The sequence below is a fragment of the Amborella trichopoda genome, chromosome 9 (genome assembly GCF_054954075.1).
Source record: "Amborella trichopoda isolate Santa Cruz 75 chromosome 9, AtrichopodaSantaCruz75HAP2 v2.0, whole genome shotgun sequence".
NCBI classification, from domain to species: Eukaryota; Viridiplantae; Streptophyta; class Magnoliopsida; order Amborellales; family Amborellaceae; genus Amborella; species Amborella trichopoda.
In genome coordinates, this window is record NC_142344.1 from 9633236 (window position 1) to 9705324 (window position 72089).

At 34.4% G+C, this 72089-nt stretch overlaps 5 protein-coding genes and 1 pseudogene across 7 annotated transcripts; 3 read left to right on the forward strand and 3 right to left on the reverse strand.

Moving 5' to 3' along the window:
- Positions 1–5985: 5985 nt before the first annotated feature.
- Positions 5986–11184, forward strand: LTO1 (NAD(P)H dehydrogenase (quinone)s). The gene is made up of 7 exons (XM_006828815.4): positions 5986–6314; positions 6398–6629; positions 7699–7955; positions 8046–8158; positions 9354–9501; positions 10533–10670; positions 10798–11184. Exons 1-7 carry the CDS (start codon positions 6222–6224, stop codon positions 10873–10875), a joined length of 1059 nt encoding a protein of 352 aa, XP_006828878.3. The 5' UTR covers positions 5986–6221; the 3' UTR covers positions 10876–11184.
- A 1768-nt stretch (positions 11185–12952) lies between these two features.
- On the forward strand, positions 12953–19491 carry LOC105421826 (pentatricopeptide repeat-containing protein At5g40410, mitochondrial-like). 2 transcript variants are annotated; one of them, XM_011630768.3, is made up of 2 exons: positions 12953–16460; positions 18873–19491. In XM_011630768.3, the coding sequence occupies exon 1, from the start codon at positions 14031–14033 to the stop codon at positions 16440–16442; it is 2412 nt and encodes an 803-aa protein (XP_011629070.2). In that variant the 5' UTR covers positions 12953–14030; the 3' UTR covers positions 16443–16460; positions 18873–19491. The 2 variants fall into 2 exon arrangements, with proteins under 2 accessions (XP_011629070.2, XP_020517266.2); XM_020661607.2 differs by having other exon boundaries at positions 18878–19491.
- LOC18424225 (uncharacterized) lies at positions 17045–19278 on the reverse strand. Its single transcript, XM_088845727.1, has 2 exons — positions 18935–19278; positions 17045–18153 (listed from the first exon to the last, which is right to left on the reverse strand). Exons 1-2 carry the CDS (start codon positions 19170–19172, stop codon positions 17441–17443), a joined length of 951 nt encoding a protein of 316 aa, XP_088701853.1. The 5' UTR covers positions 19173–19278; the 3' UTR covers positions 17045–17440.
- A 16753-nt stretch (positions 19492–36244) lies between the features above and the next one.
- Positions 36245–37919, reverse strand: LOC18424226 (SEC14 cytosolic factor family protein / phosphoglyceride transfer family protein). The gene is made up of 3 exons (XM_006828817.4): positions 37169–37919; positions 36784–37048; positions 36245–36700 (listed from the first exon to the last, which is right to left on the reverse strand). Exons 1-3 carry the CDS (start codon positions 37269–37271, stop codon positions 36475–36477), a joined length of 594 nt encoding a protein of 197 aa, XP_006828880.2. The 5' UTR covers positions 37272–37919; the 3' UTR covers positions 36245–36474.
- A 23566-nt stretch (positions 37920–61485) lies between these two features.
- On the forward strand, positions 61486–62928 carry LOC18424227 (pentatricopeptide repeat-containing protein CRR2, chloroplastic). Its single transcript, XM_011630770.2, has one exon. The coding sequence runs from the start codon at positions 61486–61488 to the stop codon at positions 62926–62928; it is 1443 nt and encodes a 480-aa protein (XP_011629072.2).
- Positions 62929–64142: 1214 nt separating this feature from the next.
- Positions 64143–69867, reverse strand: LOC105421827 (syntaxin-52-like; annotated as a pseudogene). The gene is made up of 5 exons (XR_016039949.1): positions 69649–69867; positions 66407–66413; positions 65775–65869; positions 65442–65545; positions 64143–65250 (listed from the first exon to the last, which is right to left on the reverse strand). The product of XR_016039949.1 is annotated as a syntaxin-52-like (transcript).
- Positions 69868–72089: the final 2222 nt, after the last annotated feature.

The following is a 72089-nucleotide window of genomic DNA, read 5'->3' on the forward strand; positions in this document are numbered from 1 at the left end:
CATTTTTTCGATGTGTCCTAATTTAATTGTTGAGGGCCTCACCCTTACATAAACTTTTTACCTCACCTTTTTATAAACTTTTTCCTTAAAAGTAGGGGTGAATTATTTTAGAAGGCACTGTCCACGTGGAAGCAGCATCGTTTGAATACCCAAATCCATGGTGGGATCGTTCAAGAACAAAATCCACATATAACTACATTCATAATCTTGAAAAACGTGGGCGATCAAACTGCTAACTGCCGAGTTAGATTAGAACCAACTAGAGGCCGATTTTGGTTTTGAACGATTTTGGGGATCGATCAATATTTTAAAAAAAATTAAACAAATGTATATAAATTATTAAAAATAAAAAATTTGGTTTGTAATATATTTTTTAATATTCTTTACATTATAGTAAAGATTAAAAATTATTTTGGTAATTAATACTCACTTTAATTCAAAAATCCATTCGTTTAAATCTATTTTTTATATTAATTTTCAATTTCATTTGAATGTGTTTTATTTTAACTAATCTTTATACGTTTTTCGTATTTTAGTAGATTTTTTTTTGTGTATCTTTTTTCAGCACTTTTTTGACCTCCTGGACTTGTACGGTTAGAACGGTTGAATCGGCCGATTTATTGGCTAGGCCAGTTAAACTGTTTTCGAGCCTATGTCCAGTTAATTGTCCCAGTTTGCTTTTGCCAACACTAATCCAGATCATGTTTAGATCAGTTCAAATCATTGGTCCAAAAAAATATTAAAAATAGATAAAATATAAAAAAATAGGATTTTATAAGATGAGGATTTGGAGAAGTTAATAAAATATTAGATAAGCTAAAAAAATAAAAATTCAAATATGAAATATGATTTTAATCGTCAGATCGACCTAGATTCAATTAGGGCCGTTGGCTGACACCGTAGTTGTCAGTCGGTCGGCTAACATAATATCTTATATATATATATATATATATATATATATATATATATTAGGGAACCGTGCTGAGACCCATGCCATCCTGGAAACAATTCGGTCGGAACTAATCCCCATCTAATTCAACGATCCAATAAGATATTGTTGCGTTTTATGTTCCAGTGTTGGAAACCTTATGATGACCTGAAATCTATCTTTATCTGTAGATATGAAATTCAAAATTCAAAAAAATAATACAGCTCGAGAAAATCTATGAATTCTTAGAAATCTTGAATATAGACGGTCTAGATAACTTGTTACGAAATGTACTATTTTAAATACTTGAAATTCTTTTGTCTTCATATCCATGCATCTTGAAGTCAAGATGATCAATTGAAGGGTTCTCCAACATCGCTCTCTTCTATAAGATTTTGAAATGCACCTTAGTTCAAGCTTGTTACAAACTTTATCCCAAAATGAAATGTTAGAAAGCGAAAGGAATAAGGAAATTTAGACGACAATAAATAGCATTATAGATCAGAGGTTTTCCATGACTGAAAATTCATCGGTGATTTAGGGTTTTTTATATCAAAATTATCATTTTGAATTAACTAATTTTCAATTGCAATTTGAGGAAATGACATTTGTTGTATGGGGAGAGGTGATTGGTTGGCCTGAATTACAGTGGGGGAATGTTCAACTTATGTGGGCAGTTTGATTGTCCAAATTTCAATTATGCAACAGTCTCTATCTCAGCCTCTCTTTCAACAACTTTCTTTACACATGCAAACGCATGCAAATGAATCAAAAGCATATATCTTAATGTGTATGAAGACTGCTAAAATATGATCACGTGTTTTTAAACTGGTGGCAAACACTTTCCTCAATATCCAGGGCAACATTGACACTCAAAAATGGATCCAAGTGGCATCTACCCAAGCACACATTCATAAATTTTTATACAGATGAGCGAGAGAGACCCCCAAGCACCTATTCATAAAATTGTATACTAATCAATGGGTTGAGGGGGGCGGGGAGAGAGAGAGAGAGATGTATAGGATAGAGGTCTTAATATTTGGAGGTGGAGAATTATAGATGGCTGCAGCCAAATCCGGAAAGGTCTCAGAAGACAGCCTCTCTGACTTGTGTTTTCAATTTTTTTTTTTTTTTTTGACAAGAATACTGAATATTATTCAATCAACGGAAGTATTATAATGATAGAGTTAAAATAGATGAGAAGAAACAACAGATGGATCTAAAGATGCACCTCTCTTGGCCAAGTCGTTTGCAATGTGATTCGCTTCCCTCTAAACATGATTGAAGCTAAAATTGCAAAACGTAAAAAATACCCATAGCTTTCAGCCACAGTGATCTCAGAAGCCAAGGACGATCTCAGAAGCCAAGGAGGTCTTGACACACAGCTACACCAATTGATAATTTTGCTAGAATCCCCTTCTATGATCAATGCACTACCTAATTCCTTCTCCTTCCAAATCATCACCCCCTACAATAGTGCTGCCATTTCCACATGATTGGTTGTAACATCTCTATAAGGTGTAGCATAGCAAAAGAAAGCATTAGCAGCACTGTCTTTACATACACCACCGCCCCCTGCCCTCTCTGGATTGTCATATGAGGAACCATCAAAATTGAATTGTAAGCTTCTCATAATTGGTGGGATCCAAACATACCTTAGTCTTTACCTTGATAAATTTCAGAGATACCAAATATGCCATATTGTACTCTACATCAATCCGGGATACTCGCCAACCCTCCTTTGTCACACTAAACCAACTCCAAGTACAAAGTAAATTTTTATTTTTCAATTCTCCCAACCCCACATACACTCCATCAAAAGTCCTTCGATTTCTCTCTAACTATATCTCCCATAAAATAGCTCATCTGAAGATATCCCACAACATTCCACCAATCTTCGGAATCCCGCACATTTTCATCGGATAAAACACCGAGGAAGGTAAAGGCAATAACACCCCTACTTTTTGCATCGCCCAATACCATTAACGATAAATATAGGAGCAATGCAAAAATAGGCGATATGCATTTTTCTCACCATTCTTGCAAAATAAACAAACATTTACAATGACCTTTCTTATTTTTCTAAGGTTATCTGCTGTTAGAAATTTGCTTTGAGCCAGAACCCAGATAAAAATCTGACCTTATGAGGAATTCGCCACTTCCAAATCTTTTTAAGTATAAGCTAATTCCATTGTACTAGATCGTGGAACAATAAGTGACATGCAAATTTAACTAAGTATGCACTGTCAATCTCAAGCTCCCATACAACCTCATCTTCTGCATTATTAGAAATATGGATTCCTTCCATAATTTTTAATAAGTTCAGATACTGCTCTCTAGCAATTAGAGGTAAGTGATTGTAAATGCAGTTAATATTCCAACTAAAGGCTGCCCAATTAAACCATTTTTGATAGAGAATAGTAAGGCCCATCGAATAATAGTATATGAGACGGTAGATCTGCATAAACAAATATTCTCCTCATGCACCATCGGTAGAGCCACTTGAAATTGCGCAAACACTAAACTGAAACCAGAAAAACACCAAAAACAAAGAAACAAAAAATAAACCAATCCAAAACTGTTTGGAGATACTTTGATTAATTCATGCTCATCCAAAAGAGTAGACAAGGTCCTGGAAAGCCAACAAAAACCACAACATACAATCTAAAAATCCATCAGAATCAGACTAGACCACAGTTGTTGAACTCAGCTGGAGGTCCAACGCATCCCAACCAGATTTGGGCTAGATTTGATCCAGCAATGCAGTATGCCTCACTAGGCGTGGCGAGAAGCCTTGCTTCACTTATCCTTTTTGAGTCCGATTTTTTTTGGGCGACTCCGCCTAGCCTAGAAAAGTCATTTTCTCTTCAGGAATGACCACCGGTTATGTTGATGGAATACGATTTTCATGTATTTTCTACAAACCTAAACTTTATAGAAGGTTGAATCCTTTGACCCATTCAACCCATCAAACCTTATCAAATCCCAGCATTCTTGGCCGCAAGCTAATTAGAAGCCATAATCCCAATGGAATTGGTGCCTAATTGAAGCCTATGTAAACTCCCCCTTAGTTCATTTTAATTCATGACCTAAAATCCCATAACAAAATCCTTTGGTTAGAGAAAACCGTAGGAGACTCAAGTCTAATCCTTTTCAACCCCAATTCTCTGTGAAACCCTAAATTGAGAAAAGTAACACGCCCTAATCACCAAAACCGTGGGAAGAACATGGCTTAGGTATGATTAGGCTAATTCTTTAAGAAAGTAGAAGGCAAACAAAGTAAATTAAGCCTAGTCTGATATGGGTCCCAACACTGGATTTTGGGTGTCCTGGGCCAACTTGCTCCGTCCAAGCCGGTTTTACCAACAGTGTGTGAGGAGAAGATCCGTTCCTACAGATCTACCTTCTCATATAATATAATTCGACGGACCCCACTATTCTCTATTTGTACTTTTAATTGTTAAGTTGAAAGCCTAATTTACATAAGATTTATTATGAGATCTTTCCAAAATTTGGCTATGAACAATGCTATATGTTCTTTAGGCATGCGGGCTGCAATAATTTGGAACATCAGTTTTGAGGGAGAGAAGCATAAGAGACATCAAAAATATTAGAAGCTCGGGTTTCATATCTATTCAGTGGGTAAAGTGCATGGAAAACCATTTTTCTGTAATATTTTTTTTTGTAAGATCAATATAGATGTTGCGTACCCAAATATATGGTTTTTGGGATCAATGCATTTTTACTTCTTTTTCAGTTGCAAGGGTTCAAGCAGATGGTTCTCCAGGGCACCAGGTTTAGTCTGGCACTATCTGAGGGGTTCCTTTAAACAGAGTCCAGAACACTTTCGGTGGAAATCGATTATAACATTTCTGTGCTCGAAATAAAAGTAACTTTTGGATACGTCGATGTTAGAGACGAATAAAGATTAGGGATTGCATACAATGAGACCATTTAACTTGAATATAAGGTGGTCCCAATTACTTAGAACCATGATGTGAAATTTGATATTTTGAGTGAAAGTTCAAAATTTTTTTTTTTTAAATTTGAGTTTGGTCAATAGAATAATTGCAGCCTCCCAATTTCACATCCAATGATCAAGATTAATTGTGACACCTCGTATCAAAGGTAAATAGTCTCATTCTATACTTTTTCTAAAAGGATTATTTGTCAACAATCGAACTAATGTTTCATGAAGTACTATCCGATGATACTCTCGTACATCTTCTCGATCAGTTCAATGCCAAGGGTCCCACATAATTTTTTTGAAAAAACTCAAAATGAGTATCCCTAAGAGGCAAGAAAAGAAATCTCTTTTCCATAATAATTGTGTAGTTTGATAAAAAAAAAAAATCCTTGCTCGGTTTACCCTTTGAATATTTGATATACTTTCAATAGATTGAGGATAATAGAAACTTTGAGACATAAAATTGCTAATCAAAGGTAGCATTGTAAAGGAAAATGAAGAATAAGTATGTCATCGAGCTCAAGAAACCACACTAAAGAATAGAATGAAAATGGGAAGTTAATTGTTAAAACTTAAATTTAAATGAAGTTACAAATAAAAAAATGGTAATATTGAATTTTTGGGATACGCATCTCTCCATATAAAATGTGGATAGACATCATCAAAGTTTCTTATCGGGTGCTATCCAAATATCACACACTCCTATCTGTAGGAGTCACACAGTAACTCTAGGAGAAGCAAATTCAAGGAGAGTCTATCCCTTGGGCTAGCATCGCGAGGTATCCAAACATATCCTAAGCGATATTTTGGCAATAAAAATTAAAAAAAACCATAATTTTCATTTAAATACTAAATTAGAGAAGTTCATTTCATATCTAGGGGTGGCAATAGGTTGAGTCGGACCTGGTCTCAGACCCGAAAAATGATATGAGATCCAAACCTGGACCTGACCAGACCTGAATTCGCTAGACTCATACCCAAACCCAGACCCGAAAATATAGTATGGGACTTGGATCCGTCCAGACTCAACACAAAAATTAAAATATCTACATATTTCATATATATTTCATATATTGAGATCCAAAAAAAATATTACCAAACCTGAAGCTGAATAGTATTTAGGACCAAGATTTGGGCCTAACCACATCCGCCTGGCCAAATTTTTGCCGTATAACCAGATCCTGGCCCGTGGGTCCCGAGCGCGATCAGGTTCCATTGCCTCCTCGTTTCATATCTAGCTCGTCAGATGCATGTCGTGGAGAAGGTCGTGTAGAAAGTAAAAGGCAACAGAAGTATTAAACAAGGAGCGCTCATCGCTTCTAAACAATGCTACGTTGCACCACTTCCACTCCAATGGCTTCTCTCTCTTCATTTCACTCAGTATCCCACTTCAAATTCCCTCTCTCTCCCTTCACTAAGGTACGCCCTTTCTCCCTCTTCTTATCTTTTCTTTCTCTGCAAGTCCCTGCTTTCCAAAACCCTGATTTTTTATTGTGATTTAGAGGGTGGTGGCTTCTGTTAAATGCTCTTCGCTTCCATCTCCAGAGCCTGAACCAGAAAGAACTTCTTCGCTCTCTTTCTCTGCCTACAAATGGTGCACTGGGCTTGGCGTTCTAGGGTTTTTGGAGACTGGGTACTTGACCTATGTGAAGCTCAGCAATGGCGATGCTTTCTGTCCCGTGGGCGGTGGAGGGTGTGGGGATGTTCTCAACAGCGATTATGCTATTGTTTTTGGTAAGTTTATTGTCCACTCTCTCTCTCTCTCTCTCTCCCAGTTTGTTCATTTTTTTTTCTCACTTATGTTTCTCTCTTATAATTCCAATTCAAGAGTGCATTTGTGGCAGAGAGATACTGTAGGGGGCTGCTACTTCGATTTTTAACATAGTTGAAACCTCTTTCAAACTTCGTTTTTGGTTAGTTTGCAAGAATTATCTTTAGATTATAACAGTATAAGTTTTTGGTAATCTTTGCTCCATTTTTGGTGTGGAACCGAATTGTGAGTTGGGAATTTTGTGTACAAAAGTTATGTTTTTTCTCTCCTTAATAACTTCACGTAAATTGGGTTCTCTAATTTCATTCGTTTGTGATTCATAGTAATAAGATGATAAGTTTTTGGTAGAAAGAAATGGGGGTTTTTAATTGGGGATAAGGCCTTCTTAATTTTTATATGATTGCTAGGTTGGATGCTGTAAATTTGAAATGGGTATTTGTTAAATGTCACTATGTTCCTATAGAAAAATTGTAGTATCTTGATTCCTGTTGACCTCGTAAGTTCAAGAATCTGTTTGTACTGAATCTGGTGCCACTTTTAGAAGGCTGATATAGTTGGTTCGCAAACAATTTGGGTGCAAATGCATTGTATAAAGGTTTAATTTCTGAATCTTTTTCCTTATAACCCTTGTGTTTTCTCCATTATTGAAAATCCATTCTGATTATAGGCCCTGGAATGTATGTTCATGAGAACTTTATTATTTCGTCGGTCATGGATAAGAAACCATATAGATTGTGGAGCCAGAAAGCAGCTAAGAATGGCATTTTATTGCATCTGTCAGAAAATTAGAAATCCTCCTTGGAATTTGAGTTCACCAAAAATGATTATTATTTTTTAATCTATCAAAGAAGAGCCGCTTATCTGTGTTTTCATCTCTATATCTGAGGATGGGTCATATTCACAGTTTTAAATCCCTTCCACTATATATCTTTTCCCAGTTTCATCATGTGCGCAATAGATCAATCTAAACAAACAACATTGCTACTGAAAGGTTTGAAAAGGAATAACGGTTCCTTGTTTTGCATTTCTCAGGTGTTCCTCTACCACTAATTGGTATGATTGCATATGGATTGGTGGCCTTACTTGGTTTTCAACTGTCAACAAAGGATGTGCCACTTGGGTCTGCTGTGATCAACAGTCGCCTGGTTCTTCTTGGAGTCATTACCTCGATGGCGGCAGCTAGTTCTTATTTTATGTACCTTTTGGCCACTAAATTGGCAGGGGCTTCATGTTTATATTGTGTGACATCTGTGATTCTGAGTTTCACCTTATTCTTTATCGCTCTAAAGGTATTGTATCAATCTGTTACACAAGAAGAGTGTTGTTTTGTTGTAATCATGGGAGCTTTAAGTCATCTCTTTTGATTCGCCATGTGACAGGACTTTGATCTGCAAGAAATACAAAAGTTTGCTGGTCTTCAACTATTTGTAGTTGTTTTAGTGATTGGCGCATTGAACACTTCATATAGCTCATTGAAACCCGACATGATTGGGTGAGTAGCATGTTGTCATCTAGTTAGGTTGGTCTTGTTTGATAGCTATATGAGGGATTCTAGCCTGCAAGTGTAAGGACAACGAGCTCTGGGCTGATGGGTAGAACCTGAGTAACATGTTTCACTGATTCAATATTGTGAGCTACATCTTACATCCAGTTTTGTCATGAGTTGCATAATGACCACTAACATGGTCAACTGATTCAATTTTGTGAGCTACATCTTACTTCCAATTGTTTCATGAGTTGCATAATGACCACTAACATATAGACAAAAGGCTGCCCTTTAAATCTCACTATTGATGTTTTTCCGGTCATTTTCTTTTCTTCTTAATTTTTTCTGTTATTTATTTTTCTAGTTACTCTCTCAAATAGCATTCAAGGGAATGTCAGAATCTTAAGAGAAAAATATACAGTTATGTAGAAATCTAAATAGCTTGTGAACCAACTTCATGTGAAGCAAATTTTACGGCTATTTTTCTAGGAATTTTTGAAGCTATGGATAAGTACAGACAAAAGATATGTGCAGTGTGTACATTTTTGAAGAATTTGTGCATGAAGGATTCATATGGTATTATAGCCCCAAATGATTATGGGGGACTAGCTATCACCCCAGTTTCTTTTATTCAATATATGCTTCAGTTCTTCTCAGTTCAAGTTGCACCATAACCATTTGCTACTGTTGTTTTTTAATGAAATACCTGAGTACGTGTATTAATATCTGAGATGGCACTTCAGGCAATTGGACAAGGCATTCTTTTTTTAACAATGGTTATGGCTTCCCACTGATATTACTCAGTGTGTTACTTCTCAATGATTATTGAATTGAATGTTTGCTCTTAACTAATAGTTATAATGGTAAGCTCTAGTTGCTGTTGTTTTAGTAATCATCAGTAGTACTTTTATCAGGCTAGCTTCTTGCAACATTGTTTTTAAGGTTTCGGTCATGGCTTTCCATAGATATTACATAATTCCTGAACTTCTCATGACTCCAAACTGGTTCTATAACTTCGAGGAGCCATCGAGATAATCACTTTCCTAAAAGTGTGAAAGGAGCACTATTTAAGAAAACCACCTTGAACAACCTTGAATGCATGTGCAGCATATATAGAACGGACCAGAAAACTTTTTGAACTTTTTCATCTGCTTCATCTCATGTTCATCTAACAATCCTGGTTATTTCCCTAATTGAACAGCTTGCCAGATGTTGAGCTACAACCATTTGAGCCTGAAGTAACAACAGAGTCGAGCTCTTTAGCAATTTCCCTTGCTAATTATCTGCATTCCATTGGGGCTAAGATGTATGGAGCTTTTTGGTGTTCCCACTGCTTTGAGCAGAAAGAGGTACATTCATGCCTATGGATGTCTCTTGAAAGGTCAAATGCGAAAGCTACTTGAACATTTGTTACTCCGATGGATGTTATACATGACAAATCAAATCTAATCGTATGCTTGTTGTACAGTTTGTGCCTATTGTTAATAGGTTATGAGCTATATGACACATAATTGTAAACCAGCTCATATTCTACCTGTTGGTATTGTTTTCTCCATTGCTTTCAGAAGCCATATTTTCTGGTTAAAGTCTAGGTAACAAATTTTAGTTGTCTATTTCAGAGATTGATTCATATCAATCCAAAAGGGAGAAAGTGAAAGTTCATTTGTACTCTGATGTGTCTTTGTATCTGTTGACCCATCATGTGTTGTAAGTTGCTTCTATTTTACAGATGTAACCTTGCTTAATATCTGTTTGTTGTGGAAGTATATTAAAATAATAACAAGGTTAAAATCGTAACAAAAAGTTGGTAAATTTGTGCAAGAAACAATAAAATATATATCTTTCCTGTTGAGTCTCATTTGCTGGTTTGGTGCTTACCACCCTGTGGAGAAGTGTTTAAAGTCCGAACTTGCCCAAAACGAAGGAGATGAAATAGAAGATATTGAATAAATAACATTCGATCAAAATCGTCACTCGAGCTGTTTCATTTATCAGTAAATAACTCATAAGCTTGCACTGCCATATATTTTTTTCAATTTCCTCTGGGGCATATAATGCAATTGGAAAGATCATAAAAGTTATAAGGCAGTCAATTACTTTCGAGTTGAGATCATAACTGGAAAAAGAGAGAATATATACCTCAAATCATGGAATGGACCTTGCTGTTGAAATAATGGGAGTAGAGATGAAGGAACAGATGACCATGGATTGAGATGACTGGTATGCTTTCGTTGTCTTTTGCAGTCCTGTTATCTTTATAGGGCATGATTATAGCAATGGCTGGAAACCTTTTCACCATTCTACGTTTGGAACTTTGGATACTAAATAGCAGTTTTTGCTTATAAATTATGAAGACTCAGACTTTACGGGGTTGGTACAGATGTTTGGTAAAGAAGCATCAAAGATCGTGGACTACGTTGAATGCTTTCCTGAGGGGTACAGGAAAGGAATGCAAGTGGCAAAGGTTTGCAAAGATGCTGGAATTGATGGTTTCCCCACTTGGATTATCAAGGATCAGGTAAGAACAACTTATTTCATAGTACTACACCCACCGTCTCTCTCTCTGTCTCTCTCTATATATATATATATGTGTGTGTGTGTGTACATATGTGTGTGTGTGTCTTATGAAAGGGTGTCATGACCAGGTGTTGAGCGGTGAGCAAGACTTGACAGAGCTTGCACGTGTATCTGGATTTGTATTGGTTGATTCAGTTCCTAAATGAGGTTGTGGACTTAGTATGTCCGTTACTAAGTGGCTTGTACAGTGCTACCTTTTGTATGAACAGAGAGCTCCTATGAAAAAATCAGGTCTACAACTCAGATCCATACATATATTGTTGTAGAGCAAGGAATGATTAGAAGGGGTATCTAATTTTTTGACTCACTCCTGACAAGTACATAGCATATGTATCTTGAATGCTGAATTGTATCAGTGCATATAAAATCCCCGACATTGGCCTGGCCGGTGACGTTTTCTGACCAGCAATGTGGTATTTTGATAGCATAAAGGAAATGCTTTTTTTTTGGGTTAAGTATTTGGTGCTTTTTACCATATTGGACATTTGTATCCTGGGTTTCTTCTCCCCTTTGGGATGAATTTCTTTCAAGATAGAATTGGGTTTGCCCAACAGCGGACTGTGATCGCCTTCTTATAAGACTGCAGTTTTTGTACTTCCCAATAAATAATCTTTCCAAGGAAAAAAAACAAAAAAGAAAAAGGAAAAAATGATTCTTTGTCTACTTCTAAATAACGCCCTTCCTTAATGGAGATGTTCGGTTGTTTAAACGTGGCTCCCATGACCGATGCTGCATGGCATTACCTTGTTGAAACATGAGTTCATGGAAATTTAGGCCTTGTTGGGGCAGCCCAACAGTTCTAGCGAGGAAAGGAGTTAATTGTAAATGGTGGCTGAACATTTTCTTTTTGTAGGGTTCAGATGTTTGGCAGTGCTGCTATGTGCGGTTCCAAAAGTCCTCTTGCGTGAATATAAGAGTAGTGGCTGAAGGAATAAAACGGCCTTATGTATCTCGTGATTACAGTGAATCATGTACCTTACAATTTAAAAATGTGTACATTTGGAAGAATTTAGGTGTGGCACCCATAAGCGATAAGATGAGATAGAGTAGTTTAATATGGTTGAAAGTAGTAAAAAAATGCATGAGGATTTATGGTCTCAATGTGTGTAATAGATTAGAATGGCTGATCATGATTCGTGTAGTCAATTCCAATTAGTTGAAAGTTCAAAAAAAGTTTTATTGATGTTTATGATGTATCTTATAATTGGACACTGATATTTTCTTAATATGCTGCCAATCTCCTTTATAGAACCTCCTTTCTAGGCATATAAGAGCAGCAAATCTTCATATTTTCCTAGTTCTTTTGCAATCTCTGTACCCCGTGTCCATTTTTTTATTTGCTCCTATAAGTGATGTGAGCCTTCCCCTTACTAGTTTGGATACTGGTACAGATGCTACTGAAATTTCCATTAGTGCTGTCACACCCCCTTGCGGCCTGATGTTAACAGCTATTCCACCGCTTGAAGTGTACAAAAGTTTCGAATACTATGCTTTCTTGTTTTCTTGTTCCCTTTCTCTATAATCAGTTTGTTGTCTCAGTAAATATATTCATTATACGCATTTCGAGTTTATTCACTAAGTGGGCAAGAGAGATTCTCTGTTTTTCAAGCAATGTGGGAAAGAGAGACTGTGATTAGCCCAAAAATGTTTTTTGCCATTCATGAATGAGCCAATTTAATAGAAAATGACCACAATCTAGAAACAAACCCAAAATAAAGGATTCTGCACATGAAAGTATGGATTCATTACATATTAACTCATTTTGCCAAATAGAAAGCCAAGTGCTTAGTTTTAAGGGTCCAAGTCCATACCGATCACTTTGTTGGTATAAAATAAGTTCTCTATGGAAAAAAACCCTGATGCATATGGTCAAGGCAACAACATGCAATGTGGATCATCATGGTTCAACTCAATATTGTTCTTTAGAATATCAAGTTTCTACACTTTGTGAACTTTGTGATATGTAATTGAACATCTCCCTTACTTATGCTTTGGAAAAGGTTTTCTAGCATAGAAAAGATAATTAGCTATTGGAGTTTGGAAATATTTTTCGGTATCAAACTTTTTGGGAAATTTATCGAAATACATCTAAAAGATGAACTATTTGATAGTTACACGTATCTTTTTTATTTAATTTTAAAAAATCATTCAAAATTCACGTGATCATAATTTATCAAAATGCATCTAAAAGATGAAGTATTTAATACTTTCCCAAACTTTTTATTTCATTAGTTATGGAGTTGCGACATATGGACAAACATAACGAACACCTACCGTCCGTCTAGATTATGATGCTATCTCGTAAGTGCCAGCATCACCATCCAACTAAAGATCGGAGACCAGCATGTGCCCTGTATTAAATCGATGCATTGCCATTCATCTAATGATTAGACGGTGATAACAGGGAAGTTTTGATTAATGGTTGTGGAGCTTGTTCTTGGTAGGCAGCCCTTCCATGAATTCTCAAAAGCCAGGCCTAAGAGGGGAAGTGGAAATAGTTTTCAACCAGCAATTTGGTTACATCTCACGTTGCCAGAAGTGCATTTACTCTTGTCGACTATTTTCTATGAACAAGAATATTTGTGACCTCTTTATATTAAAAGTAAATGACCCCTTCAAGTACTTTTTTTTTGTTTTGACTGCTCATTTTTGTATTCTCATCTCACCAACCCTATTCCATTGCTTAATTCGAAGTGGGATTAAAATCTAATGCAGTTTCGTCTACTCATTCATTTTCAACAGGTTCCACAAAATCTAACTAAGCACGCTTTCTCTTTTCCTGATTTGTTCCATGAGTATGCTCTCTCTTTTACTGATTTGTTCCATGAGTATGTATACTATGCTTCCTTATTTAGCATATTTTACTTCTACTCCTTATGTCAAAAGATTTATTTGAGAAGATTTTTTCAATTTGAAAATTTGGGAACCCCTTATAAACTACTAGATGATAATTTTCAAAAAAACCCTTAGATATCACCACTTAAAAATTGGATGGTCTCTATTCAATCAATCTCAAGACTTTATTTTTTCATGTACATCAATGGGACAACTAGGAACTTGTTTTTATCGAGGTTAATCTAGAAGAGAATACAATCTCAAATTTTGTGTCCTAAAGTTAATATTAGGTGATGTTTTAACGAAGGGAGTAAGTGGACATTATACTCCCACTGGAGTAGAATATCTTGATTTACAATCCCCCTCTCTCTCTGCTCCCTGCTTTTTCTACTACAGATTTCCTCTCTGTAAAATTGCAGGCTACCTCTTTTAACCTCGACTTCCCCTCATATGTTTCCCACTGTAGATGAGATGGGCCAAGAGAGTTTACCCCAAACTTCCCCCATTCATCCTATCTCTTCCTATCTTTTCCATTCACTCTTGCCCCACCATTGCTGCAAAAGATCCCAAATGGAAACTGCAAAACCTCTCCCAATGCAAGAAACTGCATGCCCAAATGCTTGTCTCTGGTTCTCTATTCTCAGATCAGGAAACCAACCTCATCAAACTCTTTACCATGTATTTGTCAAGGGCCCAATGTCCAAGCGTCCACGAATTGATCGATCAATTTCCTCAAAGAACGACCTCCTTTTACAACCACGTTCTCAGGGAGCTACACAATTTTGGCTTGTTCTTGGATGCTCTCTGGATTTACAAGAAAATGAATTCCTTTGGCATAAAACCGGATTGCGAAAGCTTTCCTTATGTGTTGAAGTCATGTGATTCTAAGGTTTTTGATGTTCGGCAAATCCAAACCGAAGTGATAAAATTTGGGTTTGATTCGAACCCATTTGTGGGTGAATGCTTGGTGTCAGCTTATGCAAAATGCTTTCTAATCAGAGAAGCACAGAGCGTGTTCAATTCAATTCCTCAAAGAGGTGTTACGGCTTGGAATTCATTGGTTGTTGGGTACTTTCAATGTGGTGACTATGAGAAAGGACTGGACCTCTTTAGGTGCTTGAGGCAGCAAGTGAAGGCTGGTAGGGTTACAGTGGCTAAGGCACTTGGTGCCTGTGCTTCTTTGAGAGCTCTAGATGAAGGTAAAGATATCCATGAGTTTATATTGAAAACACAATTTGAAACTGATGCTTTTGTAGAGACTGCCCTGATAGACATGTACGCAAAATGTGGTTGTGTTTCGATGGCAATTGGCTTGTTTGAAACCATGCCGAAAAAGGACTTGGTTACTTGGAATGCACTCATAACTGGTCTTGTAAGGAGTGGCAATGGTGTTGATGGCCTGGTTCTGTTCCATCAGATGAGACTAACCACACATTTGAAACCCAACGAGGCCACGCTAGTGAACTTGACTCCGGTCTGTGCTGAATTAGGGGCTCTTGACGTAGGGAAGAACCTTCATAGTTATGCTTTGAAAGCTGGCTTTTGTTCTCATGTGAATGTGGGCAACTCTTTCATGGCCATGTATGGCAAATGCCATCATGTAGATGATGCATGGCTGTTGTTCCGAACCATGCATGACCGAAGTTTGGTGTCATGGAACACCATCATATCTATCCACACACAAAACAAGCGAGCTTATTGTGCACTCAAACTCTTTGTTATGCTGAGAGAGAGTGAGACACGACCTGATTGCACCACCCTCATGTCGGTTCTCCAAGCTTGCTCTCTTTTTGCAGCCTTAAAGCAATCCCACGCTGTGCATGGTTATGTGATAAGAGGGGGTTTCAGCTCAGATGTTCGTGTGGGTACTGCACTTGTAGACGCATATACAAAATGTGGGTATTTATGCCTATCTCGCCAAGCTTTCGATGAGATTGTCGTTGCCGATGCCGATGCCATAGCTTGGTCTGCGATGCTTGCAGGCTATGCCATGCATGGGCGAGGGCATGAAGCCCTTGAGTTTTTCACCCTTATGGAGAGCATAGGTGTGACCCCTGATCATGTTAGCTTCACCCATGTGCTCAGTGCGTGTAGCCATGCAGGGCTAGTGAGAGAGGGAAAGCAATACTTTGCACGAATGACCAATGATTATGCAATCTCCCCTCAAATGGACCATTATTCATGCATTGTTGACCTTCTGGGGCGCTCAGGGCTCCTCAATGAGGCTTATGAACTGATCGAGGCCATGCCTATTGCCCCAAACGCAGGGGTATGGGGAGCACTACTTGGGGCTTGTAGGATACACCACGATATCAACCTAGCAAAAATAGCGGCCGAGCAGTTGTTTCTTTTGGACCCAATAGACCCTGGACCTTATGTAATCTTGTCAAACATATATTCTGCGGCTGGTAGGTGGAATGAAGTCTCGAGAGTTAGGGCATTGATGAGGGAGAGAGGCCTAAAGAAAGATCCAGGGTGTAGTTTTTTCGAGTTGAATGGTAAGGTCCATTCATTTGTGGTTGGAGATAGGTCACATCCTGAGTCAGAGAAAATATATGCTAGGCTTAAAACTCTTGTCGAGAAGTCACGAGAAGTTGGCTACGTTCCCATGACAGAATTTGTGCTCCATGATGTGGAAGAGGAAATGAAAGAAGAGTTGCTGTGGTGCCATAGTGAGAAGCTTGCCATTGCCTTCGGGCTTCTGACCACAAGCAAAGGAACACCCATTGTGATAACAAAGAACCTGAGGATCTGTGGTGATTGTCACAATGCTGCAAAGGTTATATCTTCTTTGGAGAAACGTGATATTACCATTAGAGATTCTAAACGGTTCCACCATTTTAATCAGGGTTCATGCTCCTGTGGAGATTATTGGTAATCTTTATATAAATTGAAGGTAAAACAAGATTCTTGTTGGTGCTCTTTATGATGTATTCAATCAAACTGCACATGTTTTTCTTTCTTTTTTGCTACATTAGATTATATTGACAATAGCATTTGAGATTCTGGGATTAATCAATGTACAGAGGAAATCATTTGAATAGGTAATAAGACCATCCTAATGACTCAGAATTATGGGTCAGTGTAGGTTCTTTGAGACAGCAAATAGGCCTTGTATTCTAAATATGCTACTTATCTACTGAGATGGAACGACAAGTCCCATAAAGCAACAATCTTTCCATGCAGCTTATCTATGCCTTATACCTAACAGACCCCAACATTTTTGTTTTCCTTTTTCTTGCTTCGTAAGAAATTAGGTTTCAAGGCCATTGATGTCTCTTTCCTTAGTTTCCTTTGATAACTACAAGTCATTGTTTGATTCGTACTGAATTCCTTTTTTCTTTTTATTGTAATTCATACCAATTTCCTATTGTCAGACTTGATCGAGATTTATAAACTGCATCAAGTTTTATGAGCACACTTTTCAATTGTGATAGTGTTCTCTCATTTTTATTCTTATAGTTGTGCCTTGGCAAATGATTATTGGAGAATTTGTTATCATAACTTATTTTCCTGCAGTTTAGGAACACACATGCCATAAACAAGTTCTCCATAGACTTACAAATATTAGTGACACAAAGAAATGCCCTAACAGGGGCGCCATGCGGCCCTCCAATTTTAGGAAATAATCTTATAATCCACTGGACATATACTCATTGCCCATTGGGATCATCATTGTTTGGTGAAATGATGGATAGACATGGAGAGGACGTGGGACCCATCAGAATATCACATGGCCTAATAGCAGTCCCTGTCTCTCTCCATCACCTTCCATCAAATCATTGCCTGATGATGGCCCCAATAGATCATGAGCATAGTCCATTTGATTATAATGCGCTTTCCTTTATTGCTTTGCCTTTGCGTGACCTTCCACTGTTATTCAAGTTTCCACTTTCCCATATCTCCAATTTCTTCCTCAAACTTGGATGCCAAACAGTCTGTAGAGAATATATGTGAAGACTCAAATCTCCGGGCTCCTCCCATTATGGGCATGGCTGCACCCACTAGTACTCTGCTTTGATACCCTGGAGCATAAGTCTGGCCCAAAACTCCATCCACCTTAGTACTCAGATTATAGAACCTGAAATTCACCTCTAAATGGGAGAAACAATCTTCATTTGTAATTTCATACCCATGAGTTCTCGAATCCTCTTGAGTAATTGGCAAGACTCGTGCTTTTATCTTGAACTGGTCCTTTGCATTCACTATGACTGAGTTTGTGTCTTCAAGGCGCCAAATTTTTAGTCCGGCATCTTTGTGAATGTGTGTTGCACCAAAGAGAGTAGGAATTTCAATGTCTTCTCCATTTAGGCTGAGTGATATATGGTCTATGGAATCATCCCATCTAGAAGCCTTTTGCGCTCCGAGATAGAGATGGTGCGAGCCAAAAATTAGGCCTATTGCTTGGACCCAAGTAAAGTCCCTCTTTTGTTTGGGACTGGTTTTTCCGATGAAGTGCCCATTGATATGTATTTTAGAATCTGAGACCAGGCAGAAGTCCTTGTCTTTCTTGCCATGGAAGTAGAATGTGATGCCATCGCCTCCTATGAACCGAGGATCTTGACACACTGCTCCGGGCTTGTCACAGGCTGTTTGTTACATTATTCATGTGAGACCCAAATTACTTGACATTTGCTTAGATTATTTTATTGGGGGCTACATGTGCTTCCTGCTCATTATTCTCATTATGGAAACTACCTTCCAATGCTTCATAGGATGGTGGAGATGGGACAGTTGGACACTTTAAAGTTGCCCATCTCCACCATCCAACAAAGGTTGATACAATAGGGATGACTGACTATGGATCCCATTTAAAGGAGTGCTACAATATACTCCTTAGAGGAAGCCATGTGTTTTGCCCTTGCCTTCATGATTTATGTGTCCTTTTGAGATTGTTACTTTCTGACAAATATGAAACCTTTGAAGGGAAAACCAGAGAGATGTAAGTAATGTCTGATTTTGAACAGGAAGTTAAATAATTTGTATGCTGCTTCAAATGTTAGGGACCAGTAATCTAGGAGTAACTACATCAATTTGTTCAAATACTTTTTGGCACTTCGAATTGAATACCTTGGCACTCGAGCAAGGTGTGTGTGGTTGTGGGTGAGAGAGAGAGAGAGAGAGAGAGAGAGAGAGATTTGTGACCCTAATCTATGTCATATTGATAAATCCTTTCACTGGCATGGTGTGAATTTTAAGTTTCCTTTTCACTGGCACACATGGAATTTTAAGGGTGGAGTCTTTAAGAAGGGCCGTCACCAATGTCGGATATTAATGTAATTTAACTTTTGCATGATATATGGGTAAGAGAAGGAAATGGGGACCAGCAATATGGGCAAGAGAAGGAACTGGAAATGAAGAGAAGGTTACCACAATACGGCTTGCAGAGCTTGCAGTCCACTTCACATAGTCGGGGGCAGCCGACGGGGCAGGCAAGAGGGACCCCATAGCAGCGGCCATAGTAAGGGTCCTTGCAACTCGCCTTCCATGCAATGGCTTGAGAGAGAAGAAAGGCATAGAAGGTGAAGACCACGAGAACCCTTGGAGAACCCATACTTCCTCTTCCTCTTCTTCTACAGAAACAATCAAACAATATTGAAGTTTTCATTTGATGAGGGAAGAAAAAATGAGACAGAAATTCAGATTGCCATTATTACAAGGCAGTTCTTTCTTCTGAGCATGGGTTAGTAGAGGAGATGCACTTCTGATGCAACAATTATCTGCTGGCTGTCACTGATTTTTTTAAGGTGTTTGGTGGGTGAGAATAAGATTCCTTTGCATTAGAGGACAAAGATGTGCTTTGAAGAACCGGTAGTGAACCCATAATGAATTGATCGCACCTTTGTATGAAATTCATACTGGAGAAAACTACTTTAATTACTTATGTTTGAGATGAAGTTATTAAGATTCTTTCTATTTTTCTCTTTTGTTTATGTTTTTAAATTATAGCATTATTTATGAACTCAGCTTAGTACCGAACGGTACCCCCTACTGGTTCTGCGATGGCTCAGCCAACTTAGCAAGATGCCTCAGGGGACTTGGAGGCGAACAAAATTTAAAAAATAGCACAAAAAACACAGAAAAAATGCAAGAAAAAAGTATGATTGAAGCATTAAAACTAGGGTGCAGTTGGCATATGGATGCATCCGTAGCTGTAGAGGTAATGTGCACCTTCGAATTTTATCATAGTATATAATTTTGATGTTAGTAAAAAGAAAAGACAACTTCTATGTGAACTTCTTCTCATAAAATCGTTCCCATAAAATCGTTCCTTAAATTGGTTGAAACAGATTTTTTATTTTCTTTTTCCTGAATGTTGATTTTAGATCTATTGAAAATTTAAACAGACTAAATCTGTTTGAATTAATCCATGCAACTCTATAGAAATGATTAAATATGCAACATAGATTATAATCATCATATAAAATGATTAATCTACAAAAAGAACCGCGAGCAGGCCGGGCTTAGGGCGCGTGACACTTATCACTACTTCGTTGAGACCATGGCATGTTACATGAAAACGCTGCTTTCTCTTTGTCACACAGCTGCTTGCCTAGAAGAGCTGCTCGCCCTGTAGTAGTGCAGCACAAGGTAAGCACGCCGCCTGCCTTCTCTGTCACACAGCTGCTGGCCTAGAAGAGCTGCTCACCCTGTAGTATTGCAACACAAGGTAAGCACGCCGCCTGCCTGCTGGCGGGGCGAATCAAAGTTGTCTATCTGCCCAGCAATCGGACAAAGGATACAGTAGAAAGAGCACGAGAGCCTCCTTCGATGAGAGAGCACGCATGCATGGCTAGCTTCTTCCACTAAAACTTATTAGCATACGCATGCATGGCTAGCTTCTTCCACTAAAACTTATTAGCATTAGCCGTGCTTCGTAGGGTAGTTTGGTGGAATTAGATGAATGAGGAGCTAATGAAAAAAGCTCGGGCAATGCAATGACAAAGCTGGCAAGCTGCTGGGAATGCATGGAAGGGACGGAAAGAACGCAGGATATTTTACCTATATTAATAACTTCTTTCGCTCAGGGCGGCAACAACCAAGGTTTGCCGGGACCGGGTGTCGCTATACCGAGCATATGCTCTAATTTAAACCTCAAATAAAAAAGGGTGTGTTTTCCATAAGGTTGCGACTTTAAACAATCCAATTAAGGCGCGCCTCCAAATTTTATTAAAACATATAATTTTTGTAAAAAAATTCTTAGGATTATCTCAAAATCTATTTTCATATCTAAGTGTAAAATTTTAAAATGGTTAAAATCAAGCAGATCTATAAATATATAAAAATCTTGAAAATAGATGGTCTAAATAATGTATTGCAAGATGCACTATTTTTAAAACTCAAAATCTTTTTTTTCTTACATATTCATACATCTCGATGTTGAGATGATCAATTAGAGGTTTTTTCAACATTAAAACAACCTTTTTCGATAGATTTTTGAGGTGCATATGTAATTATAGATTTTAAGGTTGCAACCTTATATAAAGGTTTTCCAATAAAAAATCCACAAAAAAGATTGAATATGTTTTTATTATATTTTACAGTTTTGAATCAAAATGTAATACAAATTTATTAGAATTTGATTCAAATTTATTTTAAATCTGATTTAGAATCATTTTAAATATGACTTTGAAATCATTTTTAATCCAACTTTCAATTATGTGGAAATGATTTAATTGATAAAATCCATTCATCAAATATATTTTTAACCATTTATCATGTAATCAATAGATTAAATCTGCCATTAAATGATTCTGTTTTAATCAGTTAAATCCTCCATGTCTAGAGATGCACTCGTTTAATCAAAATATGCCCAAAGATGGCAAATTGCATGTACGCGCTTCATAGGTGAGCCGCAAATAGACCTTGCCTGCCCATTCTTTAATGCCATCCATATGTCGTTGTGGTGCCTGAGTAGACGCACACTGTTATTTTTTTATACGATATAAAGAAGGAAAATTTTGGAATTGAGAAGTTTAAATGAGGCTCTATTCAAATGCGGCCCTTAAATCAATGGAATTAGGGTCTAAAACACACATGTTTCTACTGATTTTAATTGAAAGATAGCGCAAATATGATGACCTGCAAGAATTTAAAAGGACCAGCATAAATGGTGCAAAAACAAAATATAAAATAACCTAACTTTGACATTCACAATCCTTGTGTGTTTTTTTAAGAGATTCATTGCTATGGTATTGGAGATTACCAACAAACTAAAATTTTACGTCTAAAATTGGTGAAGATTTTGATGTACTCACTATCCAAGGATCATAACATCTGACTCGTGTGTCCTATGACGGTGTTTCAAGTTGCAAATTTGCAATTTGAAGTTCTCTTTGTTATCTACAAAAGCTATTTCTTAATAATTTTGTTATTTTAGGCCTCAGATCTTAATCCAAAATATGTGCCTGAAAATAGCAACGAATTTTAGGATTAACTATTGTTTTGTTATTTATTAGATATTAGGGGTATTTTAGAGTTTTAAATTGTTTATTTGGATTGTGAAGTTCTGTTTTAGGGGTTGACATGCTTATAAACAAACCAGCCTCAAAAGAAAAGACTATGATGATGATGATATGCTTATAAATAAACTATTATGTGTCAATCGTATAAAATACATAATTTTATTGATGTCAGTAATGAAACTTTTGAGTTCTTGAGCTGTGATTCTCAATTACTCGTTGATGGCTCCTCTTTTGAGATTTCTTGCTGTCTTCGATTATGGTTGCATCAAAGTGGTATGGCAACTAGAGGACATAAAAGAGGAGGAAGGTAGAATCAAGCCCAAATCTACATGATCTAAGAGTTTCAGAGAGGAGTAAGCTACATGGCACAAGAAATTCAAGCCTTGCGTCAAGAACAACGAATCGACGATGTTGTGATGGGAGATGATTCACAAGCTGATGAGGATTTCCCCCGCAATTCAGGTAAGTGGTTTTGAATTCGCCATTGATGATGGCTTTGATCTCATGGGTGATCCAATTTTTTATAAAGAACGAGTTGAAGCTGAAGAATTAGTTGAAGCTGATGAATAAGTTGGATTGGATCTTCGTTTGAAAAAACCATTTCTTGATGTCATAGGCCACACCAACTTTGATGAAGGTCCTATGTTAGATGAAGAACATGATGAAAGGAAAGACACAGTTCTCGAGCAGTGGAGATATTTTATTTCTTCATCCATGGAGAGCAGAAAAATGTAAGAGGTTGACCCAAAGCCTTGAGAGAATTTACAGGAAGAAAGAGAGAAGTTGAGGATGGAGGAGGCACAAAAGGTGGAGGCTGGTAAGGATTATGTGAATATGATTAAGAATTATTAAAAAAGCATGGAGGTTGATGATAAAGACGTCTCTTACTTTATAGATAAAAAGATTGATAATGAACATACATCATATCGAGTAGTTGTCTATCTAGAGATTTGAAAGTTTGAATCATGTATTAAGATCATAACAAGGTCTTCAGGGTTGACGAGACTATGGGTTTAAGGAAGGATTCATCTTAACGCACTTCAAAACTTGATTCTCCAACTAGGGAATTTGATGTAGAAGCATATTGTTTAAATTTTTTATTTTAGAGGTGTTGATGTAATTACATTTATTATAATTCGTTAAATAGGCTCTAATGACTTAGAGGATTAAATTAGTTTTTTAGTTACGGATAGGGGATACAATAGTGAAGTCTTTATTTTAGGGGAAAGCTTTCTATGTTCCCTCTACAACATAGAAGTTCTATGTTCCCCTTACCATCCAGCCATCCATTTTTTATCAAGAGAGCTACACACCGTTTGATCTTAGATCCAACGTCTCAAAGTATTTTATTTTTTAGTTTTTTTTAATACAATTTTTTTGAATATAAAATTTTGTACGTACCATCTTCTCATTGGGGCTCACCTATAAAAAAAATATTAACAATAATTTTTCGATAAAAATAATGACCAAAATACCCCTTGAAACTTCTAGAGGTATTTTGGTCATTTTATTTTATTGAAAATATTTTTTTATATATTTTTTGCTGGTGCGAGTTTAATATAGGAATGGACGTCCAAAATACGGTGTCAAAGAAGTTTATAGAAAAAAAAAATTAAAAAAAAAATAAATTGGGGCAATCTCAACCCTTCATTAAAAACATGAAGGGTTGGATAAAGGGGGAACATAGAACTTAGTTGTAGGGAAACATAAGCTTTCCTTTTTAGACCTTTTGATTGAAAAAGCAAATGACGTGGAGGTCTCAACACTATGACGTGTTTAAGAGCTTCTTAAAGGACGGCTCAAGGTCTCAACACTATTTAGGAATTGGTTGAGAGGTATGAGAAAGAGTTGGGTGTGAGGTGAGCGAAAAAGAGGTCAGATATGGAAAAGGGCAAGCTTTTTAGGCTCCTCCTACACATAAAACTTATATATTTTTCCTTATCCAAACCTCCATTCTGAATGAAGGGTTAAGATTGCCCCAGACGGTTAAGATTGCCCCAATAAAATAAAATGATTAAAATACCTTTAAAAGTTATTATGTTATTTTGATCATTATATTTTATCGAAAAATTATTTTTAATAGTTTTTATAGGTGCGTCCTAATGAGAAGATGACACACTAAATTTCATATTCATACAATTTGTATAAAAAATCCTAAAAATAAAATACTTTGAGACGTCGGATCTAAGATCAAATGGTGAGCGGCTCTCTTGATCAAAATTGGATGGATGGATAGTAGGGGAAATACATATCTCCTATGCGTATATAAACCTTTCCTTATATATAAAAACCTTTTCCTCTTGGGCTTCCGTTGGTTGTTGGAAGTCATCTAGGAATAAAAAAGAGGGGGTGTTGCTTTATCTCTTATTTTATTTTATTTTTATGTATAAAACAATGTAGACAAAATCTAACTGAAACATTTAAACGAACAAGGGCAAGGGCTGAGAAGTTGTTCAACTGGTTTGATAAACCAGCCCGGTTCAACCGTTCTGGTTCTACCAGACCAGTTCAAATGTTCTAACATAGCAAGTCCCGTGCGGTCAAAAAAGTATTAAAAAATACAAAATACCCATGAGCAAAACAACTTTTATTATAATAATCAATAATTAAAAAATACATTACAAATAAGTTCCCATATTTTACAAAATTTTATATAATGTTTTAAAAAATACTCGGCTAGTCACAAAACCACTAAAATCAGTCTAACCGAGTGGTTACCCATTAGACAAATGTCTAACCGAGTGAAATCAGTCTAACCGAGTGGTTACCCATTAGACAAATGTCTAACCGAGCGGTTACCGGTTAGACCGCTTGATTTTTTTTCTAATGAAGGAAAGGGCAAAGTTTTCCCCACAGAGGACTCCTTAAAGGGCAAAGTTTCCAACCGCCACCCCAATTTTTCATCAGGATATGTAGGCATCAACCCCGAATTTTTAAATCATGGAGGCATAGTGTAAAAAATTCACACATGATAGTAAAAAGGAATTTATTTTCTATCTTATATGGAAAAAATTTATATAAAACCGAGGTTTTAAACAATCAAATTAGAGCCCACCTTAAAAATTTCACTATAAGAAGTTGTTTTGATGTGTAATTTTCAAGTTTTTTTGTAAATCTTTTCAATCTACACTATTTTTAAGTTTTAAATTATACAATTAAAAATTAAAAATATATTTTGAGGCTATCACAAAGATTTCCAATATTAAAACGTCATTTCTCAGCAGTAAGACATTATTTGAAGGTGCGCTCTAATTTGAGGCTCGACTCCATACAAACCGCACCTTACCTTTCTTATATTATCTTACAAATCTTAAAATTGAACATATGGTTCACAAAATTTGCTATTATTTTCAAAACTTGAAACTTTTTTTATAGGAAAAAATCCCAGTCCCAATGAGTGGACGTGCATTTGTGTACCAAAAATTGCTATTATTTGAAATTTTTTTTGAAGAAAAAAATCCCACTCCCACCAAGTAGACGAGCATATGTGTACCAAAATTTGCTATTATTTTCAAAACTTGAAATCGTTTTTTAAACGAAAAAAATCTCCGTCCCATCAAGTAGACGAGCTCCGTGTGTCCCGTCATGTGGATGAGAAGGGGGTGATTGGGCAACCTTCCAATGATTGAGATTTTATAAGGCTCCATCTAAAGGCCAAGAATTATATTTATATTTTATTTTATATTCTAAGTTAAAATAGATATTTATCTTTTGATATGTAAGGACATTTTTTCAACGAAAGTAGTTTGATGGGGCTCTTAAAAATAAAATAAATGAAGCCTCACGTCATAACTTATAAAAAAATTGTGATTTGAATTTTTGAAAACCTTTACATCAATCATTTATATTTGAACAGCGTAGTTGTTGTAAAAAAAATTACATATATATTCATTATCGTTTATATTTTTATAAAATTACTCAATAGTTTCCGTTATTACTTATCTGTCAGTTTTTTTTATGTTATAATGAAATTTTTTTAAGAATACAATTTTACCCTTTATAACAACCGAATTCAATGGATTTTTGGTTGTTAACAACCAAAATAAAACCAAATTTAATTTTGAAAAATAGAAAATTTAAAATTTTCTTTCTATTTTTTTTTATCCGGACCTTTTTTAACCGCACTTTACCTATCTTTTCCCTTTTTTTAACCACACTTTACCCATCTTTTCCTTTTTTTTAACCAAACTTTATCCATCTTTTTTCTTTTTTTTTAAGGAGATTTTATCTATCTTTTCCCTTTAAACTCTTTTCTATATTTATCTATGTAGATTAATCCACATAGATTAATTAAAAAATATATAAACATAGAGAATAGATAAACATAAAAAAAATAAAAGATAAACGTATATAAGAGAGAAAATATTTCATTGTAGAAAAAATACATAAACATAAAAAAAAGTTTAAACCCTAAGATATATAAAGAGAATAGATAAACATAAGAGATGGATAAATGTTGAAACTCACGTAAGAGGGAGAATGTTTAAACCCACTCAATGTAAAGTAATGGGAGAGGATGGATAAATATAGGAGAGAGAATGGATAAACATAAAAAGAGAGAATGGATAAACATAAGTCTCCCCTATGTTTATAAGTCTCCCCTACGTTTATTTATTCTCACTAAACTCTTCCTAATAGAGTTTAAAAGAATTATAAGTCATGTAACAATCCTAAACTTATATATATATATATATATATAATATAATATAAATAAATGAATAATTCTTATAGTGTGATGGTCCATATAAGTATTATGGTCCTTAGGGACCATCACCACTTTATTAACTTTTTTCCTTTCGTTACCATGTCTTTTAGTGGACGTGGACTTTAAACGTTTGATGTGTAATATAATTGTTACACTTCATGTATGAGGTATAACTTAATAAAATAATATAATAAAGTATCTTAAGAATTTAAATAGGAGAGGTGATGACTCCCACTCCAGAAAATTTTTGAGATCTTTCTCTCTCTAGTCGAAACGCAGTGAGCTCTTCCTCTCTTTAGTCGAATTTTTATGAGAAGCTCCCTCTCAAATATTTTAGGTAAGTGACTTCATTATCTTGAAAAATAATCCGCTCTTTTTAAAAATGAAATGAAATAATTACTTCTGTTTCTTATTATGAATTCTAAGCACGATAAATTTTATGCGCAAGCGACCTCTTTATTTTGAAAAATAATCTTTTTAATAAAATTGTGATATTTTATCTATGTTAGAAATTTTAAATGCTGTAAATTCTTAAAAATAAATTTATTTATTTATCTTGTCTATTGTTAGAAAATTTTAGATACTCTAAAATTATTAGAAATAAATATGATATTTCGGCTTTTAGTAAAATTGTGAGATTTCTTTCTACTGTTTTTGAAGATTTAGACATTGTAAATTTCATGTGCAAATGACTGCCTTATTATTTGAAAACTGATATTTTTGCAATTGATTATAGCATTGCCTATGAAATGTTTATTTGCGAATTGACATCCCATAAATTGTGATAATTCCGTATTCTCGAATTTTTATAAGAGTTTTTCTATACATATTAGATTGGCAATTATGCTAGAATGTTTTTACGAACTGCTACCTTTCTAAATCTGAGCCCAAAATATTTGACTAGTTATTTTTGAAATGTTATTGAAAGTGACTGTTATTAATGGTTTCAATGAAATTCATATTAATAATTTCAATGATATGTTGAGTACATGATATTGCTGCTTTCGAATGTTTAAAGACATTTAGAAATACTTTTAAGTATGCAAGTGGACTCATCTGGTTCGTCGGTGAGGTATAAGTGGACTTATTCGGTACGCCGGTAGGGATTAAGTGGACTCATCCGGTACGCCGGTGAGGTATAAGTGGATATGCAGGGATTATGTGGACCTATCTGGAACGCCGATAGGGATTAAGTGGACCCATCAGGACGTTGATGGGGTATATACGTGACCTACTTGGTACGTCAGTAGGGTAATTTGTGAAATCCTTTGAATTATGCACTGCCGTTAAAATGTTATATGCATTTCAATTATTCGGATTATACTTAATTATGCATTTTTTAAAGTGAAACTGTTAATGCATTTCTGTTAATCGATCTTATTTTTGAAAGTATTGATATCTTTTAACAATGCTTATTTTTAGGATTATGATGATCACTTACTGAGTAGCCAAACTCATCAAATTATGGTAAACATTTTTTTCAGGATAACTGCGATTTCATTTTGAGTGCTCGTCAGGATCTACTCCGGAAGATATTGTAGTTGTGCTTAAACTTTCTTTTGCTACTTTGTAAGAATTCGCAGCTGTAAATTTGTCCTATCAAGAGATGTATATATGTTTTGACTGTCACATATCAGGAATATCAGTAAGGTAAATTCTTGGGGCGTGACAAATATGGTATCAGAGCAATAGGTTTAAGATTCTTAAGAAATTTAAAAAGAATGTACATAAAATCACATTTATTGTGGGTACAGACCGGGACGAAGTCAAGATCCAGAATAGCTAAAGCTATTATGGAAGGAATTCACAAAGCCTTGAAAAATATGGTTGCTTTAATGCAACATTAGATGGAAAACCACAATTCACCCAGGCAGTCAGTTACGGGAAATGATGGGAGTAATATCGAACAATTTAAGAAATTGAACCCACATTTTTTTAAGGGTGTTGTAAACCCACTGGAAGCCGAGGGATGGATTATGCAATTAGATAAAATATTATAGGTAATGGAATGTCTTGATGATAGGAAGGTGGCATTGGTAGTTTTTATGTTAGAAGGTGAAGCACAACATTGGTGGCGAATGGCAAAAAGAGTATTGGTCAAAGAAAATAAACTCTTGATTAGGGAAGTATTTCTAGAGGCATTTAATGAAAAATATTTCCCAGATTTTATTTGAGACAAAAAAGAAATGGAATTTCTGGAATTAATCCAAGGAAACCGAACAGTAGCACAGTACGAGGCCAAGTTTGCACCACATATGATTAACAATGAGACAAAAAAGGTGAAAAAATTTAAAAGGGGTCTCAGACCAGCTATTATCAGTCTTAAAATTGAGAACTTATGCTGAAATAGTGGATCGAGCCTAAATTGTCGAAAAAAATTTCGAAGATTACCAAAAAATAAAAAAATCAAAAAAGTCAGGTTAGACCCACACCATTTAATCGACAACATCTTGAACGGGTAAACAAGAAGCCAAGGCCCTTGGCATTTCAAAGCCCAATAGAACTATGTAAAAAATGTGGGAAAAAGCATGGATCAAGCCCTTAGTATTGGAATACTGGAGCCTGTTTTAAATGTGAAAAATTGGGGCACCAGGTTAGAGAATGTTCTAGCTTACAGATGCAACAGTTTCCAAAGTAGGGAGAGATAGCTCAAAGCCTTAGATGAAGGGAAGAGCATTTGCGATCACCCAGCAAGACACTTGGGCCTCAAAATCAGTGATTCAAGGTATTCTTACTATCTTCCAAAAAATAGCTCATCTTTTGATTGATCATGGATCTACTCATTTATTTGTGTCACCACACTTTGCATGCCACTTAAAGGTAGAACCAAAACAATTAGAATACATTCTAGAGGTAGCCACACCGATGGGAAATTCAAGTGACACCAACATAGTATACAAATCTTGTGTAATGAAGATAGAAAAAAAGGAACTGTTGGTTGATTTAATACTGCTAGAAATTCAAGATTTTCATGTAATTTTAGACATAGATTGGCTTTCTGCATACCATGCAAGTATTGATTGTTACAAGAAAATGGTTACCTTTGGTATTCCAGATCAACCAGTACTTTACTTCAATGGTATCAAAGAAGACTCCTTATCATATTTAATCTCCTGTATTCGAGCTAATCGCCTCCTTCGAAAAGGATGTCAAGGCTTTCTTGCCTATATCAAAGAAGATAGGAATGAAGAGATAAATTTAGATAACACTCTGATTATCCGAGAATTTTCCGATGTTTTCCCTAAAGAATTGCCAGGATTACCACTTGACAGGGAAATTGAATTTTCTATTTTATTTATTGCCAAGGGTAGCCCCAATTTCTAAGGCACCTGTAGAACTTAAACAACAATTGGAAGAATTATTAGATAAAGGTTTTATCAGGTCCAGTGTGTCACCTTGGGGTGCTCCGGTATTGTTTGTTAAAAAGAAAGATGGGACCATAAGATTGTGTACCGATTATAGACAATTGAACCAAGTGACAGTGAAAAATAAGTATCCATTACCTAGAATTGATGATTTATTTGATTAATTACAAGAATCACAAGTGTTTTAAAAAATTGATCTTAGATCTGGATACCATCAACTTAAGATTAAAAGTGAAGATGTTCACAAGACAACTTTCATAACAAGGTATGGCCATTATGATTTTTTAGTCAGGCCTTTTGGATTAACCAATGCACCGGCTGCATTTATGGATTTGATGAATTGGGTCTTTAAGCCTTTTTTGGATAAATTTATTGTGGTATTTATCGATGATATTTTAATTTATTCTAAGAATCAGAAGGAACATGAACAACATATAAGAATGGTATTACAAATATTAAGAGAAGAGAAATTGTATGCCAAACTTAGTAAATGTGAATTTTGGCTTGAATAAGTGACATTTTTAAGACAAGTCATATCAAAGGAAGGTTTATCAGGTGATCCTTCAAAGGTTGAAGCCGTTGTTAATTGGAAACAACCAAGTAATGTGATTGAAGTTCGAAGCTTTTTGGGATTGGCAGAATATTACAGAAAATTTTTAGAAGGATTTTCTCGAATCGCAACCCCATTGACTCGATTGACACATAAAAATGTCAAATTTGAGTGGACAAGTAAATGTGAGGAGAGTTTTCAAGAACTAAAAGTTCGATTAACTTCGACACCTATTTTAATAATTCCTGAGGGGAGTGGGGGATTTGTGATTTATAGTGATGGTTCACATAAAGGCTTGGGTTGTGTATTAATGCAATATGAGAAAATAGTGGTATATACATCCAGACAGTTGAAATAATATGAGAAAAAATATCCAATTCATGATTTGGAGCTGGCTGCAATAGTATTCGCTTTGAAAATGTGGAGGCTATCTATATGGTGAGCAATTCGAAATATACACGGATCATAAGAGGTTGAAATACCTCTTCTCTCAGAAGGATTTAAGTATGCGGCAGATAAGATGGATGGATTTCTTAAAAGATTATGATTGTACAATCCATTATCATTCAGGAAAAGCTAACGTTGTGGCCGACGCTCTAAGTAGAAAATCTACGGGAGTCTTAGCTCATCTAATGATCCAAGAAATGAGATTGTTAGAGGAAATAGTGGATTGGCATCCTGCTCCATCCATTAATGGTGTGATAAGTATGATTGACAACATTAAGGCAGAACCCCAATTAATCCAACAGATTCGATCGGCGTAAAAGAAAGACCATCGGCTTATAACAATTGTGGAAGTGGTGAAGCTGGGAAAGAGAGAAGAATTCTCTATATGCAGTGAAGATTTGCTAAGATTCAAAGGTCGGGTTTGTGTCCCGAATGATGAGAGTATGAAAAAAGCTATATTGGAAGAAGCACATCACTCTCGTTATACAATACATCTCGGAAGTTTAAAATGTATCAGGACCTGAAGAAAACCTTTTGGTGGAATAATATGAAAGTAGAGGTAGCACTATTTGTGTTTATATGCCTAACATGCCAGCAAGTAAAAGCTGAGGATCAAAGGCCCACTGGGTTGTTGCAGTCTTTACCCGTACCAGAGTGGAAGCGGGAGCATATCTCTATGGATTTTGTCTTTGGCTTGCGTAGAACAAATTCAGGACATGATTGCATTTGGGTCATTGTGGACCAGCTGACCAAAGCTGCCCACTTTCTGCCGATTCGCACGACGTACAGTTTGGATCGATTGGCCCAGTTGTACATTAAGAAAATAGTGCGGTTGCATGGAGTTACAGCCAATATTGTATCGGACAGGGATACTCGGCCAATATTGATGGATAATCGGAGAGGACCATCTAAACCCTGGAAGATATGTTGAGGGCCTGTGTCATTGACTTTACATGAAGCTGGGATGACCATTTACGCCTGATTGAGTTTGTTTATAATATTAGCTTTCAAGCCAGTATTCAGATGGCACCATTTGAAGCCCTATATGGAAGGAAATGCAGGTCACCCATTTGTTGGGACGAGGTTGGTGAAAGAAAGCTTTTGGGGCAAGAAATTGTCCAGGTAACCACAGATAAGATATCATTAATTCGAGAAAGACTTAGGACAGCTCAGAGTCGGCACAAGAGTTATGCCGATAACCGAAGGAGAGATCTTGAATTTGAGGAAGGTGATCGAGTTTTCCTAAAAATCTCACCAATAAAAGGCATTATGAGATTCTGCAAGAAAGAAAAGCTGAGCCCATGTTACATCGGACCATTTGAAATCCTGGAAAGAATCGGAGGTGTCGCTTATATACTTGCCTTACCACCCGAATTGACAAACGTCCATAATGTCTTCCATGTATCATCACTACGAAAATATCAGCCCGACCCATCCTATATATTGAAATATGAACCTTTATCGATCAGGAAGGACCTATCATTTATTGAGCAGCCAATTTTGATATTGGATAGAAGGATACAAGTGTTGCGTAACAAGGAAATTCTTTTGGTCCGTATATTATGGCAGTACCATTCAAGAGAGAAGTCGACTTGGGAATTAAAAGACGATATCAGAGAAAATTATCCCTATCTTTTTCAGTAATCAGGTACACAAATTTAGATGACTAAATTTCTTTAAGGGGAGAAGAATGTAACAATCCTAAACTTTCAAAAAAGAATAAAAACAAATAAAAAAAATAAAAACAAATAATAAATAAATAAAAATATATATATATATATAAATAATTCTTATAGTGTGATGGTCTATATAAGTATTATGGTCCTTAGGGACCATCACCACTTTGTTAACTTTTTTCCTTTAATTACTACGGCCTTTAGTGGACGTGGGCTTTAAACGTTTCATATGTAATATAATTTTTACACCTCATGTATGAGGTATAACTTAATTAAATAATATAATAAGGTATCTTAAGAATTTAAATAGGAGACGCGAGGACTCTCACCTTCGACAATTTTTGAGATCTTTCTCTCTAGTCGAAATGCAGTGAGCTCTTTTTCTCTTTAGCTGAATTTTTATCGGAAGCTCCCTCTCAAATATTTTAGGTAAGTGACTTCATTATCTTGAAAAATAATTCGTTCTTTTTAAAAATGAAATGAAATAATTACTTCTGCTTATTATCATGAACTTTACGCACGATAAATTTTATGGGCAAACAACCTCTTTATTTTGAAAAATAATCTTTTTTATTAAAATTGTGATATTTTATCTATGTTAGAAATTTTAAATGCTGTAAATTATTAGAAATAAATTTATTTATTTTTCTTGTCTATTGTTAGAAAATTTTAGATATTGTAAAATTATTAGAAATAAATGTGATATTTCTGCTTTTAGTAAAATTGTGAGATTTCTTTCTACTGTTTTTGAAGATTTAGACATTGTCAATTTCATGTGAAAATGACTGTCTTATTATTTGAAAACTGATATTTTTGCAATTGATTATAGCATTGTCTGTAAAATGTTTATTTACGAATTGACATCCCATAAATTGTGATAATTCCGTATTCTCGAATTTCTACAAGAGTTTTTCTATACATATTAGATTGACAATTATGCTAGAATGTCTTTACGAACTGCTACCTTTCTAAGTCTGTGCTCAAAATATTTGACTAGTTATTTTTCAAATATTATTGAAAGTGACTATTATTAATGGCTTCAGTGAAATTCATATAAATAATTTCAGTGATATGTTGAGTACATGATATTGATGCTTTCGAATGTTTAAAGAAATTTAGAAACACTTTAAGTAGGGATTACGAAATACTTTAAGTAGGGATTAAGTTGATCTATCTAAGACGCCGATAGGGATTAAGTGGACCCCTCAGGACACTGATGAGATATATAAGTGACCTACTTAGAACGCCAGTAGGGTAATTTGTAAAATCTTTTGAATTCTACACTGCCGTTAAAATGTTATATGCATTTCAATTATTCGGATTATACTTAATTATGTATTTTTGAAACTAAAACTGTTAATGCATTTCTGTTAATAGATCTTCTTTCAACTGCAGTTTTATTTTAAGTGCTCTCCGGTTTCATTTTAAGTGCTCGTCAGGATCAACTCCGAAAGATATTGTAGTTGTGCTTCAACTTTCTTTTGTTACTTTGTAAGAATTCGCCACTGTAAATTTTTCCTATCAAAAGATGTACATATATTTTGACTGTCACATCTTAAGGATATCAGTATTGTAAATTCTTGAGGCGTGATAATAGGTCATCTCTATGTTTATTTATTTTCACTCTATACTTTAGATAGGTACGTTTAAACTCTTCCCAATGGAGTTTACATGAAAGATTAGTTGTTGAACAATCGAAAATACATTAAATTCGATTGTTGAAAAATGATAAAAATATTTTTTTAAAAAAAATTCGTTATGATATGAAAAAACACCGGTAAACTACAACGGATATGTACGTAATTTTTTCAATTTTCTTTTTAACACTAAAACTTGAAAAAAAAATTAAAAAAAATTCAAACTTTGAAAATAGTATATATTGTAATAAATTATGTAGACCATCAATTTCGTCATAAAAATAAAAGTTTACATATTTAAAATATTTCTACATTTTTTAGTTTTAAATTCTATTTTGGAGTTGAAAAGTGATGGTTTTAAATTCTATTTTGGTGTTGAAAATTGATTTAAAACTATCATGATTTTGTTGTCAAATGTGCATTTCGGAGAATTTAAAGTGAGACTTCATTTTATTTTCATAAATCTTAGGCCTTAAAAAAACTCCCAATCTCTTTTTAAGAGAAAAGCTTATATAGTCTCTAAACAATGAAATTTGAGCATACTTCAATAGTTTCACTAGAAGAAATTTTGATACCTTAATATCATCTCGGTATCAAGATGCATGGACGTGAAAAAAAAATAGATTTCAAAATTTTTAAATAGTATATTTTGTAACCCATTTTTGAACCATCAATTTTAAAAATTTTCAAATCCTCATAGATCAGTCCGCTCTATTTTTGAAGCTTCAAACTTTTTTAATAAATATAAAAATATATTTTAAAACTATCACAAAAATTTCTAATATTGAAACCACATTTCTTGATGCTATTCGAAGACAAATAAAACTCTTTTTTTTAAAACAAAAAAACTAAATCAAAATAATTAAATAAAAAAAATATTATATAAAGATGCATCAGAACTACAGATACACATCAAAAATCCATCGGAAAAAATAGAGGTATGATCATGAAAAATAAAAAAAATTAAATCTAAAAAATAATGTATTTTACAACATAAGGTAAAGAAGTATGATCATGAAAACTAAAAAGATTCAAGTGTCAAAAATAGTGCATTTTACAACATACCATCTACATAGTTCATTTGTTTAAAATTTTTCAAGATTTTCATATGTTTATAAATCTATTTCGTTTTAACCATTTTTTAAATTTATATACTATGATAGAATTTAAAGGTACACTGTACCTCTACAGCTACGGCTACGGATGCATACGTACGCCACTGGTAAAAGTTAAATAATTCGTTATTTAAAATAATCTTATTTTTATTTAATTTTACTATAAATTTTACATGTGATAAAAAATTTCAAATAAACACTATTTTAAAAGAGTCCGGTTCAACCTGAACAAAAAAAAAAGGTTCATCTTTTACTAATTTCTTTCTTTTTTTTATACGCTTTTTCTTTTTTCCTTTTATTTACAAGAAAAAGAGGTGTTCAACTTTATGCGTCAGTAACATGGATCAGTATCTATAAAGTTAGAAATTGAGACACTGAATTGACCGGCTCCAATGTTCTTTATTAATAAATTCGATCAGAATTTAGAAAAAGATCGATTATAGAATCAGTCCAATCCGGAATTCAACGATATCCCCTTGGATTCAAACTACTCGGGCTAAAACAGATTCCCACTTCACACCCTTTTATTTTCTTCTTTATTCGATTTTTTCAACAGGAGATATGATCATTCAGATTCGCCCACCGAAACCAGATTTTAGGATGGCCCATACTCACCCTGCCCATTCGGGGTCTAACTTCTCAGTTTGCACGTTACCTCCGACCTCTCTCCGGAGTCCAAGACACAAAACATTGTGTATATCGCTTGACTAAACCGGATTCTACCAGAAATCTTACATCAGTGTGATTCAAAACTGGATTCTACAATTAGTATCAGTGTTAAAGAAGCGTGAAGTTGAAAGAGAGGCCTCCTTTTTCAAGGAGGCCCTCAAATTTACAGGAAAGGAAAACACAAAAGAAAAAAGTAGCCAAGAAAAAGAGGTAGAGAGAAAAAGTTTCAAGTCCATGAACGGCCCTCTGAAATGAATCCAGGGAGGACAGTCGGAGCACTGTTATGAGTTACACCTGAGGGAGTACAGGCAGGACGCACTCGAGTCTATGGCAGGCACGTCATGGAGCCTTCTGTGGTCCACTTCCAAACCGTAGTCCATGAGGGGCCTGTGCTCCAAGGCGTCGTCGTGTTCGTGAATGAAATCGGGGATTTCCGATAATACCCCTCTCCTTATGTGTTCCCACAAAAACTCCAGCCTGTTTACGTACTTCACCTTCTCAATGAACCTGCAAATCACACAAGAAAACCCTTTTCAGACCCTCTCTAGAGAGAGAAAGATACATAGAGTTGTTAGTGAGAGAGTCCTTACCCTCCACTAAACAAGAACCGACCGAAGGTGGCCAAGAAAAGCCTGGCCTGAAGGCCTGGATGAACAAAATAAACGGATTCGAGGTTGTCTTTAATGGCAGCCGGTATGAACTCATACACAGAACGGAGAGAAGAGAAGCCGGGAAAATTATCACATCTCTGAACTCTGGTATGAAAATACACAACACAAAAGGGACCATCCTCTAATTTGGGGAAAACCCTCTCGGCCAAGAACTTCTTTAGGGTTTCCGCAGATACCAGAGTGGCTGCATAGGAAATAGACTGTCAGGCAAATAAAAAAGTACAGACCGAAGTCATTAAAGCTTTCTTGGGAGTGATAATGGCGAAATAAAGCAAGAGAGAGAAGGGTTTATTTCGGTACATACCAGGAAAAAGTTTCCCAGTGATTCTCAGTATCTTCCTGCCGCGTTTATCGCGGCCATGGACGTCGAAGACCTGCAACTTTTCGATGAGCGAAAAAGGATCCATGAGAGAGAGAGAGAGAGAATTATGTTAAAAAAAGATAGCGAGAGAGAGAGAGAGAGAGAGTAAGTCTAGAGAGAGAAAAAGCGCGTTGAAGATTGAAGGATTGGACGATCGTTAAATAGTGAGGAGGGGTGTATGGCCTTATCCTCTTCGGTTTACCCCATTTGATGAAGACTACCCCTTTCATTTTTCAAAAAGATGGAGGCATATATTTAACGCTGTGCTTTGTTGATGCCAATGACGATTTTGCCCCTGTCGAGATAGTCGATGACTCTATATTATTTTTAAATGCTTATTTTTAGCTTTGGATGGTTTAGGTTTTTGGTAAAAGGTTAGGGGTTTTTAGTCATTTGCGAGTACATTAGTAGCGAAATTCGAGGGAATATTCTAAGGATGTTCCTTTGAGATTAGTAAGGCAAGGGGCCAGGTGCAGCGAGTTACTGACAGGTGTTGTTCCACTACATTTATTTGCTCCGTTACAAACCGCTCTTCCTCTGAATTCTATTTTATATCTCTTCTCCTCTTTCCCCGCTACATTTATTTGCTGCGTTACAAACCGCTCTTCCTTTCAAAATTCAATTATCTCTCTTCTCCTCTTTCCAATCAATCACCATCTCTCTCTCTCTCTCTCTCTCTCAAACCTTCTCCATCTCTCTCTCATCATCCATCAATTTTATATGCGCTCGCATTCATTCCCTATCAAACCAAGGTTTTTTTTCTCTCTCACATCAACCTCACGATATTCAAATTTTAAAAATCAAAATTTTAGTTAAATACATTTTTACTTTTTTGAATTTTGAAATTCACAAGAAATTAGTAAAGTACATTTAACATTTTTTTTTTTGTGCTTGAGTTTGTCGTGATCTATTATTTTTCCATGCTTGTTTATCAAATAATCTAGAAATCATTGCTTTTATTGGTTATACTATATATTTGAAGATCCAATTATTTGTTTCTGCAACTTAATATCCAATTGCTTGTTTATGTAATTTAGTGTTCAAACTCAAGCGGCTATTTCTCTTAGCATATTGAGTTTGAGCGGAAGAATGAAAAAAAAGTATATATTATCTATAAAGTTAATATGGAAAGTGTATGTTATAATCAGTAGGTAAAGAATGATAAATATAATATTTTATATTTATGATGAGTTTGACTATAGCATAGGTATATGTAATTTATTTATATTATTATCGTATATATTTATACAAATTTATATATTCATATTAATTAATTGACACAAAGATTCTCTTCAAATAAACTTAAGTTATTTTATAATAATGACTTTTGATATGACTTTTAATAATACAAAAGCACAAACCAAAATTCGTGTAGCCCACTCATAAAAAAGACCTTGTCCTATAAACAACAATGCCCATAGAAAGTATAGAAACCACTAAAAATCTCGCTCACCCACCGCATGTTGGGTGATTTGATAGTATGGGGCATAGAGGGGAAATTCCATTTCCAAAGGACAGGAGAGTCGATGTGAAATTTTACAATGAGAATAAAATAGGACAATCACGTGGTCCATTGATCCCTGAATCAAAAAGCCATCCTCTTTAGATGTTAAAATTTGACGGAGAATCTCCTCAGCTCAACTCGGTGATCAATATTAAAAGAGAAAAAAAAAAAAAAACCACATGGTTTCTATGAGTCCATGCAGAAACGAGTCCTCTCTTAAAAATCTATTTTTGAGATGGATTTTTTGACCTGAGTTTTAAGGATATGTAATCATTTAATATGGAGATTATGAATATGAAAAATTAAATAAATTTAGAATTTAACAATAATAATTTTATTAGAAAAATATTTGGACAGTTAGTTCCAATTATTTTTAGATAGAGCACCTATTTGTATCCATCTTTAAGATGAATGCTTTGTACCCCCGGGGCTTGCAAATGTAGAAATACGGTCCTCGCCTGATGAAACAATTTTTCAAATAAAAATTTGCATCATTCGAAAAATTAAAACTTAAAAATAGAGAAATCATAAAGATTAAACTAAGGATATTTTATTTTTTAATGATCAAGTCTATGTGTTCAAGAACTCAATTATTTTGTTTTTTGCAGAAATAATCAATGTAGATGCTATGATATTGGAATTGTATACAATGAGACGTCCACGGTTCACCTTTTGTATAAATAGGTCACAATTACTTATACCATCCAATGTGAAATCTAATAGCGCTTGTATATATCATAAAGTTCGAAAAAAAAAATTTCTTTGAACTTTGAGTCTGGTCAATAGAGTAAATACAACCACCTAATTTTACATCTAAAATATTGGGATTGTATACAATTTTGATCACGATTCGTGTAGCTGATCTCAATTAATTGAAAAAAAACTTTAATAGTGATAATAAAAATAAGAGAAAAGTTTATATAGAGCCGAGGCTCTGCACAATCAAATTTGAGCCTACCTCAAAACTTTCACTAGAAGAGGTTCTTTTGATGCTCAAGTATCTTCAAATGGACCATCTCGACATCAAGATGCATGAATACGAGAAAAAAATGGATTTCAACGTTAGGAAATAGTGTATTTTGTAACGCATTTTTGGTGCGTCAATTTTCAATATTTTCAAGTGTTCATAGATCTGTCAATCTACGCTATTTTTGAAGCTTTACACTTTATGGATAGATGTAAAAATATATTTGAAGGCTATCACAAAGATTTCCAATATTGAAACCACAATTCTCGATACTATTTAAAAGTAGGCTCTAATTTGATTGTTTAGAGCCTAGGCTCTATACAAACCACACCCTAAAAATAATAGATTAAGTTTGTATTTTTTCCCGACGGTGAGATCAAGCGTTGAGGGCCCCTGTAGAGGTATATTGTCCCATTGGGATTAAATAATGTCTTTCTTTCTTTGCTTTTAAACCCCGAGGGTACCTAAGACAATGGTGCTCGACTAGAGAAAGGATGTTGTTGATATAGAGCCGAGGCACTAAACAATCAAAGTATAGCATACCTTCAAATAGTGTCAGAAAATGTGGTTTCAATATTAGAAATCGTTGTGATAGCTTTAAAATATATTTTTATATCTAATTATAAAATTCAAAGCTTAAAAAATAGCATAGATCAAACAGATCTATGAAAACTTGAAGATCTTGAAAATTAACGGTCCAAAAGAGCATAACAAGATGCACTAGTTCCAAAACTGAAATCCATTTTTTTCTCATGTCCATACATCTTGGTGTCGAGATGATTATTTTGAGGATATTGGGGCATCAAAACAACCTCTTCTAGTGAAATTTTTGAGATACACTCTAATTTAATTGTTTAGACCCTCGGCACTATTCAAACTTTTTCTATAAAGAAATAGCAACCTATTTTATTTTAGAGATAGTGGGTGATTGTTTCTTTTATCTTTTTCTTTTGGGAGGAAAGTTGTTTATTCTTCTATCAACATTGTCGGGTTTCTATGCAGCCAAGTCTGCATATGTAGAAATGTGGGCCTATTAATAAATCTATTTTTGAAGTTGATTTTTTGTCTTAATTTTTAAAGAGATGTAATCTCTAACTCGGAGATCATAAATATGAAAAAATAAATAAATTTTAAAAATTAAAAATAATAATTATAGTAAAAAAACATTTGGACATTTAGTTTCCATTATTTTTAGATGGAACACCTACTTGCATTCATAGTTAAGATGGATGCTTTACACTTTTTGGGCCACATATGTAGTCATGCGGTCTGGCCCGCATGTTAAACAATTGCCTAAATAAATAAAGTGGTATTAACTGTTTGATTTTGAAAGGTTAAAGAGAGAAACAAAAGACAAGGGTTGATTATCTCTTGGTATCTCCAAAAGACCGAAAAGAGATAGTATCATATCCACCTCACAAATGAACAAAAAAAAAATGGAAGCATAGTGTTTTTTTTTTTTGACACAACTCACTGATTTTATTAATAAAAAATAGGAATTTCATACTATGAGACCATCTATCTCTATTACAAGGAGGTAATAGTTACTTCTAGTTATCAGATGCCAATTTTGATGGCTTAGGGTGTATCGTAAAGTTTGAGAAATTTTTTTGGAACATTGAGTCTAGTCAATCACACCCTTAGGACCACCTAGTTTCAAGTCCGACGGATAAAAGTGTTTGTGACCCCTTATACTAAAAATAAATGATATCTTTGTATACTTTTCCTAAAAACTATTGCAGAGTTAGATCTTGTAAATACAACAAATTACATTGAATCATGAAGAACAACTAACTAGGAAAGGATCATTCCAAGAAAGGGACTGAGTTCATAGTGGTAGCACCCCTATACATTTGTCACCATATTGTAGTTTTCATTTCCATTGACAATACCGTATTAATATTTCAAAAAACTAATTCCTAAATTATTTGAAAAAAAATTACATTTAGGGGTTTGTCTGCCCCTCTAAATTACCCAAAAAAAAAAAAAAAAAAAATCCCTATATTGCCAACTAATCTGCATCGTTATTAATTTCTCTATTGATAGACATGGCTAAAAGAAATGAGTTAGCTTATCAATAAGGTCTGAAATTTTCACCTAAAGTGATATGAGTTTCTTGCTTAGGAAGACACCATTGGACATCATTTTGTGTGTCCCCTTACAATCACAATGTAGTATCAATCCTTAAACCTGTGAAAGATTCAAACCTTGTAACACCATATTCCATATTCATCTCAACTTCATTAGTGGTAGCACAACCACAAACCTGAGTATGAAAGAATAATCTGCCCTTGATGATTTCTAATAAGACCTCCAACTCCTACCAAACCTTGGTTTTTTAGAGAACTCCTATCAAAATTTAATTTAAGCATTCCGAGGCAGTTTCCATCTACACCCAATTCTTTTCGAAATACCCGGTATAACCATATTGTCTACATTCAAAAGGAGAGCCATTTTAGAAATACTTTAGCAATTCATATTGATCGCCACCCAATTGTATAAGAAAAAATATAAGATAAAACAATTTATTTTTGGCACAAGGTCACAACCACTTTTGGCAGTTAGATATACAATCAAGTGGCTGAAGGTATGTTATTGACTATGCCCAAAGTTCAAAAGAAAATTTTTCGAGCCTTGTGACATAACCAAAGCTATTGGATTCCACCTCCAATGGTTAAGAATTGTGACCTCCTTGTATCACAGATAAGTGATCTTATAGTGGACAATCCCATTGTATAAAGACTCTATGATCCTATATCTGATACTATCTTCATCCGAAAACATTTTATTAAAAAACTCACCTATTTCTTTCTTTCAAAAATTGCCATAAGATTGTTGCTCTAAAGGCTTTCCACTTTATTTTTAAATACTTTTCATTTGTTTGTTTTATAAGATAAAACAATTTATTTTTGGTACAAGGTCACAACCACTTTTGGCAGTTAGATATACAATCAAGTGGCTGAAGGTGTGTTATTGACTATGCCTAAAGTTCAAAAGAAAATTTTTCAAGCCTTGTGACATAACCAAAGCTATTGGATTCCACCTCCAATGGTTAAGAATTGTGACCTCCATATAAGTGATCTTATAGTGGACAATCCCATTGTATAAAGACTCTATGATCCTACATCTGATACTATCTTCATCCAAAAACATTTTATTAAAAAACTCACCTATTTCTTTCTTTTAAAAATTGCCATAAGACTGTTGCTCTAAAGGCTGTCCACTTTATTTTTAAATACTTTTCATTTTTTTGTTTTATAATGTTTTTATTCACTAAGCCTGATCTCCGATCTGGACTGCCCATTTTCCAACTCAGACCGGTTTTCAGCAATCCAGCCACCGAACCATGTCGTTAAACCTTGGAGAAAACTAAAACATACCAATATTTGAAAGAGTTACCGTGCAATTCTGTGTTCTCCAAAATACACATTTTCTCCAAAATACACAGTTTCTCCGTATCTAACGTGTCAATTTATTGTTGAATACGCATGATTAACCAAAATACCTCTCTCTCTCTCTTATTGACCTGAAAAAGAGAGATATTCATGATGGAAAATTGTTTCATGCGGGCTGGGCCGCATGCCTACATATGCAGTCCAAAAAGTGTAAAGCGTCTATTTTAAAGATGGATGCAAATGAGTCTTCTATTTAAAAACAATGGATATTAACAGGCCACATATTTTCTTACTAGAATTATTATTTTTAGTTTTTAAAATTTACTTATCTTTTTTAATATTCATGAGCTCCATATTAGATTACATGTCCCTAAAAATTAAATTCAAAAAATCCATCTCAAAAAATAGATTTATTAATAGACCTATATTTCAACATATGCCGGATTGGCCGCATAGAAACCAGGTCCATTCGAGATACTGCATCATAATTAACTTGCTTATTTACCTAAAAAAGAGATATATTTAAGTTACTCCTTCATGATTGACCAGTTCTAACTTTTTTTTTTTTTTTGAGAAAGAATTAGAGGCGGTTAATTATGAGGCAGCATGAATACTTTACAGGTAAAATATTTACTTAGGGCATATACAAGCTACCATGGGAGCATATGTTCACTTACTCCCTCAGGTGAAAGTCTGCTTGGGAGCTCACTTCCTCTCTCCGGTGAAAAGGATGTTTTAGGTCTACATATATATACTGTTTACTTGTTCACTCGTGTTAAAAGGCTATTTTTGGATGATGTTTTGGATATTAAATTTTTAGATAACTTAGGGTGAGTTTGGATGTATCCAAAATTGCAATATTTTTCAATAAAAAGAAAAAAAGATTGAGATAGGCATTGGAACCTTGGATAACCCCATCGGCATTTATTTATCAACAAAATAGATTACGACGCTAAGCCAAATGTGCCAAAAAAAAAAACTTGAGCGGAAAAAATTTGAGGTTGACTCAAAAGTTTTTGGCTCGCAATTTTTTTAGGTTCTCTGTTCGGGTTTTTCCCCCAAACTTTTGCTTCTCGTTTAGCCTTTTTGTTTTCCCCAAACTTTCGCTTCTCTGTTCGCCTTTCCACTATCTCACTGCTATTTCCTTCTCTCATCCTCAACTACAAATCCTAACATCCTTTCCAGATTCCATCAAATTTTTTTCTCTCTAAAAAATGAACATTTTTTTTCCATCTTTCTCTCTCTAGAAAATCCCTAATTTCACTAAGCTCTCCCTAGCATCCTTTCCATCTTTCTTTCTAGAGCTCCTAATTTCATAGAGCTCTCCCTAGAATCCTTTCCATCTTTCTCTCTAGAAAGTTCATAATTTCATGGAGCTTTCATTTCGACGGGTTGCTGGATAGTGATTCTTTTTTAATTCAGGCTTTTGCTTGATATCTCTAAGAACATTTATTCTCTATCTAAATTTAATGGAGTGGTTTCCCGAGTATACAGAGCGAGATGTTTTACAACTTCAAAATACTTGCAGAACAAACCTCTTTTGCCCAAACCTCAAAACAAATACTTGCACAGCAAACCTCTTTTGCCCAAACCTCAAAACATTTGCAGAGGAAACCTTGGTTTGTTTTTTTTTCTTCATCCATTACTCTCTCTTCAATAATAATATTCAACTTCTTCCTGCTCCTCTCTCTAATAATAACATTGAATTATAATAATATTCAACTTTTCCATGCTCCTCTCTCTAAAAATAATATTGAACTTCTCCATGCTCTCATTCTCTTTGTCTCCTATATTTATAGGAATAAACTGCAAATCTAGAGAGAAGACTTAATGTAATTAAATTATAGAATTATATAAGTTGGGTTTGGGATTTCTTATGGATTTCTTGCAACGCATCCAAACAGACATATTTGGCAAATAAAATTTTCTTCTTATATTTTAAGAGACATCCAAACAGTCTACCAACATAATAAAATAAAATGATAATGTTTCTCAATTGAAGATAAAAAAATTGTATTTTTTTTCAATATGAATATTTTTTTCTTTGACATCCAAACTGGGCCTTAAGAATCATTATGTTTTCTTCTCAAAAATATAAATTTTGAGCTCACCGACACTTAGATGGGTAACTACATTCAATTTTAAGACATTGTTTTTTGGCTCAAAAGTCACAACTATGCATTTGATTTTGGTTGTTTAGATGGTTAATAACTACATTCAATTTGTTTTAGGCTCAAAAGTCAGAACTATGCATTTGATTTTGGTTTTTTAAGTTTGGTTACTTCGCCATATCATAGTTTCAAATGTAAAATATAAGATATTCAAGCAATGACATAAGATTACAGAAATGAAGCAACCAGCAGAGATGGAGTATGGACTCCTCCTTTGGCGAGAACATCAGCATCTTCATTCATCTCTCTATAATAATGTTGGATTGTTGCCAGATAGGTTGACAAAATATTCTAAATTTGATGAAAAATTACCTTTAATCTCCAAAGAATATGAGCCTTTCTCTTACTCCAGACCAATAGTTTAAAAAACGGATCGGTGACGCGGATTGGGCTTCTAAAAACCGATCCGGATAGGCGAATCGGCGATCTGGATCGGGAATTGGGTGAATCGGTCAGAATAAAGCTTAAAAAAAATCCGAAAAAATTATTAAAAATCATTATAAATTTTGTTTTTTAAGAATTCAATAAGAAATGAAGTACTCCATTAAGAATTTTCATGTTTTTGAATGAATATGCGAATATTGATATGTTCTTTCCCTGCATGAACCGCCATTCAACATTTAATTTACATCACACAAAAGGATAAACATATAATTATCATGGAATAAGTATATAAACATACATGGACTACAATAAAGCATAAAATTAGTAACATATGATCTAAAAATAAAATGATAGACGACGTTATTGTTCTTCTTGGTCACGCTGGTGCCATTAATTGAATTCGTTTAACAATTCATTGATTCGATCTAAAAACGAATCATCGATATTAGCAGGCGTCTGACTATTCTCAAATCCCTGAGTGTTAGTGTTTCGTTGTGTTCCCAATCTAAAATCCCCGAAGATTGTCCATCCTTCATGCTCACCTGCACTGTCGTGCTCATCCCTACACTGTTGCTGTTGGGACTCGATATGTGAATAATATGGCTGGGATAGGGTGGCCTCAGAATCATCATCTCTCTCATTTTCTCTTTGAATAATATGGATTAAAAAAAAAAAAAAACAAATTTTCAAAAAACTCGATCATGGATTAAAAAAAAAAATCACAAATTTTCAAAAAATTCTATCATGGATTACAAAAAAAAATTTGATCATGGATTAAAAAAAAAAAATCATAAATTTTTCAAAAATTCTATCATGGATTACAAAAAAAAATTCGATCATGGATTAAAAAAAAAAAATCACAAATTTTCAAAAAATTCAATCATGGATTACAAAAAAGTCGATCATGGATTACATAAAATTCGATCATGGATTACATAAAATTCGATCATGGATTACAAAAAAAAACAAACAAAAAAAAACAAAAAATTCAATCGTGGATTACAAAAAAAGAAAAAAACAATTCGATCATGGATTACAAAAAATTCAATCATGGATTACAAAAAACTCTATCATGGGTTACAAAAAAAGCAAAAAACAAAAAATTCAATCATGGATTACAAAAAAAAAACAAACATTTCGATCATGGATTACAAAAAAAAAACAAACATTTCGATCATGTATTACAAAACATTCGATCATGGATTACAAAAAATTCTATCATGGGTTACAAAAAAAAAAAAAAAAACAAAAAATTCGATCATGGATTACAAGAAAAAAAAACAAACATTTCGATCATGGATTACAAAAAATTCGATCATGGATTACAAAAAAACAAAAACAATTCGATCATGGATTACAAAAAAATCGATCAAGTATTACAAAAAAATCTATCATGGATTACAAAAGAAAAAAAAAAAACCCGTACGGGACTCGCCGATTCACTATTCGGACTCGATGATTCCGCACAGTGAATCGGCGAGTCACTGTACAGAATCGTCCGGTTCTCTCTAGAACCGGACGATTTTTGATTTTTTAGCCGATACGATCCACTTTTTGGGATTTTCGAGTCGAACCGGACGAGTCCGGATCGACTCGGCGTGTTTTAAAACACTGCTCCAGACAATGACATTTGCGAGTCTGTTTCGATAATCACGCCCCCTTCCAAAAGTGCATAGTAATTTCAAACCTTCTAATAAACCTTGTGGTTTCGCCTCATTTGCTGTTGAGTTATCACAATGACTCCAATAAGAAAATATAATGTGTCCCAAATTATTTTTGATGAGATCACCATAGACCCTGGATTGACAAATGAACTTCCATCAAAATTAAATTTGAAAGAATACACTGGTGGTGGTATCCAACCAACCTCACTACGAGTGTTGGTGGTAACACCCTTAGTCGCCACTGCTAAAGAATGGCTAATGATAAGACTTTTAGAAATAAAACCACTATCCTTATGTGTATATGTGTAAGGAACCCGCTGCAAAGACTCACTAATGACTAATAATGTCAAATTTAAACATTGAACACAAGACTTCTCTCCCTCTATATAACATAGCACTTGTTTGCATGTCACTCTCTCTCTGTAACACTGAATTATGATATACGTCCCTTTCAAATATAAAAATTGTATGTGATTCGACCATTTACTTTTGAGATAAGAAAGTTAAAATTATTAATGACCGTTAGAAGTGAAATCAGGTAGTTGAGGGCACATTATAAATTTCAAAATAAAATTTCTCAAAAATACCGTTACACTTCAATTTATTAAATTTCATATCTAACCGCTAAAAATGCTTCTGACCTCCCTATACCAATAATAAATATTCTCACAATATACGAACGCCACAAAGACTCTTCTCTCTCTAACATAGCACTTATATGTGGACATACTGTTTCTTACATAGCACTCTTTACTCTCTCTCTCTCACATAACACTCTTTGCTCTCTCTCTAACATTGATTTGAAAGTAAACAAATTTATTGCGTCCACCTCATTGCATGAACCGCGTTGGGCCTGCTTTTCAATCAAACTCTTTGAATTATTGGTGGGTTGGCCCATCCTAGGCGTCCCTTCTTTCCTTCTATGGGGCAAGGGAATAAACCAGGTCGATAGCAACCGAAAAAGACCCATTTTTTTTTAGCATACTACATGTATGATACTTCGTTTTCTAGCAGTCCCATCAATGTACATGTCAAAGAGGCAAATGTGTGGATGACCGGTTCTTCTGCGAGAAGAGCAATAGCTCATCTCTACCATCCCTTGTCGAGATAGACGGCGGAGAATAGATGTAAAAATGATTGAGATAAATGGTGGATACTACATGCATTTCCTTTTCATCATACTGTTTCTAGTCGCTATTCTAAACCCATGCTACCAAAAAAGAGATAGATGGAGCCTTGACCACTCAATGAATCATGGCATTGATTGCTTTGGCTCTTTACCCAATATCTAATAAATGTGGTGCACTTTTGGTCCACCTAAAGGAAATAACCCCCCATTGCAAGTGTATAACAAATGTAAAGTATACAATATTAGCATCTACAATGGTTTATTGGTCTAAGGAAGTTTATTGGTCTAAGGAATGCAAAATGGGGCTGGGTGTGCCGTTCACTCGGTCAAAGTTTTAAAGAAATTTTTTCATATTCGTGACACACCCACCTTAGTATGTAAGATTTTAAGTAGCTGTGATTGTGACCTCCTTACCCTCAAACATAAATGGTCTTACCTTGTATGATACATTATATAATATGAAACTTATGTGTTCAATCGGGTCCTGTCAACCAGTTGACCAAACAGGTCGACCAGACTTGTGTCTGAGTTCGGGTTTAGGTTCTAGACCTAACGGGTAAGGTCCAAATCTAGAAGTACAGAATTAAAAGTCGAGTCTAATTGGATCTAGGTCTAGCCCGAACCTAATCAAGGCAGGACCACTCCTACCCAACCTGACCTGTTAATTTCTATTACAAACTTACATCTCATATTATGAATTATGTATAATATATTTTTGAAAGAACTTATATGTTTCGACCCAAAGTCAACCAAACAACCTGGACCTGACTGGTTTTGGGTCCAACCTTGAAATTTTCAGGTCGAGTCAAGTTTGGACTGGGCCAATTTAGACCCGACCAGTCCCATTTACACCCTTACATTCCCTGCGTTTCCACTTGTTTGATAAGAATTATTGTTCTAAGTAGTGAAAAAGATTCTATGAGCACCTAGCCTGTGAAATAGTCGTAGGCCAGATGACTCGGATTTGAACCATTGGTTATTCAGCATTCACCGTTAGGAATGCGTGCATTTTGATATGCATTTCGATCTTTTTTATTAGCTTATTAGTTTTCCAATTTCTTGGTATGCTTAGGCTCTCCTCACATGTTCCAAGATTTTTAGGTCAATCAATTCTACAAAACAAATTTTCAAAATGAAGTAATGCCTATATTCACTAATAGTCGGATTTGTTAAGATTCAATATGAGCCATCCATTCTGTGTATGTAGGACTTCTCACAGTCCCTTTTGCCTTCAAGTGATCATTCACTAAGTTCATCATCTCAGCCGACGGCATGATCGGTGGTGATGGGGCCGTCCCTACCCTCAAGAACATTGCCCTTCTTTTCGTTTCCTGAAGGTATGGAAAGAAGGAAACAGTTTTGGCATAATTGTATTTATGTGCGACTTCTTAACCACCATGATCATGAATCTTAAATGAAAAATAGAATTTAATAATCATATTTTGATTATTTTAAAAGAATGAAGACAAACTATTTAGAAACAATCAGAAACCAATATTTACAACAATCTATTTTTAATATTTTCTTCTTTTTATTATTATTACATGACCATAGTCAAGATTATCGAGTTATTTAATATTAGATCTGGAATCCATCTCAAACATAAACTAAACTACATTTAAATAAGCTGTGAGGGGCATGAACCAAAACCCCATCCAACAAGTTGAGCAATTCCAATAAACAAAACTTATCCTAGAAGAAATTTCCCACAGCATTTTGGTTTGAAAATGTTAGGTGCCTTGAGCACTATCATATTTGTGTAAGAATCAAGAAACTTTTGAAATTTATTTCCCTTAAAAAGAACAAATATCAAAGAGATGCTTGGACCGGTCAAAACGCTTTTTTTTTTTTTTTTTTGCCATTTTCTAGCCTTGATCTTGCGCTTAGCACATCGAATTGCCTGAAAATAGAAAGCTTGAAGGAGAGGAGCCTTGTTCATGGATATTGGACACTTTTGCCCCCATTAATATTTCGTTTCAAGTGCCAGACAGAGTTAGTTTTTGGCAAACTTTTCTGTTTGGCAATCAAGTGTTAGACAAGATATGCGCCAAAGTAAATGGGTCGTGGCTCTAAATCATTTTGTTTCCTAGTGGCTTGCTCTAATGCTTAAAGAGCCCGATCAATTGTAATTGCAAACTATGATATTAGTGCCCTTCATTATTTAGAAAAAGGAAAGCTTTCTACGTGATCCCACCTATGTATGTGATATATGATCGCTGATCTCGGCTGTTAGATCTAAGTAGATAGCTGAGATGCTTGAGTCACAATGCCATAAGTTGGCTCTTGAGCGTCATATCTTGATTTGACAGCCGTATATGTAAGGACACGGTTTCTATGAGTCCATGTAGAAATGAGTTCACTCTTAAAAATCTATCTTTGATATAGATTTTCATACTCAATTTGTAAGGACCTGTGATATCTAATATGGATATTATGAATATAAAAAAATAAAAATAATGACTTTATGAAGAAAACATTTGGACCGTTAGTTTCAATTGTTTTTAGATTGAGTACATATTTGCATCCATCTTTAAGATAGATGCTTTATACCTTGGGACTGCATAGCATAGAAATGTCGTTCAGCCTGCATGAAAAAATTTACCTCTATGTAAAAGTAAATGAATGCGAAACATTACGGGTCATCTCATAAGTTTTTCCTGAGGCTTGAATTATTAGCAATTGAGGTTATGTAGTGCTATATCTCAAGTTCGATTCCTACCACTGAACTACCCAAAAAACAAACTTTATCTTTGTAATTTCTCCTTAGATTCCCTAGGAACCAAGCGAATAGGTTAATTATGTGATAAATTAATCCTCATCACATATTCATCTAATGATATTTTTTTATTTATATTAGTTTTTATAAATGGGGACCTATAAAAAGTTTTCCCTCTTTTTAAAGGGCAATGCTTCCCCTACAGTATAGAAGTTCTATCCTCCCCCTTATCCAACCGTCCATTCTAAATGGAAAGCTAGGATTGCCTCATTCACAATGTCACGTCTTTACACTATTTTATTTTTAATTTTTTTCTATAAACTATTTTGACACCAAATTTTGAAATCCATTCCTCTATTAAACTCTCACAAGAAAAAAAATAAAAAATAAAAAATAAAAAATAAAATAATATTTTAAAAAATAATATATATATATATATATATATATATATATATATATATATATATATATATATATATATATATATATATATATATATATATATATATATTCAATAAAATAAATTGATCGAAATACCCCTGAAAGATTCAAGGGGTATTTTGGTCATTATATTTTATCAAAAAATTATTTTTAATATTTTTTATAGGTGCACCCCAATGAGAAGATGGCACGTACCAAATTTCATATTCATATAATATGTATAAAAAAACTAAATATAAAATACTCTGAGACATCATATCTAAGATCAAATGGTGAGTGGCTTTCTTGATCAAAATTGGACGGTTAGATCGTAGGGGGATGATAAAACTTCTATGCCGTAGGGGAAGCATAGAAACCTTTCCCCTTTCTAAAAGGTATATCTCGAGTTAATGGTAGAAAAGAAAGGTATATCTCGAGCTAATGGTAGAAAAGAAAGGTATATCTCGAGCTAATGGTAGAAAAGCCACAGTAATCGATTATTTTTGAGTTAGTCCAGTCTTATTTTTGAAAAGGTCGAAGGGGAAGACGATAATTGATCCTTTCTCTATAAGGTGCATATATTGCTTTCAAGGAGAAAGTAAATATGTCACACTCCACACTTTTTACTTTTCGGGAATCTTATAAAAGTACATTAAGAATTGAACAATTTAATATTTTACCCATATTTTTAATTTAATTTTAAATACTTATCATGGTTTTTACCAAATTTCAAAGTGCCTATCAGAGGACACATGGCAACGAGTAATGAAATTTATTAAAGTACACTTTGATAAAATGTTAAATACTATGAAGATTTTTATAAACATCCCCCTAATGATGCAGGATCAAAAATAATAACCACAAAAATACAAATTAAAAACTTAGCCCCCTCTCTCTTTCTCATAAAACTCTCAATTCATTATCTCCTTAGATTTAGGAAGCACCATCTAAAAGTGACGTTGCTCCTCTATCCATCTCTTTAGCACATCCCACAAGCCATGGACTGAATCACATTTCCTAGTCTAACATATCATAACAATCTTCATTACAAAAAACAACAAAACCTAACAAACTAATCGTGTTAACCTTCAGTATATCCTAACCAACCCAATCACTAATCCTATCTAAATCTTTTTAGATAATAAACTTCCCATTCTACCTTTGAAAATGAAATCTCTACCGCAACAAAAAAGAAAAAGAGACAAAAATAGCCCTAGAGAAAACTAAAAACCCAAATAACATTTTTTTAAAAAAAATCCAATTTTTATTTGCTAAACCTTGTTTTCTATTTGGTTTTTCTATACTTTTTTAGGTTCAAGGGTTTTAGGCGTAATGTTTTTCAGTGTATTAATTTAAAGAATTATAATGAGACCATTTACATTTGATACCAGGAAGTCACAATCATCATTGACCGTTAGATTTGAAAATCGGTGGTTGAGGATATCCCATTATTTGAACATAAAGTCCAAAATAAACTTTCTCCAATGTTGTGACACACTTCCATCTATTAGATTCACATCTAATTGCTAAAAATGATTGTGACATCCCTGCATCAAAGATAAAAGTCTCATAATATACAATCCCTTAATTTAATGGCCCTCATTGTTATTTAATCGCCCCCATTGAGCTAGTGGGCTAATCTCAATATTTTTCTTCAAATTTTCTATTATAATTGAACTTCAAATCTTCTACTGTAATTGAACTTCAAATCTTAAATTTTAAATATTGTATTGGGTACCTCTTGTATCTTTTACCAATAATAATGGATCCCTACAATCAAGGGTTTGCAACCTCCCGTATCTTCTACCAATACATTAGAATAGGGGTAATACTATTATTGAAAAATAGTTCGTAACATGAACTAATCCAAATTTTCACATATTGTCAAGTAAAATATGAAAAAACTAAGTACACATATAAATTAAAATATGAAAAAAACTAAGTATACATATAGATTTTGTCATTGGGAAATAAACATCATTAAGGAATTCAATATAATCTTTATATTTTATTAGGAGGCCATTAGGTAAAGACTTTATACCCTTGTTTTAAATGGGCGATTCAGTAAACAATAAAATTTCTTAATTCCCATTATAGGACAAAATTACCATAAAATTTTAAAAAAATGTCTCGATCATATATATACATATGGAAAATTTAAACGATATTTGTTCCTAATTAAAAAAACAGACATTCAAGAAATTATCATATCTCTCTCTTTTTATTAAAGAAAAGAATGGAAGTTATCTTAATCTTGCATATAAATATGAAACGTTATCCACTAGGACTAAGATTTCTACCCGATTCTTCATGATCTCAAATCGCACTAAATCTATGGTATAAAATTTCAATTATTATCATCATAGATCTAGAATTCATAAAAAGATGTGACAAACTTTTATACTGGTTGCCCTATCTAATACAATTGTTCTCCTTTATCTGGACTTAGGACAGGCGTGATCGGCTTGAGAGTTGAAGCTAGCCATGGCAGAGTTGACACTATCAATATGGCAAATAATAGTATAATTTTCAATAATTATGATAAAATAAATTGAAATAGAAGGTTATTGAACGATGTGACATCACAAGAAATCTAAAATATAGAGTGTAGGTTTTTTAACCAACAGATGGAGGGGTTAGTATAATTAAAGATTCAGAAACATTTCTTTCCAAAATAAGAATGGACATTGGCTCCTAAATTAGCTGGCCTCCCTTGTTTGCTACTCACACCAATGTGTTTCTTATTTCCGCACCAAAACTTTAAAACTCCTATCCCCATCCAAAATTAGGTGGGAATCACGAAATGATTGGTGCGAATAGCAATTTCTCTGTCGAATATTAACCCCTCTTTCATTTTAGTTGGATAACTATAGAGCTTCTTTGTCAAACACCAATCTTTAACAAGTTAATGGTAAAAAAATTATAGGATCCAAACCATCTAATTTGATATCTAATGAGTGGAAATGATTGTGACCTCTACTTACAAAAGATAAATCTCTTTGTACACAATTTCATTCTCGGAAATTGTGACTTATCTTAAACCATCCAATTTGACATCTAATGAGTTGGAATGATTGTGACCTCCATGTACAAAATATAAATGATCTTTTTGTAAACAATCATTAAAATTAAACTTGGAGCATTATCTTATCCTATTATTCTTTATTGATCTTCCATATCCTTTTTAACATAAAAATATCAAAATATCATATTATCTTTTCTTCCCCTAGCCCTAAACCAAAACACTTCCCCCATCAAAATGAATATATCTCTAAATCATAAAAAGCCTCTTGATTGCATAAAGGAAAAATATATAACGCGACCATTTATTTTTGGTACAAGGTGGTCACAATTAATCTTGATCATTGAATGCGAAATTGGGTGACTGCATTTATATTATTGACAAAGCTCAACTTTCCAAAGATATTTTCTCAAATTTTGTGACACATCTAAGCTATCGGATTTCACATCGTATGGTAATAAATAACTGAGACATCTTTGTACAAAAGGTAAATGGTCTAATTATATATAATCACATGCATAAAAGTGGCCTTAAACTATACAAAGTTTCAAAAAATATAACTCGTAATATTCATAATCTATAAAATATTCTTTTATAATAAAAATTTTATAGAAGTACTTAAGTTATGCCTATTTTTTTTTTTTTTTAGTTTTCAAAATACTCCTAAAATAATATGATGACCCGTTAAAAACAATGTCTGCAATCAAGTCCAGGGATGAATATTATAGCAAGAGATTTGTTGTTATGTGGTGACAGGCACCACCATCTAACGGTTAGCTCCAAACTCAAGGAACCTTGGGCCCTTTTCTAACATTTTGTTTAGAAAAGGCATACAAATTATTGTTGACCAGTAGATGTGAAATGGGAGGTGTGTGATTGATTTTGCACAAAAATCAAAATAATTTTTTTCTAAGTGTGTGACATATCTCTAGCTATGTTAGTGTATGCCCACAAGCCTACATACAGCTACATATAAGCTCAATTGCTTAGATTGAATCTGGGCCGATCCAATGATTACGATTATATTTCGTATTTTAATTTTATTTTATTTTTTATATAAATCCAAACCACTTGAATGTTTAGGTGTGTGTTATTTAAAAATATTAGAATATAATAAAAATATAAAAAAAAATCATGAAAAGTAAATTGACAAAAATATCCCCAAAATATTTCAGGGGTATTTTGATCAATTTATTTTTTGATTTTTTTTTTAAATATTTTTTTTAGGTGCACGTTGATGAGAAGAATAAATGCCTAAAATTTCATATAATTTGGATTTGTAGAAAAAAATTAAAATTAAAATATGAAATGTGGTCGTGCCCGTCAAATCGGCCCATATTGAATCTGGATCGTTGAGCCTATATATAGCTGTAGGCTAGAGGACTATGCAAGCATATATATATATATATAAATCCAAACCACTTGAATGTTTAGGTGTGTGTTATTTAAAAATATTAGAATATAATAAAAATATAAAAAAAAATCATGAAAAGTAAATTGACAAAAATATCCCCAAAATATTTCAGGGGTATTTTGATCAATTTATTTTTTGATTTTTTTTTAAATATTTTTTTTAGGTGCACGTTGATGAGAAGAATAGATGCCTAAAATTTCATATAATTTGGATTTGTAGAAAAAAATTAAAATTAAAATATGAAATGTGGTCGTGCCCATCAAATAGGCCCATATTGAATCTGGATCGTTGAGCCTATATATAGCTGTAGGCTAGAGGACTATGCAAGCATATATATATATATATATATATATATATATATATATATATATATATATATATATATATATATATATATATATAGCCACGATGTAGCGTCTATGGATGAAAATAATGGTGTTTTCGCCCATAGGCTCAACGCCATCCGATTTTTTCAGACGGCGTAGATTAAAAGACCGCAACGGACCTACTATGTCTGCTGCGGTACCGCAATGGACACAATAGGTCTGATGCGATATTTTTTTCATGTAAAAAAATGCGGGCAACCACAACGACTCTTATAGATCCGTGACAGTTTTTAAGACAAAAATGCCACATCCATAGCGGGGTGAAACACTATTCAATTTCGCCTGTAGGCGTTTTTAAGAGTTATATATATATATATATATATATATATATATATATATATATATATATATATATATATATATATATATATATATATATATATATATAAAAGAAAAAGTTTATATAAGGTTGCAACTTTAAAATGTAGAATTACATATGCACCTAAAAAATCATTGGAAAAGACTTTTTTAATGTTGAAAAATACTTTAATTGATCATCTCGATAACTAGATATATGAATATGAGAAAAAAAAAGATTTTGAGTCCCCAAAATAGTTCATCTTACAACACATTATCTAGACCGTACATTTTCAAGATTTTTCATATGTTTATAGATATACTTGATTTTAACTATTTTCGGAGTTTTAAACTTTTATAATTAGATATGAAAATAGATTTTGAACTAATCCTCATAATTTTTTACACCAAAATTACATGTTATGATAAAATTTAGAGATGCACCTTAATTGGATTGTTTAAAGTTGCAACCTTATAGAAACCACACCTCTATATTATTATTATTATTATTATTATTATTATTATTATTATTATGTTGGGATCCAATCTTGTATTTCTTGAAATAGCCCTCAAGCCGAAAAGCCAAGCCAAAGTAGTGGATCCCTAATATTTCGAATGATTGTGGCCTTGTATAAAAGATGAATGCTCATATTGCGTATTTTCTTATTTTATAATAGTTTTTGGTGTATCAAGGGATACTACCATTTAACTGTATTTACTTTCTAAATGACAAGTATATAATGAGATCATTTACCTTTGATACAAGATGATCATAATTAATCTTGACTATTAGATGTGAAATTGGATGACTGCTTTGTTCTATTGACCAAGCTCAAAATTCAAAACAAATTTTCTTAAACTCTGTGACATGCTAAAGCTATCATATTTCACATTGGATGGTTACGGTCTTATTGTATACAATCCTTTTTTTAAAATAGATTTTTGGATATGGATTTTTGATTTAGTTTTGGTAATAAAAAGTCGCTTTTGGCAATATTATTAGTCGATAATCTCACCCACTACAATCATGAATCTGATATGAAAAGTTTAAAAGCTTTATATTAAGGGAAAGCTTTCTCTGTTCCCCCTACAACATAGAAGTTCTATGTTCCCCCTCATCCAACCGTCCATTTTTAATGGAGGGCTAAGATTGTTCCAATCACAATGTCACGTCTCTACACTGTTTTATTTTTAATTTTTTTTATAAACGATTTTGACACCAAATTTTGGATGTCCATTCCTATATTAAACTCTCATTAACGAAAAATATAAAAAAAATATTTTCAATAAAATAAAATGACCAAAATACCCTTAAAAAAATTCAAGGGGTATTTTGGTCATTATTTTTATCGAAAAATTATTGTTAATATTTTCTATAGGTGTGCCCCAATGAGAAGATAGCACGTATCAAATTTCATATTCAAAAAATTTGTATTAAAAAAACTAAAAATAAAATACTTTGAAACGTCGGATCTAAGATCAAACGATGAGTGACTCTCTTGATAAAAAATGGACGGCTGGGTGGTAGGGGAAACGTACAATTTCTATGTTGTAGGGGTAACATACAAAGCTTTCCCTTATATTAAAATGCATGCTCAGTTTTCTCTACCGAACATCAAACCAACACTATTTTGGAACCACAAATTCATGTATCAAATAGAAATGCATTAGCCCCAAAGGGAAAACTCACTATATTTCTCCACCCATATATATTTTCCCTACCTCCCTCATTTTCTAGCCGTTCGATTTAAATGAACGGTTGATGTGGTGTCAATCCTATTGTCTTGCCTATACACTACTTTATCTTTAATTTTTTTCTACAAACTATCTCCACTTCTCTCTTAAGCACGCACCTGCAAAAAAATATAAAAAAAATATTTCTAATCAAATAAAATGTCCAAATACCTCTAAAAATTTCAAGAGGTCTTTTAATTATTTTATTTTTAAAAATATTTTTAATTTTTTTAAGTGTACCCTATTAAGATAATGATACGTACCAAATTATATATTCATATGATTTGTAAAAAAGATTAAAAATAAAATACTTGGAGATGTCACGTTAAATCTAGATCAAAGAGCGAGTAGTACACTCATCATATTACGGCTGAAGCCAGCCATCTATTCAGATCAGATGGCTCGGAGACTAGCGAAACAAGAAAAATATACATGGATGGAGTAAAAGTAGTACGTTTTCTCTATCTTAAATCCACATAGAACAAGGTGTTGAGAGTGGCTGATTCGCTAGTGGAGGAATGTAAACTTTTCCTCCCAAAATTCTCTGTTCATCACAATGGACTTGCACTTAAACTAGCGAAAAATGAATTAAAAAATGGTAAACTAGCACACAACAGCAAGTTTCCATGAAGAAAACATGGTGTCGTGCAGAAGAAAACCCTAATAAACTTGTATTTTGTTTTTATATCTGATGTCCTCCCTATATAATTATGTATTTTGCTTTCGTTTTTCGCATAACAATGTATTCACCCTTTGATCAATAAAATTTCATGATCTTGCCAACAAAAAAAGAAAAAAAAAGAAAAAGCCCTAAACTTAATAATAATGGGAAAGTATGTAATGAGACCATTTATCTTTGGTAAAAGGTAGTCACAATTATTTTGATTACTGGATGTGAAATTGTGTGGCTGCATTTATTTCATTGACCAATATCAAAGTTCGAAAGAAACATTGTGTGACCTCCCTATACCCTAAATAAATGGTGGCATTGTAGTTCCAATAACAAAATTAGAGGACTTTGTTTTTAGGATGAAGTTTCTACAAGGCTTAGGCTTTAGGAAAATAAAATAAAGCCTCACCTCAAATCCTCATTTGGAAAGCACTTTTGGCAACGGAAATCTCCATGATGGATCTAAATCAATTCCGAACACTGACAATACAAGTTGAAACTCAAAAAATAGTACAAATCTTGTGGATCTATGAACACAATTTTAGGGTGAAATGGACAGTCCACATAATTTGTTATAATATATATGATTTTTAGATCTTAAAACCCTAATTTTTTGACAACTAATATGTTCAAGCGTAGATGATCAATGTAAATGTTTTTTAATGCTTGAATTGTAATTTTTGATGAATTATGAGTTGAGGTTTTTTTATTTTGATAGGGTTGCGGCCCTATCAAACCATTTTCCTTGTTTTTATGGGCAATTAAAACTGATAGTGTGGTTTATACGAGGTTTCCATCTCAAATCATTCAAGTAATCCGCACCTTCAAGCTCTGTCAAAAAATTATTATGAAATTTAAAATACAAATAGAAAAAATCTAATAAATTTTGAAAATTTTGAAAATGGACTATTCAAAAAATATTCCATAAGATGTACTATTTTTAAATTTTGAAATATTTTTCATATCCATTAATCTCGAAGCCAAAATAAGTAATTGCAAGACGTTTGAACTTTATTTTGTGATGGATTTTTTAGTGACTTTATACTTCTACAATAGGTTAACACCTTATATAAAAATTTTCCAAACTAATAGGCATTCATCTCAATGCCCTGGTGGCCTAATCATCTACACAAACACATGCTTTCCTCACCATCTTTGATTCCCTTGATAATGTTTCAAAAAAAAAAATTTCTTTTGATCTCTTTACCTTGTACCTCAACAAATAAAAAAATATGTGGGTGAGATTTGCATAAGATGCACATCTTATACCATACAACTGAGTTGGACATTTAATTTTTAACAAAAGATGTAATTCTAGTGTCGAAAACCTTACAATAAGTTAAAATCCATGTTCAACCTAATTATTAAATGGGCGTGGTTTGTAAAAAGTGTCAACCTTAAACAATCTAATTAAAGCACAACTCCAAAACTCATCGAAATATGTAATTTTGGTATCGAAATTTCAATGATCACCTGAAAAAAAATTTACATCTAATTATGAAATTTAAAATTCAAAAAATAGTACAGATCGAACAGATCTACAAGCACATGAAAATCTTGATAATAAACGGTCGAAACAATGTATACAAGATGTACCTTTTTGTGCTATAAAATCTTTTTCTTTCTTTTATTTTTTTCATATCCATGCATCTTGAGGTCGAAATGATTAATTAGAGTTTTTTTTTACCATCAGAACAACTTTTTCTATTAGACTTTTGAGATATTCTTTTTTTTTACCGTTTAAAGTTGCAATCGTATATAAAATTTTTCCTTAAATATAAAATTTTAAAAGTGATACAATTGCAACAAATCTATAAACATTTAAAATTCTTAAAAATAGACGGTCCATATAATTTGTTCTAAAATATACTATTTTTTTTAAAACTTGAAAAAACAAACGTCTTCATATCCATACATCTCAAAATAGATGATCAACTTAGAAGGTTTTCTAAATTCAAAACAATTCTTTTCTACTAGAGTTTAGAAGTGACCCTTACGTCTATATTATAAGGTTGCAACCTTATATAAACTTATTCCATAATTCCCAGGGGGGCAGGATTGGGAGGAACCTTTTTTATTACTTATAATTATTTTTTCTCAAGTCAACGTTGGGGCGACTTACCTTTTGGGTAGCCGTTACGGTGGACTGCCACACCAACTAATATTTTCTCCCCTCTAAATCGTCCATGTTATGATGGACCGCTTAGAAATTTATAATACCCATTCAAATGATGAGTTATAACGTATGAGCTACAAATAATGTCCTTCAATTACCCCCTACATCCTCTCTCTCTCTCTCTTTCTCTCTCTCTCTCTCTCTCTCAAATGCAGACAAGGTTGGCAATTCAGAGTTGAGACCATCTCTTTTGTTCATGGCACCAGCAACCATGTCTTCTCTACTGAGAAATTGTGTACCTTTGGGAGCCTTAAACCAAGGCAGGCAAATCCATGCCAACGTCCTCATCAATGGCCTCATGCCCAATGTCGTTCTTGAAACCGATCTCATTATAATGTACTCAAAATGCGGCTCAATCACAGAAGCACAGCAAGTATTTGAAAGTATGCCTCACAGAAACATGCACTCATGGAATTCCATGATTGCTGCGCATGTTAGCTGTGCACAGTGGGATCAAGCCCTCCAAATTTTTTCGGAGTTTCTAAATTTAGGATATCAACCAGATCATTTCACGTACCCATGCCTATTCAAGGCATGTGCGGGCCAAAGAGCTCAATTCAAAGGCAAGAAGCTACATAATCATGTGATAAAAATGGGTTATGACAGCCATTTAATTGTGAGCTGTGCAATCATGGATATGTATGCAAAATGTGAGAGAGTAGGAGATGCCGAGAAAGTTTTTAATGGCATATCTCAAAGAGATATCACATCTTGGAATGCCATGATCGCTGGTTATGATAGAGCTGGCCTCTCTTTGAAAGCCCTAAACACCCTGGTGGAGATGCAAAGGGAAGGAGTGGTGATTGATAGCATGACCATGCCAAGTGTTCTGAGTGCATGTGGGCACGAAGGCAACCTCCTGCAAGGCAAGGCGATCCACTCTTGGGTGTTCAAAAATGGGCATTTCTCAGACTTGGTAGTAGCAAATGCTTTGATCAATATGTACTCCAAATGTGGATTTTTTGATGGTGCGAAAAGGGTCTTCTTAGGGGTCGCCAAGCCTAATGTGGTTACATGGACAGCCATGATCGCATGCTATGGATTTCATGGTATGGGTAATGATGCTCTTGCACTTTTCAACAAAATGCAAGCCGTTGGGATCATGCCAAATTCACTCACCTTCACAGCGATTCTATCGAGTTGTAGCCACTCGGGTTTAATAAGTGAAGGGCAAAGAATTTTTGCATCAATGAATCAGGATTATGGTGTAAAGCATTGTGTTGAGCACTATGCATGCATGGTGGATCTCTTGGGTCGTTATGGATGCATCCAAGAGGCACTAGTGATGATAAAGAAGATGCCCATTGCTCCTGAAGCGAGTGTATGGGGAGCCTTGCTGAATGCTTGTAGAATGCATAAAAACGTGGAGGTGGGAGAATATGCCGCTCAGTGGCTTTTTAAGTATGAGGGAGCAAACACAAGCAACTATGTGTTGTTGTCAAGTATCTATGCAGCTGCCGGAAGAAGGCTCGATGTTTTTAAGACCAGATCAAGAATGAGAGAGATGGGGCTAACAAAGGCACCCGGTTGTAGTTGGATCATAGTCCAAGGAATAGTGTACAGGTTTTTTCAAGAAGATCTTTTGCATGCTAAGGCGAAGGAGATATATGTGGCATTAAGGAGCTTATCTCATGTGATGATGATGGTATCATGACAATGATGATGGTGAAGATATATCATCATCATGGATTGTGATGGTGATGACAACACCACTAGGCCTTCTATGTATACACATCAATTCATGTGTCTTAATAAATGTACCATACTGTGATAATTAAAGTAGCCTCGGTTGACAGCGGTGAGAGTGGGTACACCAGAGTGGGCAGGGCTTTGGATGCCTCCAGCCTCAAGGCATGTGTATGGGTTTACGTAGTATACATTTGGGTGTTCGTGGGCTTGTGGCACCGACATCGATCCTCGGAGGCTTTATCCAGTGCGAAGATGTCTTCCCAGCTTCCAAAGGGATGAGCAACACAGTAGTAGCAGACAAAGCCCCGTAGCCTGTTCAGAAGGCTATTCTCCACAATTGTAAGTGCCATATTCAACTGCTGAAATATATGCACTGCATAACTTATTTAAACACATGAAAATGATATGTAGAAGTCTTTATCCTAAAGCTATACTTTTTTTAAAGCAAAGGATAACAAGGATTTCCCCCTTTTATGTATATATATATAAGTCTTATAAATTCCATTTCTGAAATGATATTCTGAAGAAAAGTATGGTGCAAAACTCAAAACTGAGAATCAGCCATGAAGGGAAAAAAGTTGCAAGAAAAAGTAAATGACAATAAAATGCTTCACATTTAAGGCGTGATAGCGAGCGGGCTTGCTATATTCTCATCCTAAAGCAATATTTTCAGTGGATTCTTCATGTTCCATTAATGCTAACATTATAAGCACAAGGACTTCAAATAGGCATCAGCGACCCAGTATTCATGATCCACCAAAACATGTTCTGAGATCAGTTGAAGAGAAATCAGAGAAAGTTTCAGTAAATGAATACAGAGAAATAAGATGTATATATTTATAATACAGCTTTGTTTTTTCACTTTTATTTGGGACAGAAACAAAAGATTTTTGCATTTTAAAGTTCAGTAATAGTTCGATATAAATAGTCATAGAAACTAAATATGCATTTATATGCTGATGTATCTCTTGCACAAATAAAGTTCCCAAACATGCTCCATTCCCTAATTCTTGAAGACCTCTGAGGACTTAAACACCCAATCAAATCTCCACTCAGTTTTAAAAAATTATAATATTCGGAATTGTCAAAACAAGTACCATAATGAGGAATAATTCTTAGCAAGGGAAACATAATTTATGAGATAGTTTTGGCATTTCCCAATCACAATACAACTTAAACTAAGAAGAACACTCTATTTTATAGGATCTTGTCTGCATTCAGCGAGAATCACCAAGCTCCAATCCACAACAAGTAATGCATAATAGCTTACAGATGACAATTGCACACAAGTCAAACTCAACAGCAAATCTCACCACATTATGAACAAGATTCGATTACACGAGCAACACCAAATGGTTCTCAATTGAGAATTTCCGGAAGCTGGCATGCAACAAGCTGTCATATAGTATGGAGTACTATGGACTATAGATACAATTGGAACTTCCATGACAGCAAGTTGAGATGAAAACCGGTGTCCTTGTCATTACAAGCACTTGATAAGGGCCCAGACAACAACAGCCAGAACCACAATGGCAATGACAGATAACATCAAGCACATGCAGGAGCAACCTCCCTTTGTTTTCTTATTCAGGATGGCCAATCTCTTCTGCACCCTCTGGTGAGCTCAAGCAAATAAAGGGCACGGAATCAGAGATCAAAGGGAATCTATAGAAAGAAGTCATAATATAACTACCAAAATGGATGAAGATATAATTCGCAAAAGCTAATAATTATATCAGAAAATAAATAAAACCCAAGGACCATAGACATCCAAGCAGTAACACAAACAAGCATCTGCAAGAAGCTACATAAAAAAATCTCGAGAATGGGTTGAGGCCTTGGCAGTAAAACTGCTGAGCCCTGTAATGAAGTCTCGAACTCCATTCTCACCAAAGGATAGGGGCCCAAATCCCCAAATCCCATTTTTATTCACCAAAAAAATATCTAAGAATTAATATATGAAGAGAGCAAAAAAAATACCTGCAATTGAGAGCCCGTCGAATTTAGAACTTTGACAAAACTAAACATTCTGATCTTCAAATAAGAACTTCCTAGAGAGAGAGAGAGAGAGAGAGAGAGAGAGAGAGAGAGAGAGAGAGAGAGAGAAAGATCTTTGACAAAACTGAATATTACAATCTTTATAGGAACTCCCTAGGGGAGTGAGGTGGGGCGCGGTTGTATCTTACAATGAGCCTTGTGTGTAGGGTTAATTCCTCATTGACTGCCAATGCAATATGTTTTGTGCTGATTACAGTCTCCTCCAATTTTTCGAGGCCTTCATCTTATTCTGTATTAGAGATGTGCAAGCAGAAAACCAAAGAAGTGAAGGTAAGGTTAAAATTTCTAACATGGTAATTAAGGCATAAATCTAACTGCAGTAAAATAGACAAAGAATATGGCTATCAAAACCCGCAGGGAATCAGATAATAGACATGCCTCTCAGGTAGTAAACAGCAGCAAACTAGATAATATACCTGCCTCTCATAATCTGCCTTTGTAGGCCAACAAGGCCATAATTGTCCAAGCCAGTGGTTCGGTTTATCTCAGAAACAGGTTTACTATCTTGACCAAGCAAGTTGTTCCTGAAATCACAACCATAAGAAAATTCTTATTTCCCCATGTATTTCAGAACTCGCTTACAAAGACCAAAATTAACTAGAGATGATGAAGTATGCTAGCAGGTTAAGTCAGAAAATATTTAATGATGAAAATAATAAAAATCATAATGCTAATACTAACAACAACATCAACGACATTATGATAATAATTTATGGTGGCGTGTCGGCTTCCACATAATTCCATGATTCTAACCTGTTAGCAAAGTTTGACATGTTCAGGGTAGAAGCCATCTGATTGGCTTTCGATCTGAGATTTACGAGCATGTCTTGGAGCTGATGCAGTTCTTTCTCTGTTCCGTAGGCAACAAAAAAAAACAGATGATATAGTCAGGTTTGAGTATCTTTATCCATCAGATTTCATCTTAGAAATCACATGTTGCATAATTTCTGTATCTCGCAAGATTGCAAATTAATGGCCACAGTTTGGAAAACTTCATTAAAAGTCTACAGGAAGAAGATAACCTGTAAACCAGACAGATTGTGTAAACTTCTAAGCTAAACAAAACAGAGAAATCTATTGTGACCCACAACCAAAACAACCTAATAAAAGACAAGATTGCATATATTATTTCAAAAGTTGCAAATGTGACAGTTGAAATGCAAAATAAAAAGAAGATAACATTACAACTAAAATGAGCAATGGAAACAAATGCCAAGCATTAGCTACTAAATAATGCAGCAATGAGACACTGGATTCGTCATACTAAGATCAATTATCATGTTCTAGATTCCACTGTTGTTTAAGCTTTTAGGATGACCTCATACTGAAACGTAGAAAACCAGATAATATGACTGGCATACTCATACTTCATATGGCCATGCTACATTTGTGCTAATGCAAATCGGTTTGCATTTAGCCTATAGCCGAATCTTCCTAGCAGAGAGGTAGAAATGTACCAAAAGGGACTTTCCCTCGCCTAGCCACATCTACATTATGCTGATTGATTGAACCAGTGAGATGCGAGTGAAACATTTAAAAGCTGCTCTAAATCTGAGGAGATGTCACTTTTGGGCCAAGTAGAAATTTATGGATGCTGAGCATACCTTCCTTTTTCATATCAAGAAGCCAACCTCATGTTATTTCCAACGAATAGATTTGTTATAAATTGTTGCTTACAGCAAAGTTTCTTTTATTTTTATTTTTTAATTGGAAAGATCATTACATCTCTATGGCAATCTCCAAGATATATATTTAGTCACACTGATTTACTTAATCCAGAACAATGTTGTCAGATTCGCTTCGGAGTCTGCTTCGGTTTTGTCTGAAAATTAAGCAATTCGGTGCTTAGGTTGATTCAGGGGAAGAATTCGGGTATTTTAAAAAATAAAAAATATTTTTTGAAGTTTTTAAAAATTAAAAAGAAACAACAAAATTAAAAATTAAAATTAATAATAAATAAATTTTATAGGGCAGAGAACCCAAATGATCAAGGAGTGTCAAAACAGTCAATAAATTATCAAGGAGTTAATCATATTTCTGTGATCTTGCTGAGCACAGAAAACAGCAATACATGCCTCATGATCTAATTGTTTTTCTTATTTGCAGCATTGTAATTTTCATCATAATCGATCATCATGTATTCTAAACAACATATTGGATCAACCAAAAATATAAATCACAAAGTTTTCATTGCTGAAAATTTATGATCAGAACTAAAAACCAACAACTTAGTTCACAAACAATACTGCTCTCTGTTGTATAGAATACTAAGGTCAATAGATCTTATTTGCTGCCACTTTTTTATGCAAACAATCATCAATCAACCAGAAAAACTAGTGGTCGCTTCAGATGAACACTTTTGTGATCAAATTTGACTGATCTTGATTCAAATCCACCATGTCATAAAACTTGCAGAAAATTAAAGAGAACTAAGGAATTAAACTTTCAAATTATTAAAATGACAAATTCTGCAAACCAGTATAAAATAACATGCTAAGCCATCATAAGAACAAAAAAAAAAAGCCAAAAACCTCAGGTTACCCAAATCCACAGAGCCCAAAAAATGCAAAAAAAACACAGATTAGAAAGTAAAAATAAAATTGAGTTCGAGAAGGTGAATAGGGGCCTGGCAGGACAATCTATCAAATCCTTGTTAGGTTTTTTAGAGAGAAGGTGATTAGGGGGCTGGCCCGACAATTAGGGCACCGTTGGGTCTTGCGAAGCCCAAAATTAGGGCATAACTACAGTGCACAGGACTCAGGACGGAGAGAGAGTGAGAGAGAGAGAGAAATATGCACAAGGATTTAGGGGGGAGAGAAAGAGAGTACCTGTAAATTTCTGCAGAGAGAGAGAGATGTTGAAGGTGGAGACGGGCCCGTCATGCAAACCAGGAAGCTGGAAATTGTTTAACGTTTAACTTTAGTTAAAACCTTTTAGTTTTATAAGTTATAACTTATAAGAGAGAGAGAAAGAAACTCCGTTTTTGCCCGAGAGAGAAAATTTTCGTTTTTGCCCTTAATACTTTGGCCAAAGCGTTGTTTTTTGGCCAAATCTGGCCGAAGAGCCCGAAACTTGCCGAAGCAAGCCGAATCTGGCCGAGCGAACCGAGTTTGACAACATGGACCCAGCATGTCCTATTTTTCTTGCCGTTCATATTGTTAGAGACAATTTCTTGGGTTTTTATGGACCAAATTAGCCAATAGACTTTATGATTAACTGTTAACCTCACCCCAAAACCGATAAATTCATCAACCAACAGCAACTCCCCATTGAACGAATACTGGAACAATTTGAATGACATGCTTATTTGCTTTGAGTCATAAGTTGGAATGTACAGGCATGCAGGAGACATCTATCTGCAGAATGAGTTCTCATGGGGTTAGGCCCATGTTGGATCTTATTTAGCTAGGACCAGTCTTATTCCAAACACTCCTGTGGGGCTTGCTATCACATGCCGACAGTGGGGAACATTGCAGTTGAATAAAAAAAATACAAGAGCTCATAATTGAGTTTGATCTTGGAACCTCTTGCAAGGGAGCCATATACTCTGCCACATTGTTATATAACTCCCTTTGGATCCACTCTGCCACTTTGTTATATAAGGATTGCTCCCTATAGTAATTTATTTTGAATCCTCTCAAGTTTCCCCACTACCCTAGTGCTATCAGTAGGACTTGCTATACCAATTAGGGCCCAAGGTGTAATTATTTAGCAAAATTTCAACCTTACGTCGCAACCTGCATGCTAGATCGTCCACATATGATCCCAATAAACCATTATTATAAAGCAGGTCTTGTGAAGAATTTATTTTCAAACAAGAAGTAGACACTACCTCATAGCATATAAGAAGCATCTTTCGGTATAACTACAGATTAAGAGAGTTGTGATTGAAGGTGGGGGGGAAGAAGTCGTAAGACCAAAGTTCTAGTGGGATGCCTATTCACTCTTAGTAGAAACGACCGACCACTTGCAGTGGGACTTAGGTGTTGCTAAATTATTGCTATAAATGGGAGATGAGTAATGGCATTTGGACTCTTGATTAAATATCTTCTTGAAACAACTCTGGGTTCGGCCAAGTTTCTCTAGCCAACTGTGTAATTAATTTCTGTTGCATTTACCCTCCTACAATTTAAAGTAAATTCCTTTCCGATATTCAATGCTTCCTTACTTTTGTATGAAAGCCAATAAGAGAATAGCTTGTTGCCTGGTACCGCATATAGATCCTTATCTTTGATCAGGTATTCAAAAAGGTACATTGTATTAATTATACCCTTATCAAAATAAAGGAAGCAGCTTCATCTGCAAGTAGAGTTCTTCCCTCATAGTTCATGAAGCACAAATTCACAGAAGTTTTATGATCGACCACATGCCCCCTTCTCATACAATGAATACACAGAGTACCAAATCAATTAAGTGGTACATGTCCTGTTTACAATGCAAGCAAATCTTGCATGACCAATAGCAAAAGAAGTTATCACAGACCCAAATTCTCACGCCTTTCCAACAAAGAGCAAATTACCACGAATATTCAACAGGGATATAATTGAAAATGTATAAAATCTACAAATATCATGGCAAAATGTATCACCAACAGAAATAAAAAGAGAAACTTGGGTGAAGAACATACATGCGTTGTTTACTGGGAAGCTTGGCCAAAAGAGACTCCAAGCTATCAAGTCAAGTCCCAAGAATTGTAACCTTCCTTCGAATTGCTGAGACATGACGCTGTGTTTCAGGGCCAGAGGGGGCAAAGAGCTTCTCTCTGCAATCCTGGCACTGATATCATCTGTAAGCTTTGATGCTTCATTAAACTCCCTCATCCATGAATCCGAAGGAGAAGCCATCGCTATTGAAATGTACCAGTAAAGATTACTAAACCATCAAACCAATTTTATAAAAAAGTTCTAGAAAGTTTCTCTAGATACATGGCACGACGCTCCACTCCATTAGTTAAGTTTGAGTCAAGAAATCAAATATTTATAATCTGAGTTCAGAAAAAATGAAACCATTATAAAAATAATACAATTGTTTTCTATTTCATTCTAAGCATTGACATATGATGGGTTTCATTCAGTATGTGAATTGGGTCAGTCCAATTTGCCATAATTACTAATTTTCAGTGTTTGAGGGAAAAAAATAAAAACAAACCAATTTCCATCTTAGAAATTAATTTCTTCAAGTTTCACCTGATTGATGGGCATGAAATAGCAGGGATGATTTAAAAAATTAAAAACCAAAACAAAACAAGACAATAAACTTACCCCACTAAATGATAAACAAAATTTCTCAACAGAAAAAGTAAAAAACCATATAAGCATACAAAATTTATTATCTGCAAAAGTATATATTTTAAAATATGCGTATCAGAATTAAGAACAAGAATGTAAAGTTTTAAACAAAGTTCCCCAGCTTTTTCTGATCACCAATTGATATAAACACGGCTTTAAACAGCTGAAAAACTTCCCAATTTCAGGACGATAACACAAGATCGCCATGAAATCAAAGATTGAATTCGGTATTTTTCGTTGATTCTAAGTAAATGCCCTAACCCTAGGAAACCACAGTAATAAGTTGATATCAGGCGCTCTCAATTACCCAGATGAGAAGCTTTCATTTCTAAAACCTAATTCCTTTCCGAAAACAAAGAACCAACAATACTTTGTGTGAGTAATTCATCAAAGAAAGAGCTCAATTCCACAAATTTCATCAGATATAAAATCCCAGAATGTTACAGGGCCAGTACCTTGCAGAACATTCTGAGATCGCACGATAATGCTATAAAAATACGTCAAAATGTCGAACTCTGGAATTCTAATAAACACGTAGAGTGGGAGGATTCAAATTAACGGCTTTATAGAGAGAATGCAAATCAAATGTTAAAGAGAGAGTGAGGAGTAGGGTGCAATGACAACGGATATGAACGGAGCATAAGCCAAAAGTGAGGCTCAGGCAGTGCCCCGTTTCGAATAAGAGTAATGATCCTCCCAACCCACGAATCACCATAAAATTTGACACAATAGTCGAGTACGATAATTTTTTTTGGGATTTTTTAGAGATACGGTTTAAATTTTATGAAGATCTTTTAAGGTCGTACGCATATTTTTTGGGATTTTTTTAGAGATATGGATTACATTTTATGATGATCTTTTAAAGTCTTGCGTGCATGTAGGAGGGTCTCCAATGATCATTACTCTTTTAATGAGACGTTTAAAAAATGAATCGATGGTTTGGATCGGACCCTTCAAAAATCCATTTAAAATGGTGGATCGACGATTCGGATCGAAAATCAACCAAATTGCTAGAATTAAATTATAAAAAACTTATAAAAATTTATTATAAATATTATTTTTTATAAATTTAATAAAAAATCAGAGTACTATATGGAGATTTTTTATTTTTTTCATCAATAGGTGAATATTTAGATATTTGTTCCCTGTATGAACTTATTTTAACCAATGGTTTAAAAAGCGGATCGGTGATCCGGATCGGGCACTTCAAAAATCGATCCGAATCGACGATCCGGATCAAGAATCAGGTGAATCGGTCAGAATAAAGCTTCAAAAAAATCGGAAAAAATTATTAAAATTCATTATAAATATTGTTTTTTAGGAATTCAATAAGAAATGAGGGTACTCCGTTAAGAATTTTCATGTTTTTGCATGAATATGCGAATATTGATAAGTTATTTCTCTGCATGAACTACTATTCAGCATTTAATTTACATCACACAAAAGGATAAACATAGAATTATCGTGGAATAAGCATATCAACATACATGGACCACAATAAAGCATACAATTAGTAACATACGATCTAAAAATAAAATGACAGACGACGTTGTTGTTTTTCTTGGTCACGTTGGTGCCATTGATTGAATTCGTTTGACAATTCATTGATTCGATCTAAAAATGAATCATCGATATTAGCAGACGTCTGACTATACCCAAATCCCTGAGTGTTAGTGTTTTGTTGTGTTCCCAATCCAAAATCCCCGAAGCTTGTCCATCCTTCATGCTCACCTACACTGTCGTGCTCATCCCTACACTGTTGCTGTTGGGACTCGATATG

Coding starts and splice junctions, on each gene's coding strand:
- LTO1 (XM_006828815.4), top strand. CDS start 6,222: ATGCTACGTTGCACCACTTCCACTCCAATGGCTTCTCTCTCTTCATTT. Junction 7,956..8,045: donor TATTCTTTATCGCTCTAAAG/GTATTGTATCAA, acceptor GCCATGTGACAG/GACTTTGATCTGCAAGAAAT. Junction 9,502..10,532: donor ACTGCTTTGAGCAGAAAGAG/GTACATTCATGC, acceptor GGGTTGGTACAG/ATGTTTGGTAAAGAAGCATC.
- LOC18424227 (XM_011630770.2), top strand. CDS start 61,486: ATGTCTTCTCTACTGAGAAATTGTGTACCTTTGGGAGCCTTAAACCAA.
- LOC105421826 (XM_011630768.3), top strand. CDS start 14,031: ATGAGATGGGCCAAGAGAGTTTACCCCAAACTTCCCCCATTCATCCTA.
- LOC18424226 (XM_006828817.4), bottom strand. CDS start 37,271: ATGGATCCTTTTTCGCTCATCGAAAAGTTGCAGGTCTTCGACGTCCAT. Junction 37,049..37,168: donor CACTGGGAAACTTTTTCCTG/GTATGTACCGAA, acceptor TTTCCTATGCAG/CCACTCTGGTATCTGCGGAA. Junction 36,701..36,783: donor CGGTTCTTGTTTAGTGGAGG/GTAAGGACTCTC, acceptor TGTGATTTGCAG/GTTCATTGAGAAGGTGAAGT.
- LOC18424225 (XM_088845727.1), bottom strand. CDS start 19,172: ATGAAAACTTCAATATTGTTTGATTGTTTCTGTAGAAGAAGAGGAAGA. Junction 18,154..18,934: donor GCTCTGCAAGCCGTATTGTG/GTAACCTTCTCT, acceptor TGTAACAAACAG/CCTGTGACAAGCCCGGAGCA.